Source organism: Nelumbo lutea, chromosome 6 (assembly GCF_056320005.1).
Source record: "Nelumbo lutea isolate HS-2025 chromosome 6, American lotus-T2T, whole genome shotgun sequence".
Lineage (NCBI taxonomy): Eukaryota > Viridiplantae > Streptophyta > Magnoliopsida > Proteales > Nelumbonaceae > Nelumbo > Nelumbo lutea.
Window position 1 is genome coordinate 68,231,724 of NC_142689.1, and position 70,922 is coordinate 68,302,645.

At 38.5% G+C, this 70,922-nt stretch overlaps 1 protein-coding gene and 5 pseudogenes across 1 annotated transcript; 1 reads left to right on the top strand and 5 right to left on the bottom strand.

Moving 5' to 3' along the window:
• Positions 1-14,224: 14,224 nt before the first annotated feature.
• LOC148849448 (auxin-responsive protein SAUR64 pseudogene) lies at positions 14,225-14,671 on the bottom strand (annotated as a pseudogene).
• A 9,903-nt stretch (positions 14,672-24,574) lies between these two features.
• On the top strand, positions 24,575-24,991 carry LOC148849449 (auxin-responsive protein SAUR67 pseudogene; annotated as a pseudogene).
• A 4,573-nt stretch (positions 24,992-29,564) lies between these two features.
• On the bottom strand, positions 29,565-30,011 carry LOC148849450 (auxin-responsive protein SAUR64 pseudogene; annotated as a pseudogene).
• A 2,845-nt stretch (positions 30,012-32,856) lies between these two features.
• On the bottom strand, positions 32,857-33,303 carry LOC148849451 (auxin-responsive protein SAUR68 pseudogene; annotated as a pseudogene).
• A 9,310-nt stretch (positions 33,304-42,613) lies between these two features.
• Positions 42,614-43,174, bottom strand: LOC148849452 (auxin-responsive protein SAUR64 pseudogene; annotated as a pseudogene).
• A 7,806-nt stretch (positions 43,175-50,980) lies between these two features.
• LOC148849453 (auxin-responsive protein SAUR64-like) lies at positions 50,981-51,421 on the bottom strand. Its single transcript, XM_088951413.1, has one exon. It carries the CDS (start codon positions 51,419-51,421, stop codon positions 50,981-50,983), a length of 441 nt encoding a protein of 146 aa, XP_088807539.1.
• Between the last annotated feature and the right edge of the window lie 19,501 nt (positions 51,422-70,922).

Here is a 70,922-nt window from a genome sequence, read left to right on the forward strand (position 1 = left end):
CAACTTGGCATGATAGATTGTTGAGTGAATATATGATGGCCTCATGGAGGTAGCAGGGCGTCACATTGGATGTTGGATTTCTTTCTTCTTAATTGGTTAGGCAGAGGACATACCGGGTCCATCTAATTTAATGTGCCAACTCATACACTGAACTTGTTGGTGATAAATGAAGTACTACTGTACTGTACTGCTGAAGAGTGAAAATAATCTCGTGAAACAACAATACAAAGGAGTCAAAGGAAAGCACTGAGTGAGTCACTGGGGATACATATTCTGTGTCTGGATTTCCGACCGCACATCCAATACCCATCCTTTTCTCACCTGGACGTATAACATGGCTAGGTGGGTGGGCTTACTACATAAATTGTCCACTTGCTTTTAATTGGTGCCCTCAAGGCCTCAACTCTGCCCCAAGACAAAATTGCAAGTGTTTCTTTTTACCAACTTAGTTTGTTTATTTATTTGAATTCTTTAAACCTGTTCATTAAGGAGGTGGTTGCCAATGTGATTGATTCAGAAAGAGTATATCATTTTTTCTGACCATGCAGTTTTTTTCATCATAGAAAAAATCCATTCATAATAGCAAACTCCCACTAATGTCGCTTCTCTACTCCAAGGACTGCTTACAAAAGAAGCCCCACATAGGGTGCATGTTTGCAAAGCTACTACTCTATTCAATTAAAGTGTGGGCTCTCATGTATCTCTTCCTATGCAATTACGTACCTAATACAAATTACAAAAGATAAAATAGATGAGGTTTCTTTCTGGATAAAGGGCCCAATAGGATTTCACATCGACACCAGTTTAGGGGTGGCTACGAGTCGAGTTATGCATGAGCTGTTTGAATTCGGCTCATGAAAATCTCAGATTGGCTTGGTCTAAACTAAGCTTCGACTTGTGAGGCTCATGAGACTATGTCTCCTTGGCTCGGCACCTTGGTTACTATGGGAGGCCTCAGCCACTAAGGATAACTTCGGCTCAGCACCTCGACAATTGAGGGAGGCCTCAAGTCGGGACCTTGACAACTAAGTGAGACCTCAATTCGGCACCTTGGCTGCTAGGGAAGCCCCAACTTGGTACTTCAACAGTTGAGGGAGACCTCGATTCGGCATCTCGGATGCTAGTGGGACTTTGGCTTAGCACCTCGATTGCTAGAGAGACCTCTGCACAACTCTTCAGTACCTGAGGGAGACTTGCAATCAAAGGTAGCCGAGCTCGAACTTCTGAGCTTTTGACTCAAGTCGAGCTCAAGCTCAAGTCTCTAATTCGAATCGAGCTCGAGCTCAAGCATAATAGTTTATGAGTGAGTTGAGCTCAAATAGCTAGATATTTGGCTCGGCAAGGCTCAAATCCACCCCTAGACACCATATCTTAGCTAAAATGGCAGGATTGTCCTTTTGATATTTGTAGGGTTAGGGTGGCACTTAATTTCTCCACTCGAGGCTGATAATAAATTCTTAGGCTTCATTCCCATCTTGGTGAGTGTTTCACTTGTCTGGATAAGTGCACTAATTAATGTTCTTTTATTTTTGATGTAAAATTATATATAATGAATGTTTTATCCATAAAAGTGACATTATTGAAGGGACAATATTATCCCATGATGTATTAGCAATTTTTTGATGTGGATGGATAAGTGATTAACCGAAGTCTTGGGAGGGTATTACTTTTCTAGATAAATGACAAGTTAGGGAAGTATTTTTTTTAGTGGGACCCACTAATAATGAAATAAAATGTATGGAAAAATTGTTTCTTTCAAACCAAACACAACCTTAATGCCTTCCTTCCTGTTTAATAGGTGTGATCATTGACCAATGCTAAACCACATATTCTCAGAAAAGCAGTTAGGCATTTGTGAATGCAATGACCATATATGATAAGTTAAAATTGTGTGGCCTTTCTATTTTGTCAAAACAACTGTGACTCCATGAAATATAGAAAAATGTAAAGTATTATCAGGTACACATGATCAAGTATTAATTAGAGATTTGGTCTCCACTGGTTACAAAATTGACTATAAAAATCCAGTAAGAAGTGTAGGTGGGTTATTTGATTCTTGACAGGGAGGTGAAGATAACAAGCAATGACAAGTGGTGAGAGATGCTAGGACAGCCTTCTCTAAATCTTTAGATGGATGCCTTTGCATCAAATTGATGATTTTCATAATAAAATCTGCTTTGCAAGGCAGTGTGGTAGGCCCATCGCTTGGTAGTCCAAACTCCTCTTCAGGTATTTTGAGTAATTCTATGAAGATAGGATCGCTGAGATATGCCAATGGAACGCCTCTTATCGCTTGTGTAAATTAAGAAATGGCCCTTGTTGGCCACCAATTAGTTGCACATGTCCCCATCTTCCTGCCCATTGCAGTTAATTTGTGCCACTTTCCTGCCCTGGCAACGAGTTTCCTGTTGTTAACCATGACTTTTAATGCAAATTTGATTAAAAGAGAATTTGAACAACAAAGGATGAAATTTGTTTGTTAATAAGAAATATGTTATTAAGGCTCTGTTTGGAAGGAGTACGGATACAAATTTATAGAGGGAAAAGCAAAATGTTTGGTTTATATGAGTGCAAAGTGGTTCAAGATTTACACATCCACCTTGCACTCACTTCATTTGTTTTGAACTGACAATTTTGATATAGCAGTTCACTCCATCTCTACCATAGTTTTTCCATCAGAGATGTTAGGCCCATTCATTACTTCCTATGTGTTAAGGTTCTTCCTTCTAGCAATAGTTTCTATTTATCTCAAAGGAAGTATATTTTGGAACTCCAAAAATGATTCTACATGGATGGCTGTAAACCTATTTCCTCTCCTCTAGTTGCTAGATGTCTACTCTCTAGAGAGTTGGGTACATCTCTTTTGTTTCTTTTTCCTATGCAAACCTATTTTCTCAAAGAAACTTATTTTTTTGGTTTTTTTTTTGATATTTGGTGAAATGCCCAAAATCCCTCATAGCTGAAATTGAGAATCCGTAATTCACCCACAATAAATTCAATGGAAAGTCAAAGCCCACCATTTATTTTCCAATTTCAGATATATTGATATATAGAGCCTGATGTATTTATTTCATTTTGACAATGGAGAAACAATCTTTTACAGCCATAAAAACACTCTAAAATTGAATCACTAAATATATTTCAGATATGCTGATTTTTGGAAGACTATTTTTTTGTGTTAGAACTCGCAAAAGGATAAATCATGATTGTCAGTCCCAACCACTATGCGTAAATTTAATGGTTTAGTTCTCAAGTAAAAAATTTTAGTTTCCACTTTAACTCAAACTTTTTAGTACATTAATTGCTATTTATCATATATATCAATTATAGGCATGGAGAGAAACCATTAAATCACAATCACAATAAGACTTTGGTTAAATATGTGGCCACATCTCAAGATAAAAGATCAAATTGCGGGAACAAGTACCACTCTTGTATATATGGAAACACTAACAAACTTGAATTTGCATGAGTAAAAGTGAACTCAAAATCATTTTTATTCAAAAAAAGAAGAAAGTTATTGAAGAGATCTTGCATGGTCCCGACAATCATAGAAATATGATGATTTGTTCATAAGCCATTGCCAAGTATAGGCCGAATACTTTGTTCTTGAAGGAGAGAAGAAAATAATGACCATGGACTTGTACTTAGGGTCAAAACTAAGGCCTTCTCTAGTTCTCTTGAAGGACGTCTTTGCATTATCGAGATGATGTATTTTGTGAACTTTGAGTCATGACAATGTGATTGGCCCATTGATTTGTACTCCAAACTCCTGTTCAGGGATTTTGAGTAGGGTGGTGTTTGATAAGTACTTATTTTAACAACCACTTAAAGTTGTTTGGTAATCACTTTTTAAATCACTTATTATGTTTTTAAGCACTTATTGGGGTGAGAATGTTTGGTAAGCTACTTTTCCCATAAGTGCTTATATTGACACAAATGACAAATTTAACCATCACTTTACTCATTTTCAACATCATTATTTGCATAAAAAATAATTCAAACAATGCCAAAAAATATACAAGAATGAAGAAAAATGGGGGAGTTTCAAGTTAGAAAGGAAAAAGAAGAATGATACATTTCTAAATTAGAAACAGCTCGTATTTGTCACTAATTTACCCACTTTTTTGAATTTTTCTGGGGTATCTTCTTTCCCCGTTTCTTGGTTCCAATTAAAGTTTTCCGAGTTTTAATTCCAGTTTTTCTTTCTGGGTACTAGTATTTCATCTCCTTTTTTTTCATTTGCTTTCGACAATAGAACAGTATTCCAATTGAACAGTTTCTTTAGTCACCAAAAAAGAAAAGAAGGAAGGGAGATGTTCTCTTCTCGATGCATGGAGTACAGAGATGGAACCCACCTCATGCTCACCGCATCCTCTTTTACGGAGTGCCGCTGGACATATGGAGTACAGAGACATTCAAAGCTATAGGAAATACAGCATGCAAATTCAGAAGTTTTGATGATAGGAACTGCCACTGGGATCCGTTACAATTTGCCAGAATCCTGATTGAAAATGACAATGCGGTGAAGATTCCGATGCTGATGGACCTGTTCTACATAGAAGAAAAGTTCCAACTAAGAATTGTAGTAGCAGGGAAAGAAATAGGAGAGAGATCTGGAGAGAAAATAATTACAAAGAGGGGCCAAGATTTGGCGTTTAGAAGAAAAGAAAGACGGAAGGTTTCCAATGGCAGAGTTGGTCGGCAGGGAGGTGAGGTAGATGAAGGGACAGAACAAGGAAGGGAGGACTGGTTTGTCCTATTTTATTGGAAAAGCACTTAAAAAAAGCCAACTTGAAGTCACTTTTTCAAAGAAGTACTTCTTCCCCACTTTTTTACCAAACACCCTTAAGTACTTAAAAAGCACTTAATGTGTGGTCCCATGTCTTAAAGGAAGTACTTGTTAAAAGAATCAAGATTCAAAGTATCGATATGATACGCCCCGTATCAGGCGTATTGTATCGTAGCTTTTGAAAATGATATGGTCCGAAACGCCTATTGCTAGGTGTTTTGGACCCCCAATTTTTTTAATAATAAAAAACAGGTTATATTCTTTCCAAAAAACCAAACTTTGAAAAAAATAACTAAAAAAGAAAATAGACTTTCGGCCATTTTTAAGTGCCGATACGATACGGCTGAAACTCGTATCATATCGATACTTTGAACCTTGAAAAGAAGTACTTCTTTTAAGTGTTCTCAAACAGGGCCTAAATGTAAAATATGAAATCTGAAAAGTTAAAAAGATAGGTGACATCTGAAATTGGGTTTTAGATCTTCTAATCAGACCCAAACCCAAACATAGGTGACATCTGAAAAACAACATTTTCAGACTTCAAAGGTCTAAAAAGTAAAATCAAATGCCACCTCACTCTATGAAGTTGGGATTACTGAGATACGCTAATGAAATAGCAAAATGTCTCTTATCAATTGTGTACGCAACGAAGTGGTCCTTAATAGCCACCATTTCACTGCATTCATTTGCATCCCTATGCAGTTTAGTTCTTTTTGAGATCCATCGTATATCTTCATGTATATTTTAGGATGTAATCTTTGTGCCAGTTTAGGATAGCTGTAAATTTGGTTTTAGTTACCATAATTATAGGAGTTGGTGATTTGTTTCCTAGTTGTTAACCGATATTCTTGTGGGGGAACTTTGTATATATATGTTGCTTGTAATCGTTGGCTGGGATGACATAGAAACTTTCTCCTATTATCTTTCTCTTTCACCTAAACTTTCTCATGGTATCAGAGCCATTTTCAAGCTCTGGTTGATTGATAATGGCGGATGAAAAAGAGAAGAAGAATGAAGGTGAGGGCAGAAGAAAGAAGGTGGCCTCACCATACTACTTGACTGCCAATGACAATCCAGGTAATATAATTACCCAAGTTCAATTGAAAGGAGACAATTACAAAGAATGGGCTCGAGCAATGCGGATGGCGCTCCGAGCTAAGAAAAATTGGATTTATCGATGGGACTATATCTCAGCCCGCTGATGATTCACCAAAAGTGGAAGACTGGTGGATCATAAACTCGATGTTGGTTTTGTGGATTCTCAACACGATAGTGCCAAACCTATGTTCTACAATCATGTATATGGAGGTTGTGAAAGATTTGTGGGGTGACATCAAAGAGCATTTTTTAGTGAGCAATGGAGCAAGAATTCAACAACTCAAAGCGGATCTCGTGAACAACAAACAGGCTGGTCTCCCAATCATGACTTATTATGGCATATTGAAACAAATATGGGAAGAGCGTGCTAATTACAAGCAAATCCCAATGTGCGTTTGTGCAGGCTGCAACTGTAACATCGCTGCGAAGCTGAAGAAGAGATGAGAGGAAGAAAGAGTCCATCAATTTTCTGATGGGCTTGGACGACGCAGTGTATGGAACAGTGCAATCCAATATTTTGGGCACTGATCTGCCGCCGAGCTTGAACAAAGCCTATGCCATGGTGATACAAGAGGAGCACCTAAGAACCATGGCCCGTGGCAAAGAAAAAAAGGGAGGCGATGAGCTTTGCTGTGCAGGCGCAAGATGGAGCAAAAAGAACGGGATATGACACAAAAGAAAAATCTGGAGTGTGCACGAACTACGGACGAACAGGGCATGAAGCTGAGAGTTGTTTTCAACTCATTGGCTACCCGGACTGGTGGGGAGACCGACCGAGATCTACTGGAAATGGGAAAACACGAGGCTAAGGAGCGCAAGGCAAAACTGGTCATAGACGTGGAGGCGTATAGAGAGCGAATGTTGTACAGGCGATAGGGAAAACTTTTGAACCAATCCGCGCAATAGAGGAAGATCGTGCAACATTCAGTGGGTTGACTAATGAACAATGGACCACATTTCTTATTCTCTTGAATTCTTGCAAACCCAACACAAATGAGAAGTTGACAAGTATGAATTGGATAATTGATACAGGAGCATCACACCATATGATCGGCGACTTGAGCCACTTGCATGATATCAAGACTGTGACTAGTTGTCCGGTTGGATTGCCTAATGGGAAGCATGTCATGGCAATAAAGAAAGGGACAGTCATTTTAAATAAACACATGAAGCTTACTAATGTGCTTTATGTTCCTCGTTTGAATTGTAATCTGATATCTGTGTCGCAATTATTAGAGGAGTCGAATTGTAATATCCAATTCACTAATAAATTTTGTGTTATACAGGACCGCACTTCAAGGATGGTGATTGGTACAGGTGAACTACACGAAGGGCTTTACTACTTCAAGGGCACGGGCTCAAGCAAGGTTCACAAGGCAAAGGTTGAAGCTTCATATGTGTTATGGCACAAGAGAATGGGTCATCCCTCCTAGAAAGTAATTAAATTTCTTTCTGATTTGAACATTGGATGTGGGAGTGGAAATAAAATTTGTGATGTTTGTCTAAGAGCCAAACAGACAAGAGGTGTGTTTGATTCTAGTGAAAATAATGCTAATGAAAATTTTGAATTGATTCATTGTGATTTATGGGGTCCTTACTCTGTACGTGCGTCTTGTGGTGCCATGTATTTTTTTACTATTGTTGATGATTTCTCAAGGGCCGTTTGGATTTTCTTGCTTAATGATAAAAGTGAAGTGGGCAAAACCTTACATAATTTCTTCACTATGGTTGAATGCCAATATGATAAATTGGTAAAGATAGTTAGAAGTGACAATGGTACTGAGTTTACATGCTTGAAAGAATATTTTTCTGAACAAGGTATAATAAATCAAACCTCATGTGTTGGAACACCGCAGCAGAATGGACGTGTCGAGAGAAAACATAGACATATACTGAATGTTGCCAGAGCTCTTAGATTTCAGTCTAATCTCCCTATTGAGTTTTGGGGAGAATGTGTTATGACAGGTGGGTATTTGATCAACAGGACCCCCTCCACTCTTCTTTTGGGAAAATCACCATAAGAGATGTTGTATGGGCAGAAACCTAGCTACAAACATATACGAAAATTTGGGTGTTTGTAGTATGCACAAAACTTAAATCGTACCAGGGATAAGTTTGCTAGTAGAGCCAGACGTTGTATCTTTGTGGGATATCCATTTGGCAAGAATGGGTGGAGAGTTTGATAATGAATACTTTGTTTCAAGGGATGTGGTGTTTTTAGAAATTGAGTTTCCGTATGCTGTTTATGATGAAAAAGTTGAGCACAATGATAGTCATCTCAATTATACTCAAGTGGAGAATGAAGTGTATGATGAGAAAGAAGGTGAAAGTAAAAGAGGAAGGGATGGTAGTACTTGTGAGGCCATGGATATAAGACCAACAGAGCTAGGTTGTAGCAATGGGGATAGTTGTGGAAATGATGAACATGATGAAGTGGAGCATTACGTAAGGGGGGCTTCTATGATAGAAACGAATATAGGGAGTGAACAACTTGGACGAAGTCATAGAGTGAAGCAAACTTCCACTCGTCTCAAGGATTACGTCATACACACAGCATGGTGTTCCAACCAAAGTCTAAGCCCTTCTGCTAGTTCATCTCACCAATCTCACTCCTCAGGTACTCCCTATCCCATAACACATTGTGTGAATTGTGATAAATTTTCTTTGCAATATTGTTCTTTCTTAGCAGCTGTCACAATTGGTCATGAGCCACAGTATTATTCAGAGGCTGTCAAGGACCCTCATTGGAGAGAAGCAATGAAAAAGGAAATTGAAGCATTAGAAAATAATAGAACCTGGACAATGGGGGACTTGCAACCAGGGAAAAGGCTCTCGGAAGTAAATGGGTCTACAAGATAAAATACAACTCAGACAACACAATAGAATAGTACAAGGCGCGTTTGGTGATATTCGGAAACAAACAGGTTGAAGGGATAGACTATAATGAAGCATTTGCACCTGTGACAAAGATGGTTATAGTTTGTGCTTTTCTTGTAGTTGTTGCGGCTAAAAATTGGGAATTGCATCAGATGGATGTACAGAATGCATTTCTTCATGGAGATCTACAAGAAGAGGTCTATATGAAGATGCCTCCTGGATTTGCTTTGAGATTGCCAGGAAAGGTGTGCAAACTGCGAAAGTCGCTCTATGGATTGAAGCAGGTACAGTTACATATTTTGAAATAGTATGGTTTTACCCAGTCGCAATCTGACTACTCTTTGTTTACACTTTGATGTAGATAGGTACAGTTAAATATTTTGGTTTACGTGGACGATCTTGTCATCTCTTGAAATAATGGCGATGCCTTTTGGAAATTCAAGAAGTATCTAAGTTAATGCTTCCACATGAAGGACTTGGGAGTTTTGAAATATTTTTTAGGAGTGGAGGTCACGAGAAACCATGAAGGTATTTTTCCTTGTCAGCAAAAGTTTGCTTTGGATATCATATCAAAAACTGGATTGTTAGGAGCTAAGCCAGTTGGTCTTCCCTTAGAAAAAAATCATAAATTAGCACTGGCAGATGGTCCTTTGATGATAAAACCAGAGAGTTATAGGCGACTAGTGGGTCATTTGATTTACTTGACCAATACCTGTCCTGAGTTGTTCTATTGTGTGCATGTGCTCGCTCAATTTATGTAGACTCCCCGTGAAGAGCATTGGGAGGTGGCTTTACGTGTAGTGCGATATTTGAAAGGTAATCTAAGATAGGGAATTTTCCTTCCAGCTGACAGTGATCTTCGATTGTATGTTTATTGTTATTCTAACTGGGCCAGTTGTCCATTAACACGACGTTCTCTCACTGGATATTTTGTTTTATTGGGACAAGCACCAATCTCATGGAAAATGAAGGAGCAGCATACAGTGTCCAGATCATCGACTGAGGCGGAATACAGGTCTATGGCAACAACTGCATGTGAATTGAAATGTTTGAAAGGGTTGTTGTACTCATTGGGAGTTGCTCGTCCTGATCCTATGAGATTATACTGTGATAGTCAGGCAGCTTTGCATATTGCCGCGAATCTAGCCTTCCATGTGAGAACTAAACACATTAAAGTGGATTGTCACTTTGTTTGTGGTGAAATTCAGAATGGGAACATACCGCCCTCCTATGTCCGAACCTCCGAGCAGCTTGCTGATATATTTACAAAGGCGCTGGTAAGCAACAATTCGAACATTTTTTTCGCAAGTTGGGCATTTCCCATTTGCATGCAACAACTTGAGGGGGGGTATTGAGATTCATCGTATATCTTCATGTATATTTTAGGATGTAATCTTTGTGCCAGTTTAGGATAGCTGTAAATTTGGTTTTAGTTACCATTATTATAGGAGGCGGTGATTTGTTTCCTAGTTGTTAGTCGATATTCTTGCGGGGGAACTTTGTATATATATGTTGCTTGTAATCGTTGGTTGGGATGACATAGAAACTTTCTCCCATTATCTTTCTCTTTCACCTAAACTTTCTCAGTTCTCGATGATGATAAGATTCTTCTCTTGCTGATGGCTACAAATTTCTGTCACTTTCTTGCCATTGGCAAAAGCTTCCTGTTGCTGATCATGTTTTTCATTGTGAGCTTGAGAAAACTAAAGGTTTCAAGGATGAAGTAAGAGATTTGCTGAGGTTTTTGAGAAGAGATTGTTTGGTGGATGGAGAGATCAATGAGCATGGCTTAGTTATATATATATAATTTCAAGTAAAGACAGGTTAGAGAAGGGTTAGCTATCCTTCTGTCATGTTCCATGGGATACATAGACATGTGATGATTGGATTATTAACTACCATCAAGAGTGAAGATAGAAGTTGGCAAATTGACATGACAGAATGTTGAGTAATCATGTCTTCATCTACATAGCAGGGCATCACATCCATTATTGGATTTCTTTCTTCTCAATCTATTAGGTAGATGACATATTGTGTCCATCTAATTTAATGGTGCCAACTCATCGACTATGAAATTGTTGGTAATCACTGAAACTTCTACTATGCTAGTAAAGTTAGCAACTTAAGTACCGATCTTTAGAAATTAGCAACTTAAGTTTCGATCTTAAGAAATTAGCAACTTAAGTATCGATCTCATAATCCTAACTTGAGGAATGTTGTGACTCTCTACTTCATATTAGGTGATAGTACACATTAAGCCAAATGAATCATGCACCTTCAACAGATGGAACAAACTAAAATCTTTAAAACTTCAAAAGGTAAAATATCGATTAGACAAACACCTTTTGAGTATAATTAAGGTAGTTCCTCCAATAAATTCAACTCTCTCAAGCCCTCTTATGTTTCGGTCCTTGAAATTGTATAAACTAATGAAATATTTGAAAAGCCCTACAAAATGTAATCCTATGAAACATCTCTCCATAGCATTGGTTTGTAACGGGCCCTATAAAAGAGCTTGGATGATATGGACGGGGAATGGTAGACTAAGCAAAATGGAGAGAACATGGATGGCTAAAAGAAGAGAGAAGGAACATGGAGGTGGAAGATAATTATTCCAACTCTGTTCATGACAGCAAAATGTAGAAAATATTGAAGGTTAAGAGAAGAGAAGTTAGGAGAAGAGACGTGGAGGTGGAATATAACTATCCCGGCCAATTTATTCGTACACATCTTTGTTGAGTTGGCATGCACCATTCCCATTTTTCAAACAATTATTGAAAGGAAAAAATCAGAAAAATGTAGAAGAAAGCTATTAAAGTAAAAAAAGTAAGTAAGAAGAAAGAAAAACATAGGGAATAGTGAGAGGATTTGTTGCCTTGGCTTAATGGGAGTGGTGGGAAGGGGAGAGGATAGAGAGTCAAGGAGAATGCAGGGTAGGGGTAATGGAGTAAGGAGAGGCATGCTAGCATGGACCAAGAGAGCAAGCTGGGCCCATCTATGGTTAGCCATGTGCAAGGTGTAGTGCAACCCAGACCCAGAGGTCCTCAACAATAGTTCCATTTTTATCACAAAGGCTTGAATACTAGCACTAGCTTCCCCAAATATGACCAAGAATATTGTTATATTAAATCAAACTTGTGGTCCAAATAATAGTCCTAATTTCCTGTTTAGAGGAGTTTGTTTAAATATATATGCAACCATTTCTATCTATTTAGTAGACTACCGGGGATGTTCTACCCAATCTTGCATAGCACAATATACACACACACACACACTAGTAATTTGCATGTGCTTTGCACGTGGTAATTCTAGATGATGATAATGATAGTAATTATATATCCAATTTTTCTATAAACTTTATGTATTTTTTTTATTAATTGGATAATCCGCATTTGATTACATAAACACCTCATCCAAATATGTGATAATTGGATCAAGTTGTGAAGTTTCAAGTATTATTGATAGACAGGTCTATTTGCTTGGCTAGATTCTTATTTTTGTAATATTTAGTCTTTTTTGTGTATCTTTGTTTTGTTCATTTATCAAAAAAATATAAAATTTAAATAGAGGGAATTGAATGGGGTGAAAAGTAGTACTTCAATTTACAATTTAAACCTCATAATAAATTAGGGATTAAATTCAAAAATGAGTATTTTAGTAAAAAAAAAGTTCCACAATCATATTCATATTTTTAATAGTAGTGTAAATATAGAATTATAGATGCATTCAATTTTTTCTATAACTTTTTTGTATTTTTGTGTAAAAATAATTCTAATATGTCACACTTACTTTTCTTTTAATATGATTAATATATGATATTATAGATGTGTCTAAATGTTATTTTGCAAAATCTATGTATTTTTTTTTATTCTTTGTATTTTTATAATTTAATAACTTTTATTATTTATTTATGACATAAAAAAAGGTTAACATGTTTGACCATAAATTTGAACTATTGATCTTTGCCAAGTAGTAAAATAATTTCATTTTTGGTCAATTCTAAATTATGTATTTCATTTTCATTGCCACTAAAAATAATTCTTGTTTATTACACTTAATTTTTTAATTTGGTTAATAAAAATATCATAAGTTTGTCTAATTTTTTCGACATTTTTTGTAATTTTTTATATTTATTTCTATTTTAAAAATTTTATTACCTAGCTATGATTTCGTAGACTGATTAATTTGATTCGGATGGTTGAATTGCTAAGCCACCACTTGGATTAGAAATTGTTTTGTTTTGTAATCAATTTTAAAGTACATGGGTTTATATTGTTAAAGATGTAGACACTGATAAAATTTAATAAGAGAAAAGAGAGTTAATAATTTAAGTATAAGACTAAATGAGAGGGGATTAAATGAGGAGGGAAGTCATAATTGAAGTTACATTTTGAACCCTTACCATTAGACCTATTCATGGGTCGGGTTTTGGGCCTGACTTACATTGTATCGGGCTCGGGCTTCAGGCCAGGCTCCATTCAAATTTTGGCAAAAGTCAAACCTGAGCCCGGCCCCTGAATAGGCCTACTTACCATTAGAGATGGATTAAATGCATAATCATGGACATTTTAATAGCCATTAAATATAACAAAATAAATATAATAGAATGACTTCTATACCCTTTCTCAAACAAAGAAGTATGGATAATTCTAATAAAAAAAAATTCACATTGAACTCTGGTCCATTTATATATATATATATATATATATATATGCAACCATGCTAATTATCCCGGTCCATTTGTACATATTACCCCGGTCTTAAAGATAAGCTTGTTTAGCTAAAACAGCATGGACCTGGTTATGAGAACATTAATTAAGAGCTTAGCTAATTTACATATAATAATTAATTCAGAAGAAGGTCAAAACCAGCCATCTATGGTCCAATTTGGAAGATCATCTAGGAGAGAAGATTCAATCTGATTGGCTGGTTGTATCTTTATATTTTTTTCATTTGGACGGTGGGAAAACAACTTTTTACTACTATAAAAACACTAATAAAAATAATCAACACATGTTGATTTCTGGAAGATTGTATGTGTATTCATTTTTTTGACAGCGCCCATTAAAGCTTAGATCCCGATTTTCTAACCAATGTATAAAATCAATGGTTTAGTTTTAAAGCTAAAATGTTTAATTTATATTTTAATTCGGGTATTTTACAACATTAATTGCTATTTTTGAGCAATAGCATGGATAGAAATCACAGAATCACAATTCGACTTGGGTTATGGAAGTGGGCACTTCTCAAGATATATACCAGAACAAGTACTACTCTTGTATGGGAATATATACTAACATACATTTGCACGAGTAAATGTTACGAACTCAATTTCATTTTCATTAAAAAATTCTGCTGATGATACAGCTATAGAATTTGTATATGTATAATTATATACAAAAGGAATGAATAATTGAAGATCATGGTTTCAATGGGTCATAGCAATATAAGGCTTGTTCAAAAGCCATTGACAAGTATAGGGCAATTTCTTGGTTCTTGATGGAGAGAAGAAGATAATGAGCACCGATATGTAGATAGGGTCACAACTAATGCCTTCTCTAAGTCTCTTGCAGGACGTCTTTGCATCATTGAGATGATGTATTCTGCAAACGCCGAGTCGCATGGCAATGTGATAGGACCATCGCTCGGCAGTCCGAACTCTTCTTCGGACATTCTGAGTAACTCTATGAAGATGGGATTGTTGAGATACGCCAACGGAATAACAAAACGTTTCTGATCAGCCGTGTACACAACGAAGTGATCTTTAACAGCCACCATTGCGCTGCACTCATCTACATCCCGTTGCAGTTTAGTTCTTGAAGATGTTGAGATTCTTCTCCTGCCGATGGCTGCCAACTTCTGCCACTTTCTTGCCATGGCAAGAAGCTTCCTGTTGTTGATCATGTTTTGTTGTGTGAGCTTGAGAGAAATAGGGGTCTTGAGGAAAAAATTAAAGGAAGAGATTTGCTGCAGATAGGTTTCTGAGAAGAGATTGTTTTGGGGAGGGAGAGAGAATGGACATAGCTTATATATATAATTGCAAGCGGAGACAAACCAGAGAAGAGTAGCTTTTCTTGTGTCGGGTTGCATGGGATGCATAGTCATGTGGCAACTTGGCATGATGGCTAGATTGTTGGGTACGTGAGTGGTCCTGACCTGATGTACATGTAAGTATGGGGGGGCATCACATCCTATATTGGATTCCTTTCTTCTCCATCATCAGCTAGGAAGACAAGATACTGGGTCCGACTAATATAATGTGCCAACTCATAGACTATGAAATTGTTGGTGACCACTGAAACTCAAGTATTGCCATACTGCTGAAGATGAAGATAATTTCTAGAAATAACAATCAACATGATGAGTGCATTGTGGGGACACACATTCTTCGTCTTAATTTCTCTCCACACATCCAATTCCCATCCTTTTCTCACCTGAACACCCAACTTGCCTAGGTGGGTGAGCAGTGGGCTTACTATATTGCTTGGTGCCCTAAACTATGCCCCAAGTGGAAACACCAAGCGCTTTACCATCTTAGCTTTTTTTTTTTTTTTATATATATCTAAACCACATCATTAGGCTATGTTTGCAGGGAAAGGAAGGGAAAGTAGGGAATTGTAAAGGTTTCCCTACCTTTCCTTTCTTTTCCCTACCTTTTCCTTCAAGCCAAACATAGCCTTAATGTAACTTTGTCTGCCCAAAATTCAACTGCCGTATATATATATAGATGTAACTTTCAAGCCAACTGATACAAAAGATCATGTTTAGGTTGGGATGCCCAAGTTTTTCCCTTTTTAGTATATGTTAAACTAGGAATAGGTAGTAGATTTTCCAAAAACCATACGGAATTGGCGTGTCAAGATGCGTACATGGACCTTCAATTAGATTTTGGAAAATCTTGATGAATCCACCGTGACACCTATATGGGCCTTTGCCCATTGTCCCTCAAAGGCCCAGTTGGGAATCATAATTACCAGATGAATGGGAATTTCATGAATTAGTAATATTTAGATTTTTAGAGTCCTTTTGGGATGGTTTTCCTGTGGTGGATTTGAGCTCATCCAGACGGCTTAAAACCAATATTTGATGGGAAAGCTTTTGTCTTTCCAGAAGGGGCCTTATATTTGCAAATTACTGAATTAGAGCGTGGGCCTATGCATATACCTGACATTCTAATCTCCTGCAATTAGCCAATTAGGGACGTGGTACGAAGATAGGATGGGTTTGTTTCTGGATGGAGGTCCACTTGGATCTCACAAGGACACCATATCTTTCTTTTAGCAAACAAGACACGGATTGTCCTGCTCTTCATTGCCCTAAATACAAGAGGGGATGAGACAAGTTTATAAATGTTAGTTGGAATGCATGTGCTTACAGGAGACGATATCAGGGTGGTGTTTGGCGCACTACTTGAGGTTGATATATGCCCTTGGCCATAACTTTTATATGAGATTGCAAGATCAAGTACACGGATCATAATTTTATTTTCATTAGTACAAATGTAAAATATGCAAATTTTAATTTAATTTAATTTTAGATTTTATTTTATTTTGCTTTGGGTCTTATTCGACTTCATTTGTATTGTAACCAAACAAGGTAAGATAAAATATATTAAAAAATAAACCAAAATTTGTACCCAAATTATTTGTATTACTATAATTTTGCATCAGTGCAAATAAATTTACAATGCAATCAAATACAGTCATAATGAACAATTGTTCTTTTTTGGGGGTAAAAGATTAAAGATATATAAATACAGAGATAAGAGTGTGAGCACCTTGTCTAATGGACACCTTTCACACACTAAATGGTCTTAAACAGGCATCCCCATAAAACATAATTCAAGATTTGAAATGTTAGTTAGCATTTATAAATAATAAAAAATTAAAAATATAACACACAAATATTATCCTTATTCACTTCCAACCAAACCGCCACATTTTTTTTCTTGTAATGCCATTCATGATATCTTATCTATAATGTACTGAGAAGGTCAATGAGAAAAATCATAATTTTTGTGTTTTCGATTTAAAATATCAAAAATATAAAATGGAATTACTGTTAACTTCTTATATCCACATTAGTCACCATCCCTCCCCATTAAGAGAATATCGGAAGTAACAGGTGTAGTTAGATCTAGTGGTGACAATTGGGTGGTTGGGTTGGATTTGGTTTAGGTTGAATTTCAATCTAATCCATTAATGACCCACTTATATAAAATTAAATGGGTTGGGTTGAATCCAAATCTGCTTTAATTCAATCCAATTTTTCTAAACCCATTAATCTTATATTTATAGACATAAAAAACAAATTCTCTCTTAACAAATAAATTAGTCATAATTTGGTAGTAATTGTAGTTACTATTTACACAAGTGGTGAAGATTCAAATCACATTACATGCATGTTATTTTTACACAAGCAGCGAAGCCATTTGACTATGTTCGGATTTTAGGTTTGACCGAACTACTTAGGTTCAAACCAGTCAGACCAACTTGAACTATCTAATTGGATTATCTTCGAGTTAATCACATCAAGGGCGGTTGAACCGTTTAGATTTGTATCAGTCCAGTCGGACCAGACTCGAAGTGGGTCAACGTAAGTAAATTGGGTCGGTCTGGATTCGGGTCAGGTTGTGTTGATATTGGTTGGTCAGATGGTCCAAACCAAGCAAAGCACGCAAACACTAAACCATCATGCTCAAAACCGTTTCGAATTCAGGTCGACCTGGACCGGCTTGTACTAGGTCAGGTCGGGCTATGTGAATACTATTTGGAACGGACGACCAAAACCGAGCAGAGCAAGCGGTACCAAACCATCCCACTCAAGGTCTATTTCAAATTTGGGTCAACCTATATTGGTATATGCTGGATTAGGTTAGACCGCATTGAACTGGTCCGAACTCGAGTCAAATTGATTTGGATTTATGTTCGGTGAAGTGTGTTGATTCAAGACAAAACTAAATTTAGTCAATAATTAATAGAAAATTAATGCATTAATTATAAATTATTTAATTCAAATGAAGAAAATAAAAAAAAGGGTAAGGAATTAATACTTATGTCTGTCATGGTTAACCCAATGGTTATCCACAACCCAACCTAACCCAATCCAACCCATTTAAATGGGCGGCTTGGGTGATGGGTTGATCACACAACCCGCCAAGTAAATGGGTGGGTTGGGTGGGTTCAGCAGGTTGGGTGAAAAATTGCCACCCCTAGTTAGATCCAAGGTTTTTAAAATAGACTCGGAGAATGAACTAGTCTAGGGTCCGGTTCCCAAGTCGAATAGTCCGACTATTTGAACCGAATGGTTGGCCTGTTTTGACAAAAATAAAAAATAAAAAACCGTCAAAACCATTGAACAGTTTGAACGCCCACGTCAGCGGTTTTCTGACCAAATCAATGTTTTTTGCAAATATCCGATTTTGGGGAAAAACGGAACCAATCACCTGACCAGTTCCTAGTTTTTCCGGTCTGACCGTCTGATCTGGTCTGGTTTTGAAAACCATGATTAGATCTGCAACATGTGCTCTGAGTTTCAATTCTATTGTTATTCGTCTAATGCAAGTACAATTACCAAAAAAAAAATCAAATAAAATTGAAAATAATAAACAAAGATAAAAACCTCAAAAAGTTGAACCAAAACAAGAATCCTGCGAAATAAACTAGTACACTCGAAAACAAGCAAGAAATGAGCTAGTACTAGGAACATCAATGAAAACAAACACTAAGGTCTTGTTCATGATTTGGATTTTGAGAGGATGGAAAGTTGGTTAATGTGACATTGGTTCCTTTTGAATAAAATACCTATGTCTTTTTTCATATTTATGTGGGGTCAAGGGAAAATTTATTTTCCCTAGTTATTATTTATTTGGGTAAGTGATACACATTTCTAAGGTGGGTAATTAATTTTCCCACCTAGGGGGAAATTGCCAACACTTGGATGGGACAAAATTGCACCTATTAATAGTGACATTTTATGGATAAAACGATCATTGTCTTATTTATTTAAGAATTAAAAGAACTTGGGTAAATTCACTTACTCATGCAAATAATTTCTTGAAAAGCAAAAAGAGCCTAAGACAAAATTGGACCAACAAATGGTTACCCCAAGACAACTGAACCTACTGATCACCCAACAAAATAAAAAATTCAAACAAATTCATAGTTATCCCTATGAAGAAGTTGAATCAACAAAGGGAAGGACCTTCATGTCAAAAGGAGACATGACAAAGTTGAATCAACAAAGTTGAATCAACATGGGGAAAAAGGAGACATGACAAAAAGGGAAAAATCCAGCATGTCTTTTCCCTTCTCTTTGAATTTAATAATCCCTAAAAGAGAAAGATAGAGAAATATTCGAATAACTACACAATGTGTTTGCAAGGGTTAACCAATATGGTGGAGCCATTGTTTCAGCGTCTAGCAAGACGAAGGGGAAGAAGAAAATAAAAAAGAGAAAATCTATGGTGCAGAAAAGATATGATATGGAAAGAGTTTTGATCAATCAAAACCCATCCATGAATTTTGATAAATAACACCTTATTTACTACCATGCTTGTGATTTCAGTTTATTGATCAGTTGTTTTTCCCATATCATATCTTTTCCATATCATAGTCGAACTCAATAAAAAAATATAATACTTGAAGAAATACGGGAAAGACCCTAATTCAATCGACTCCTCCGTGGGGAGAAGACAGAGGTGGGAAATTAACCTAAAACTATTTGGGGCAAATTCTTATTAATGTTTGAAATGTGATTGAGTGTGAGCATTAAAAAATAAGGGTGGAAAAGGGAGAGGGATCTTGCTGAGGTGGAAAGTTGAGAGTGTAAGGAATGGTCTTTTGAGGAGAGAGAAGCAACTAAGGAGAAGCCTTATTGGGGAAAGAGCTAGAAAAAGGAGAGGTCATTTGACGTGGGCCATGTGGCCAATTTTTTTTAATACATAGTAATAGGTTTGTCTCTTTCTTTATATATATATATATATATATATATATTTATTTATTAAAACTGGTCCTGCCATGTCAGCATAGCTCTCCTTTCAGAAACCCCCCATTCTAATTTTCTGTTTTTTGTTCTTATTTTTTTAATTCCACATATGCTTAATTATTTCTAACAACCATAAAGAAAGAGGGATATGCTTTTCTAATGTTTAGCCAAGTGGCACCACTTTTCCCCACTTCCTCCTAAATTGTCTCTAATTCCTATTTATCTCCTAAACTATCTCTAACTCCTATTTATCTCAAAAGTTATCTCTAGTTCAGTAGAGAGATTCTCTCCTAAACTATCTTAATTCCTATTTATCCTCTCCCTCACTTGTTGCCTATAGAAAGTTTCAATTAAAAAAAATTAGAACTATTAAAATGTTATAATGAAATTATATACTAAATTTAAAATATTTATTTAAAGCACAAAAAATTAATAGATTTATCAATATTCATATTATTGATAATTCAATAGTTTTACAAAATTCATCACGAAATTATGTAGAAACAATATAAATTATATATTTAAATGTTATCCAAATAATAAAAATTTAATATTACAAAATAAAACAGTAATTAAATATTTCAATAAATAAAAATATTAAATAAAAAACATTAAACTAGCTAAATAATATAAAAGCATATTTAATAATATGTAATAACATTAAAATAAATAAAGTTCAAATAATGGAAATTTTTAAAAAATTTACATATTATTTAAATATTTAAATAACGAAATATTGAACATGAAAAATTTTAAATAGTTAAAATAACGAAATTATGTAATAAACTAAAAAAAAATCTTAAAAGTAAAAAAATAATTATAATAGAATTCATAATATTCATATTAATAATAATTTAATATTTTACAAAGTTAATAACAAATTATGTAATAATAGTAAAATTATAATTTTATGGATTATTAAATTCAATAAATAATTAATATTCTAAAATTTAAATAAAAATATTATTTCAATAACTAAACAATATTGTAAATAACTAATTTCACTTATGTCAATTAATAATTATAGAAAATAAGTATCAAAAAATTATATTTATTAGTAATAATTTAACAATAACAGTTATTGAAAATATTAATTATTTTCAGTAATTATTTATTTTTTTATAAATATGATTTCAATAATTATTTATAAATATATTTTTATATTTTAATTGTAACTAAATAATTATTTTCCAACTGTATTTAATAGTAATTATATTTTTTCAATAAATACAGTAATTTAATAATTACAGTATTATTAATAGTTTAGTATTTTAAGAATTAAATATTTACTGAAAGCAATATTAATAAATATTTTATAAATAATGTATTTATTAATTAAGAGTAATATAATTAAATGTAATTATTTTTAAAATATCAAATATAAAAATTTATTAGAGATCAAACTATTATTTGAGATTACACTATTTATTGACTAATTAATATATTTTTAGTATTTATTATATTTTTGTAATTATTGTATTATTATTAGTTCTCTATTGTATTTTCATTATAAAATTATTTTCAATAATTATGTATTTTCAATATATTTTTTCAATAATTATTAGAGTTTAAACTATTAATTTAGCTGAAATTAGGAGTGTTCACTGGTTGGTTAAGTTTGGTTTGCAAGCTGATTGACTAGCCAAATCAACTTGGTCAGGTTGGGGAGTTGATCACCCAAAACTAACTAACTATTAGTGTAAACTAGCCAACTTGGGTTGTAACGGTTTAGGTCAATTTTTTGTTTGGTTGGTTGTTCAAAAGATTTAAACTTAAAATTTAAAATTAAAATTAAAGTTAAAATTAAAATTAAAATTAAAATTTACAAATGGCCAAACCAAAACTGATCCAATCTAGTTGGGTTGAGAAATTATTGAACCAAAGCCGATCCGAAATTTTAGAAATCAACCAATTCAGATTGAATTGTGTTAGATTGGTCAGTTTCTTCCGTTTCATGAACAATCCTACCTGAAATTAATTATTGTTATTTTTGTATTACAAAAAAAAATATTAAAAGTAGTGGGTGAGATTGGTTAATTGTGTACTTGTGTGCATTTCTATAATTTTGTTTTTGCTTAACAAAGCTTGTCCATTTCACGGGTCCCCGCTATCTATCTATCTATCTATCTATCTATATACATATAAATATATATATATATATATAACAAGATTGTCAACGTCAACATGCCTCTCCTTGCTTCATTACCCCCACCCTTCATTCTATATATCCATTAAGCCATGTCACCATTCCCCACACAACTACCTAAAAATATTCCTAGAATCTCTCTTCCAATGTATCTCCTTTAAGCCATTAGAAACGTATCATGTTACCCCACTCCCCAATCAATTCTTAATTTCTCTCCTCGAATCTATATTCACTCTCTTTCATTTAAAATATTCATATTAATTAATAAAAAGTTAAATATTATTAATATTTAATCCAACCCATATTCAATGAAAATTAAATAGTGTTATTACTAAAAGTTAAGAAATATGATTAATAAATTATAAAAAATTAATAAATATTATTATTAATTAACTCATCATGAATTTTTAATGTATTTTGGGTAAATGTTGTTATATTCATGTCAATTAACAGCATTTTGAACTCTATAACTAATTTTTATAAAATTGAGAATTATATTAAACAATTATTAAAAGTACAAAATTTTAGTTATTGCTACTATTATATTTAATAATCGAATGAAGATGTGGAATAAAATATTATAATGTTGGAAAATGGAATTATTGATTAATTTATATTAGAAAATAACACATAAATTAGTATAATTTTGTCAGTAAACTACCTAGCCAAAATAAATATTTAATAATAATTTAAAATAATTTTCAAATAAATCTCCATAATTACACAAATGTAATAAAATTTTAAAAAATTTCCATAAAATTACATTTTTGTAAAATAACATTCTGAAAATTATAAGATATAAAATTTTTGAAAGTTTATTTAAAATGTATTAAATAATTATTGAAAAATATTGGAATGGAAATTAGGTGACGAGCTGGGAAGGTTAGGTGCCGAACTGACTAGGCCGAGCTAGGCAGGTTAGGTGATGAGCTGACTGGGCCGAGCTAGGAAAATTAGGTGACGAGCTAACTAGAGTGCCGAGCTGTCTATTAGTTTCCGAGCTTACTAGAGTGCCAAGCTACCTATTAGTTGCCGAGCTGACCAGAGGATCGAGCTGCTTGGTGGCGAGCTGGATTGATTGTTGAGCTTCGTAGTTCTTTAGAGATCTACAAGGAATCAATGTTAGAGAACCCAGGTGACAAACCCGGCAGGGTCGCTCCGATGCTTAAGTCAGTACTCTCATAATAGATTGCGAGCTAAAAATCACAAAGTATGAGAGCTAGAATACGTTTACTTTCCCCCCTATGCCATTGGGGTTGGTGCCTTTATATAGGCATAGTTTGGCGTGGGCTTCAAGCACCGCATCAGAGATTTTTGAGAAGTTGTCTAAGTGGTCTTAGATTCCCTGAGGCAACCACCATGCATGTTGACCACCCTCCGGATTGTTCGGTACGTGGGCCAACCTCCAAGGATCGTGGGAGTGTTGGGATATACATGCCGAATTTGTCGATGAGCACGTCTCACAGGTCGCCAGGTCCGCACCTATGCCAGGTCACCAGGTCAACGCCTGTGCTAGGTCGCCAGGTCACGCCTAGGCCAGGTTGCCAGGTGGGTCACCATCAAGTTGGCTAAGGCAAATTGTTGCCTAAGTGGTTTCGAGTGTCATCTAGTTGTTCCGAGGTGCCATGTGTCACAATATCAATGGAGGGCCAAATCCGCTCTCATCAGTTCCATTTTTATTTACAGATGGAATTGGAATTGGAATGAGAACTGAAATCCATCAGCACTTGAATCGAAATAGTCTATTCCCATAGTCTTTGGTTCAGACAGAAATAAGAAAAGGAATTAGAATCAGTTAGAATGAGATTTCATTTTGAATGGAGGGAGAAGTAATGGTCATACACTCAAATAGAATAATATCATTCCACCAACAATGAGAATGAGATTCTGATTCCATCGAACCAAATAATTGGAATGGAAATGGCCCATTCCAATTTCGATTATGGAACCCAATTCCTATAAGCCAAACAGGCCCATATACTTTTTCTGAACCATTCACATTTGCAAAGACCCCCTTAATGAACAGGTTTCAAAGAACTCAAATAAACAAACAAGCTAACTTGGTAAAACCAATCACTCGTGGTTTCGTCATGGGGCAGAGTTGAGGGCACCAAGCAGAAGCATGTGAGAAAAGGATGGGCAATAGATGTTTTGTCTGAAATTAAGAGAATGTATCCCCACAATGCACTCATCATGTTGACTCCTTTGTACATTGTATTACATGATTATTTTCATCTTCAACAGTATAATATTTAGTACTTCAGTGATTGTCAGCAATTTCAGTCTATGAATTGGCACATTAAAATAGATGGACCCAGTATGTTGTCTACCTAACCGATTGAGAATAAAGAAATCCAACATTGGATGTGATGCCCTACGTCCTCCATCATTCACTCGTCAATCTATCGTGCCAAGTTGCCAAACTACTCTTTAATCTTGATGACTCATAATAATTCAATTATCACATGGCTATGCATCCCTTGCAACATTGGATGTGATGCATCCCTTGTATCTACTCACAATTATATATAACTAAGTAATGACCATTGTTCTCTCCATCCCTCAAAACAATCTTTTCTCTAAAACCTCAGCAAAAATCTTCCTTCATCTTTGAGGCCTTCAATTTTTTCAATCTCACATTAGAAAATATGATCAACAATAGGAAGCTTATTGCCATGGCAAGAAAGTGGCAGAAGTTGGCAGCCATCGGCAGGAGAAGAATCTCGTCAACAAGAACCAAACTGCAAAGGGATGCGGATGAGTGCATTGAAATGGTGGCTGTTAAAGATCACTTTGTTGTGTACGCAGCTGATAAGAGACGTTTTGTTATTCCGTTGGCGTATCTCAACAATCCCATCTTCATAGAGTTACTCAGAATGTCTGAAGAAGAGTTTGGACTATCAAGCAATGGGCCTATCATCTTGCCATGTGACTCGGCGTTTGCAGAGTACATCATCTCAATGTTGCAAAGACGTCCCTCAAAAGACTTAGAGAAGGCCTTAGTTAAGACCCTATCTACATGTCGGTGCTCATTATATTCTTCTCACCTTCAAGAACAGAGTAATCAGCCTATACTTGCCAATGGCTTTTGAGCAAGTCATATTGCTATGTCCATCGGGACCATGATCTTTAACACTTTTCTTCTTTTTTTCTTCAATTTTGTAAATAATTATACATATACAAATTTTATGGCTGTTTCATCAGCAGAATTTTTGGATGAGAATGAAATCGAGTTCACCTTTACTCATGCAAATCTATGTTTGTGAATCCATACAAGAGATGTATTTGCTCATGCAACCTCATCTTTTATCTTGAAAATTATTCACTGTAAAAGGCACTCGGGATTTTCTACTCACTTTTCCTACCTGCCGTGAATAATGAAAAAGAGTTAAATAGAGATATGTGGCTCCAATTCATGGCATGTAGAGAGTGGGTAGGAAAAGTGAGTAGGAAATCTGGGTTCCATTTCCCCTTTTATGCTTTTTCCTTTTTAAACTCTATCTCCTTTTTCCCTTACCCCTTCCCAGCTCTCTCATTTAACTCTTTCCCATTATTCCTTTCACCCCTAACCACCCTTTTCATTAAGCCACAGTTGGCCTGTGATGTGGATCTATCCACACTATCTCGTGGATCAGTCTACACTACAGGCTAATTTCTCATCCAAAGTTCTCAACGTAACTTTCTTTTAGATTGAAATTTAGTGGGTGTTTGGTATTGTGGTCAGACCATGATATATTACGTTTTGAAACACACCACAATCTACTAAGGTGTTTGGTTGGCTTGTGGTGTGGATCTATCCACACCATCTCGTGGATTGGTCCACACCACAAGCCAATTTCTCATCCTATATGTTTTTATTATGTATATTATTAAAAAAATAAAATATTACTTCTTTCTTGTTATATAATTATTATTTAATGTTGCATACATTTTTTAATTTAATATATGTATATTTTATTATTTTTTTAATTATGTTTGTATTTTATTAATTATGATTTTTATATAAAAATAGTACTCTTGGCAACCTAATGAATTTATTTATTTTTATAATATTTATTAATTTTTAAATTGTACTTTAATTTACAAATATTAATAACATCCTAAATTACTCTTAGTAATTATTAATATTTTTTATTATGTATATTACTAAAAAATAAAATATTATTTTTTTCTTATTAATAGCATAGATCACCTTACATGTTGTTTAGATTATCAATGAAACCCGAAAATCCGAGGCCCATTCGACATCTGATCCAATTATCTCATATTTAGATGATGTATTTATGTAATCGAATCTAATTTGGATGTTAGAATCACATTTGATTAATAATCAGATTGGATTCAGATTTGGCCCCATCCGAATCCGATATTATTTTTATTAATTTTAATATATAAACTTTATATAATTATATTTAAAATTATAAAAACATATTCTATGTATTATATTATATGAATATATAATAAATTTAGTATGTTATATTTACATTAATTTATTATATATAAAAGTTGAAAAAGAATTGAATTTTTGATTTTTTTAATATTTTAAAAAATTTAAAGCATAGTTAGGTTAAATCTGAATCCGACCCAATTCCATTAGGACCCAAATTCAAATATGAGTCTTTAAATCTGATTGGATTTCAAATTGGACTCGGATGCAAGTTCTCAGTGGTTGGATCATATATGGATTCTACTACACCCGATCCAAGTCCGATCTGACTAGAGACCTACATGTTGTAGGTGAGATGCATGGAATCATAACACAAGGTGTGGATGGAAATGCACTACACCTTGTAGAATACCTGTTAGGGTATAGTGTGTTTCAATCCACACTTCTTTATCCATGGTTTAGAATGATTGCCATGTTGGGGCGTGGTGTCTTCTCATCCACACTGCATCCACCCCACAGGTGTGTTGTGAATATGAAAACACACCACCCAAATTCTCATCTACATTAGAACATCCCCTCAATCAGCATTGTATTTCCTTAGGAAACTATCCAAAACAGTATCCTCTTCCTTTTTTTCCTACTTATGTCTTCTTCTATTCTTACATTTTTACCCAAAATTCAATACCCTTATTTTGAAATATCCTAATTGATGTCTCAGTTTTTGGATTGAAATTTTTTTAAGATACAGCTCTTCCACTACCCAATGAAACTGCCACATAGATAACAATGGTTATTTTTATTCCTGATAACAATGGTATTTAGTTCATTCATCCCCCCCTCCCCCCTCCCTCCCTCCCAATCTCTTTTTCCTTTGTTGTACATTCATTTTTGGAATTGAGCTTTTATAATTGATTAGTTTAGAAATAGATCAAATTTTCACTCTATCCTACATCTGTTGAGTTTCAAATCTAAGTATAAGTTGCGGTTTTGTAATTGGAATTGAGCGAGGGAAAAAGGAAGTTTTTTAATTTGTTGCAATTTTTACAGGTTAGTCATTTCCACCTCACCCACCAAAATGAAAATATTGTAGGTCTAAACGGGTTAGGAAGATGATACAAATGGGTTGGGTGCAACCCATATTGGACCCTAATCCAATCCAAACCTGACTATAATTATTTAATTTTTAATTATGAACCGGTTTAATTTGATAATCTTGGTAATTATTTAGTAATTAATGAATTATTTAATTAATAATTAACCAAAAATGAACTAAAAATCACATATAGATTACTGATTAATTAATAGTTAACTAATGATATTTCAGCAAACTATTTACAATTTTTTGTTATACTTGATAGCAACTTATCATAAAATTTACTGTCAATATTTATATTTTTTGTTAAAATTAACAGTAAATTATCACAAAATTTACTCTTAATTTTCAATATGTACAGTAAATAAATCTTGAAAATTAACAATAAATTATCAGTCAAATAACAATCAATAGCCATCAGTAATTGTTAATTTCTAGTAATTACTAAATTATTATAAACTACTGAATAAATCACGAAATAACTGAGTTATTAATTAGTAATTATCAGAAAACTATTGATATTGTTAATTTTCAATAATTGATACTAACAAATAATGAAAATAAATAATACATTTTATTAAAAATAAATAACTATCAGAAATTTTAATTTAGAGTAATTGCTGATTTATTGTAAATTACTGAATAAATTAATAACTAACTGAATTATTAATTAGTAATTATAAGTAAACTATCAAGTTTTAATGTACGATAAATTATAAAATATTAATCATCAGTAAACTATCACTGTATTTACTGTAAATTTACAATAATTAACAATATATAATTATTTTGGAAGTTTCTAAATATTATTTTAGTAAATTTTCTCATTAATTATGACTAATTATTTTTGGGAAATTTGGTAAATGATTAATTTATCTAAAATTAATTTACACAAAAGATTAAAATTGCTAAAATTTATTTAATAAAAATTAAAAATATAATGGAACTTAATATACATAATTACCAAAATGTATTATATTAATTTAAAAAAAGATACCAAAAACGTGTCCTACTACATAATGGAAACTGTTGTCTTACATTTGGTTACTTATATTAACCCCATTTTCCAATTATGTAAAAATCTTCCTAAAATATCTCTCCCCCTTGAAACCTCTCCAAAACTTCTCTTACTCATTAGGAAACCTCAATTTTCAATAGTTTTTCATTTATTACTTTTAAAATTTTTGGAAACTATATCCACTCAACGAAATGGTGGATATATCTCTTTCATAAAATTTTGTTTCCTTATTAAACGAATAATCTAGGTTATTTCGCAAAATGTCTCTTGATTTTTCTCCCAAACTCTCTCCGTCTCTTTCTCTCTCTAGCTTTGTCAAATTTTTCCTTAAATTAGTCTTTCCATCCTAATTTGAGGTGAAACGGCCCTTTCAATTCTTTATGTTCTAAATCTAAACTATTTATTTTATTTATTTTATTTTTTTTTGCAAGGCCTAAGGGTTGTCAAATCCAACAATTCAATGGAAGGTCAAAACCCATCATTTAAGGTACACTTTCGATGTATTGTTATATTTAGCTTGATTTATTTATTTCATTATATTTGGAAAACAATATTTTAGCCATAAAAACACTCTTAAATTTGATGGATAATATATGCAAATATGTTGATTTTTGGAAGACTATTTTCTTGGAAAATAGTATTGTTATATTTGTTGGCACCCCATAGAGCGTGTGCAAATATTCCCAAATGTATTAATTGTGGGACACTTGTGGGACACAAATTCCTCACAAAATGGTGGATCCCGATTGTCAGTCCCAACCACCCTGTGTAAAATTAATGATTTAGTTCTCAAGTAAAAATGTTTAATTTCCATTCTAACTCAAACTTTCTAGAACATTAATTGTTATTTATCATATATATCAATAGCATGGAAAGTAACCACTGGATCACAATCACAATTATACTTTAGTTAAACAAGAGGGGACTTGTCAAGATGAAGAAGAATCAGGTTGCCGGAACAGGTATTACTCTAGTATGGAAACACTAACATATATCTGCACGAGTAAAAGTGAGCTCGATATCATTTTCATCCATAAATTCTGCCGAAGATACAGCAACAGAACTTGTATTTGTATATGTATAATTATTTACAAATTCAAAAAGAAGAAAAAAAAAAATACTGAAGATCCTACATGATCCCACAGGTCACAGCAATATATGACTTGTTCAAAAGCCATTGACGAGTATAGGCCAATTATTCGGATCTTGATGGAGAGAAGAAGATAATGAGCACTGATATGTAGATAGGGTCACAACTAAGGCCTTCTCTAAGTCTCTTGAAGGACGTCTTTGCACCACCGAGATGATGTACTCTGTAAACGCCGCGTCGCATGGCAATGTTATAGGCCTATCGCTCGGTAGTCCAAACTCTTCTTCGGACATTCTGAGTAACTCTATGAAGATGGGATTGTTGAGATACGCCAACGGAATAACACAACGTTTCTGATCAGCCGTGTACACAACGAAGTGATCTTTAACAGCCACCATTGCGCTGCACTCATCTACATCCCGTTGTAGTTTAGTTCTTGGCGATGCTGAGATTCTTCTCCTGCCGATGGCTGCCAACTTCTGCCACTTTCTTGCCATGGCAAGAAGCTTCCTGTTGTTGATCATATTCTGTAATGTGAGCTTGAAAAAATTAAGGGCCTCGAGATTCGCTGAGGTTTCTAAAAAGAGAAGAGAGATTGTTTTGGGGATGGAGAGAGAGCAACGGGCATAGCTTAGTTATATAGAATTTCCAGAGAAGAGTAGCTTTCCTTATGTCGGGTTGCATATGGGATGCATAGTCATGTGATGATTGGACTATTAAGTTCCATCAAGATTAAAGAGTTTGGCAACTTGGCATGATAGATTGTTGAGTAAATATATGATGGCCTCGTGGGGATAATAGGGCGTCACATTGGATGTTGGATTTCTTTCTTCTCAATTGGTTAGGCAAAGGAGTCAAAGGGAAGCACTGAGTGGGCCACAGGGGATACATATTCTGTGTCTGAATTTCAGACCATACATCCATTATCCATCCTTTTCTCAACTCGACATATAACGTGGCTAGGTGGGTGGGCTTACTATATAAACTGTCCACTTGCTTTTGATTGGTGCCCTCTACTCTGCCCCAAGACAAAATTGCAATTGGTTTTCTTTACCAACTTAGCTTGTTTATTTATTTGAGTTCTTTTAAACCTGTTTATTTTAGGGGGTGGTTTTCCAATGTGAATGGTTTATTATTTTTGCTGACCTTGCAGTTGTTTTCATAATAGAAAAATATCCATTCATAACAGCAAATTCCAACTAGTGTGCCTTCTCTACTCCAACGACTACTTACAAAAGAAGCCCCACATAGGGTGCTTGTTAGGGGTGTCCATGAAAACTGATCAATTCAGTTTTGGTTTAGTGTTTTTTGAAAAATCAAAGGATCGGTTTGATTTTTTGTTAACTTATAAAAAACTGATGATTATCGAACCGATAGATATATATATATATATATTTATATGTATATTTTATATATATTTTTAACATATATCACACATTTTCTATATATTATATATAAATACATATTCATTATATATAAATACATACATATATTATATTTATAATAATTTATTTATAAATATATTATATACATTATATATTTTTATAATATTCATAATATATTATATATTTTTTATTATTAATAATATAATATTATACATGTATCTATATAATATAAATATTATAAATATAGAAAAATAAAAAACCAAAGAATGGACCAGTCAAAAACCAAAACCGGTGGACCGGTAACCGGTGGTACTGGTTCAATTTTGGTTTGGAGAAATGGAAAATCCGATAATCCTAGTTCAATTTACAAAAATTACCCATGATTCAGTTAACCAAACTATGAACACCCCTACTGCCTGTTTGCAAAACTACTACTCCATTGAATTAAAGGGGTGGACTCCATTGAATTAAAGGGGTGGGCTCATGTATCTCTTCTTATTCAATTAGTTATCTAATACAAATTATAAAGTTAAAAATAGACGAGGTTGCTTTCTAGATATAGGGGCCCACTAGGATTTTACAAGGACACTATATCTTAGTTAAAATGTCAGGATTGTCCTTTTGATGTTTGTAAGGTCAGGGCGGTGTTTAATTGATCCACTCGGGGCTGATAATAAATTCTTAGGGCTCATTAGCATCTTGGTGAGTGTTTTACTTGGCCCCATAAGTACATTATTTAATGTTCTTTTATTCCGTATATAAAATTGTTTATAATGAATGTTTTATACATAAAAATGTACACCAATTCTCAGAGGGTATTATTTTAGGTAAATGACATTTGTTTTTAGTAGAACCTACTAATACCAAAATACAAATGTAGACTTATTTCTTTTCTGTACTCACCAACCCCCCACTTTTCGGAAAACGAATGAGGCCTTATGTTTATGATAACATTCTTAACGTACGTAAGACTCTTTTCCATAAAATCGCGAGGTTAAGAACTTGGAACATTATTTGTAGCTAGACAAAAATAAAGAACATGTTCAATTATAAGTCTCTTTTTTCTCCTTTATTAATTTATTCTAAATTTTGCCTTTTACCATGTCTAGGAAAGGTGAATGTGGAAAAATAAAGGAAAAGAAAATTATAGGTGGAATCAATGTTACACTTCTATTTTTAAACTACGGCTTTCCTTGAGGCTGTGTTTGGTTAGAAATAAAAGGTAGGGAAAAGGTTGTTTCTTTCAAACCAAACACAACCTCAAAGCCCTCCTCCCTGTTTATTAGGTGTGACTATTGGCCAATGCTAAACCACATATTCTCATTCCAGCAATCACTACATACTTAAATTAAAAACTAAAGTTCCACCAACCGCCTAATCTGATACATGGTTTCCACACCGGTACCACCTATTCACCTAATATATGCTATCATATATCTTTGCAAAACAGAAGTTAGGCATTTGTCCTGACAAGTATTAGAGATCCCGTCTCCATTGGTCACCAAATTTGCTTTAATATCCAGTAAGAAGTGTAGGTGGGTTATTTGATTCAGAGAGGTGAAGATAGCGAGCAACGACAAGTGGTGAGAGACGCTAGGACAGTCTTCTCTAAATATTCAGACTGATGCCTTTGCACCAAATTGATGATTTTCTCAATAAATCTTTAGACAGTGTGATAGGCCCATCGCCTGGTAGTCCAAACTCTTCAGATATTCGGAGTAATTCTATGAAGATAGGCCCATCGCCTGGACCCTTCTAAAGATAAAAGATCAGGTTGCCGGAACAAGTAATACTGATCTTGTATGGGAACACCAATATACATTTTGCATGAATAAGTGAACTCGATATTTTTCATTCAAAAATTCTGCTGATCATACAACTACAAAATTTGTATATGTATAATTATTTACAAATTAAAAAAAAAAAAGAAGAGTATTTGAAGATATTGCATTGTCCCAATGGGTCATAGCAATATATGACTTGTTCAAAAGCCATTGACAGGTATAGGGCAATTTCTTGGTTCTTGATGGAGAAAAGAAGACAATGAGCACCGACATGTAGATAGGGTCACAACTAATGCCTTCTCTAAGTCTCTTGAAGGACATCTTTGCATCATTGAGATGATGTACTCTGCAAACGCCGAGTCGCATGGCAATGTGATGGGCCCATCGCTTGGCAGTCCAAACTCTTCTTCGGACATTCTGAGTAACTCAATGAAGATGGGATTGTTGAGATACGCCAACGGAATAACAAAACGTTTCTGATCAGCCGTGTACACAACGAAGTGATCTTTAACAGCCACCATTGCGCTGCACTCATCTACATCCCGTTGCAGTTTAGTTCTTGGCGGTGTTGAGATTCTTCTCCTGCCGATGGCTGCCAACTTCTGCCACTTTCTTGCCATGGCAAGAAGCTTCCTGTTGTTGATCATGTTTTGTTGTGTGAGCTTGAGAGAAATAAAGGTCTTGAGGAAAAAATTAAAGGAAGAGATTTGCTGCAGATGGGTTTCTGAGAAGAGATTGTTTTGGGGATGGAGAGAGCAATGGGCATAGCTTAGTTATATATATAATTGCAAGCGGAGACAAGCCAGAGAAGAGTGGCTTTCCTTGTGTCGGGTTGCATGGGATGCATAGTCATGTGGCAACTTGGCATGATGGCTAGATTGTTGGGTACGTGAGTGGTCCTGACCTGATGTACATGTAGGTATGGGGGGGCATCACATCCAATATTGGATTCCTTTCTTCTCGATCATCAATCATCAATCATCAATTAGGTTAGACGACATACTGGGTCAGACTAATTTAATGTGCCAACTCATAGACTATGAAATTGTTGGTGACCACTGAAACTCAAGTATTGCTATACTTCTGAAGATGAAGATAATCTCTTGAAACAACAATCAACATGATGAGAGCATTGTGGGGATACACACATTCGAGTCCGGATCTCCTGTCCATCACAATTTTGCCCACGTTTATCTTAACCATACATAGAGAACATCCCATCTTCTTCATAGTATTATGCAGGGGGAGATGTTCTCAATTCATGGGAGGTAGTGTATTATGAGTAGGTGTGGATAGAATTCTAGTGGGCAGGAGATCCGGAGTCCACACATCCATTACCCATCCTTTTCTCACCTGAACACCCAACTTGTATAGGTGGGTGGGCAGTGGGCTTATTATTATGAATCATCGATCTACTTGCTTTTGCTTGGTGCCCTAAACTATGTCCCAAGTGGAAACTCCAAACTGCTTTACCAACTTAGCTTTTTTTTTTTTTTTTCTAAACCAGACCATTAGGCTATGTTTGCAGGGAAAGGAAAGGACTACCTTTTCCTTCAAACCAAACATTGCCTCAATGTAACTTTGTCTGCCCAAAATTCAACTGCCATATATATATAGATGTAACTTTCAAATCAACTGATACAAAATCTCATGTTTGGATTGGGATGCCCAAATTTTTCCTTTTTAGTATATGTTAAACTAAGAATAGGTAGTAGATTTTCCAAAATCCATACGGAATTGGCGTGTCAAGATGCGTACATGGACCTTCAATTAGGTTTTGGAAAATCTTGATGAATCCACCGTAACACCTATATGGGCCTTTACCATTGTCCCTCAACGGCCCAGTTGAGAATCATAATTACCAGATGAATGGGAATTTCATGAACTACAAGCAATATTTTTTGAGAAATCCAGAAACACCCATTTATTGTCCTTCAGCCATTAAAACAACTTTTTATTAAAGCTTCTTTAAGAGGGGTAGCTCAGCCGAAGCAACTCAACTTTCTATTAAAGCTTCAGTCCTCCCACAAGGGGCCTTATATTTGCAAATTATTGAATTAAAGCGTGGGACTACGTACCTCTTCTCATGCAATTAAGGACATACTACGAAGAAAGGATGGAGGTCCACTAGGATCTCAAAAGGACACCATATCTTAGCAAATAGGACACGGATTGTCCTCCTTAGGGGTGGATTTAAGTCGAACCGAGCTGAATAGTATGAGGCTCGAGTTCAGTTCGTCAAGGTAGTACAACACTCGAGTTCGAGTTCACGATCGGTTTGAGCTAGAACCTTGAGCTCAAGCTCGGAACGAGTTAAAAATTCGTAAGTTCAAGCTCGTCTCGGCTTGAGTTCGATTTGAGAAAAAATGTTTAATAAAAATAAAAAAATTATATATAAAAAATACTTTTTTTGGATATTTAAAAATACTAAAAATTATAATAATTAGTTATTATTATATATAAAAATAAAAAATATTATATATATATATAACATTTTTATTATATATATTATTTTCTATAATGTTATATTTATCATCATCATCATCATTATTATTATAATTATGTAGCTATTCGAGCTTAGCTCGCAAGCCTCACGAACCAAGCTATATTAGGCTCGAGCTTGGCTTGATTATTAAACAAGCCTATAAATTGGGCTCAAGCTCGACTCGAAACTCGATTGAAACCAAACCGAGCAGAGCTTTTCATGAGCCAAGCTCAAATAGCTCATGAAGAGCTCGACTCATGGCCACCCCTAGTCCTGCTCTTCATTGCCCTAAAGACAAGAAGAGATGAGACAAGTTTATAGATGTTAGTTGGAATGCATGTGCTTATAGGAGACGATGTCAGGGTGGTGTTTCGTGCACTACTTGAGGTTGATATATGCTCTTGGCCATAACTTGACCACTGTTTATCTCCTAATTTGCTTTGATCTCTCTTTCAATTTAATAGATGGATGAGGAAAACTGAAAGCCCTCCTTACATAATACCATACGTTTATTGCATTCATGTTCTCGATGCATAGTTAATCATGTATTGCCTCATTCAGTCATTCCAACAAACCATACATACTAAACTAAGGTGTGGTTTGGATGAACTTTTTTTTACAAAAGTTCAAAAATAGAATGTCACATTTGTTTGAAACTGTTTTTAACTTTTAAAAACACAAAGTACACATATGGTAATATATATATATATAAATATATATATATATATAAGTGTGTGTATATATATATATATATGTGTGTGTATATACATATATATGTGTATGTATGTATATATATATGTATATATATGTATGTATATATGTATGTATGGGGATATGTGGCGCAAGTCAGATTGCATTTTGGTTGTCCACTCATAACAAACTCTAGGCAGGTTCAAGTATAAATAAGTGGCATCATTACCTAGGTAAGCTATCTTGGCATTTATTGCTCTAAGCTCTCTTAAGCTCTCTAGTGACCTCGTCTGAGCCACTTTACTCAGGCCTTGTCCTGTCAGCACCCGATTTTTGCTCGGTCTACCGCCTGGACCTCCAATTTACCCTAAACACCTGATCAAACCTTTTCGACCCCTCTGAAACACCCAAAATCCCAAAAATCCCAACTTTCATCCCCAAAGCTCTCAAAACCACTATTAAACCAGCCTGATACCTATCTGATGGCTCCGATCAACCCACACTTTCACCTCAACCATCAAATCAGACACAACCATCGGTTCTAAGACACCCCCAAATACCCACCTATGAAATCTCAACCCAACATACATCTATTGGGCCTTTAATCACACCAATATTCCATTTTAAGGCCCTAAACTAATTGAATTGAGCCTTTCCAAATCTGCCCGATTCAGGCCTGGTTAGCCCAATATGACTTTACCACTCATCTCAGACTATCCAAAGAACCCAAATCTCAATCCCCAAATCCTCAAAACTCGTTACAGATCTCACTTGATACCCCTTGACCAAATTACCAAAATACCCCCATTCAGATTACTAAAATACCCTTTGAACAGATCCTCGTAAAACCCCCCTCTTCCGAACTACCAAAATAGACCTACCAAAATTACCAAAATGACCCCTTTAACCAATTCCCAAATTACCCCCAACCTAATTCCCAAGTACCCTCCTACCAGAATTACTAAAATACCCTTGACTAAAGTTACCCGAACTACCCCTGACCTGATTCCCAAGTTACCCCAAGTGTCCAAAATACCAAGTTACCCTTCTTCCCTCAATTTACGCCCTTAAAGACACCGACCTAGTGATACTGCCCCCAAACCCTAACCTACCCACTTGAATACCCCCTTCCTCTCAGTTTTATTGTTTAGAAACCCCCTTCCTTTCAATTATAAAAGGGAAGGCACTATTCCCTATCGGGGAGAAGAAGAGAGGTTGAAAAGGGGGGTCTCTTCGAATAGAGAAGAAGCAACTCTCAGGTTTTTTCCTTAGAGCTGTCGAATTTAAGAAATAGGCAAGTGCCGACAACATCGAAAGAGAGATTCAAGGGAGAAAGAGATCTCCCATTTTTCTGAGGAGAGAGAGAGAGATAGAAAGTAGGGTAGAAAGGAAGAGAGGAGAAAAAGAGGGAGAAGGGGGGAAGGAGCTCAAGTGAGAGTAGTTTGAGAGAGAGCTCAAGTGAGAGAAGAAAACAGAGAGAAAAATGATAGAGAGAAAGGGAGAGCTAAGAGAACCAAAGAGGAAAATATGATAGAGGGAGAGCTAAGAGCGCTAGAAAGAGAGAGAAACCAAAAGAAAGAAAGAGGTGAGAGCTGAGAGTTGAGAGAGAGAGAGAGCTTCAAGCGTGAAAGAACTCTCCTTTTTTTTGAGAAAAGAGAGAGAGAAAGAGCATAGAAGAGAGAGGGAAATCAAGAGGAAAGAGAGAAACCGAGAGGATTCTTGTCCTTTACCCTAGATACCGAATACATCAGTCATTCCAACCATCTCCACTGGATTTCAGTGCCGCTACTAGAGCCCTAGATCCAACTCCCTTGCCATCCCCGAGCTAGGGTTTCTACAGCACCAAAAGCCCAACCATACATAGAACCTCTGCATACGAGTTCAGCAGCATCGTCAGTCTTCAGGTTACAAGAGGTGTTCATTTTATCTCATCTCCTTTAACTTTATATGAAGTATTTCTCTATTAATACTTGTGTTAGTTTGGTGTTTGTGCAAAGTTTGAATTGAATGTGAGGACCTTCCTCAGCATCCGAGAGGATTTGAAGTGTTTCTTTTTGCCCTATGAACTAGTCAATTAAATCTAAAGGTGGGGGCTTGATAGAAAAGGGGTGAGAATTCATCCTTTTGCTCAGACCCTTGCATCCAAAAGGGGGTTGGTTTGGAGGAGAAGAGAGAAGCTCCTGAATCCTCTCAAATCACTGTGAACCCAACTCCTCACACCAATCCAAAGGAAAATAGGGAAACCAGCGCTCACACTGACAAGAGAGAGGGGTGCCTAACCCCTTCCTTCTCTCTCTCTCTCTCTCTCTCTCTCTCTCAATTTGCCCATATTGGCCTTGTCTTGGTTGATTGGTATGGAGTCACTGCTAATTCTAAATGATTTTTAAAATTTAAATCCAAGAGGCCCATTACTCCCAGTTGCGCATTCTGATGGGTGGCGACTCCATAACTTCAGCCATGAAGTGAAAAGTCAGCGGAGGTATTTTACCGATGTTCACAGGGCCCAAAGAAATCAAGACGTGACCGCATCAGAACGCTCCAAAAACTGGGCCGATCCGTTCTGCGCTCAAGAGGACCAAGACGAGGCCCAAGCCCCCATTGACAGAAGGATTCTCGACCTCCTAGTGCAAATCAACGCCATGAAAGACTAACTCCAATAAGTAAGGTAGGGCCGAGGTGATGCCTCCACCAATGAAAACCCCTTGTCCAACAGAATGGACACCTTCACCGACTCCATCACCTTGGAGCTCCTCCCACCCCACTTCAAGGACCCCACACTAGAAATGTATGATGGAACTACTGACCCCGACAACCACTTAGAAAGCTTCTGAGTGCTAATACTCCTATACTGATATTCTGACGCCTTGACGTGCTAAGCTTTCCGAGCAACTTTCAAGGGGGCAGCCCGCCGATGGTTCTCAGGGATCCCCCCTCGCTCCATCAGCCAGTGGGAATAGTTCTCGAACATTTTTCTCTCCCACTTTGTCAGCAATCGATGGTGCCAAAAGATTGTTGTCTCCCTCATGTCCATCCGACAAAAGTGTGGCGAGAGTCTGCAGTCCTACGTTGACTGCTTCAAGAAAGAAAAACTCAAGGTCCGTGACCTTGACCCCTCGGTCTTGATGCACCCATTCATCAACGGCCTCCAACCCGAACCCCTCAAGTGGTCCATCGCCAAGACACCACCGAAGAACAAGGCAGAATTTTTCAAAACGGTGTAGAAGTACATCGTTATCAAAGAATCCTTGGCTGACAAGTGTCTGAAGGGCAAAGCCGACCCCAATAGAGGGGGTCTAGAGAAGACGAGGAAGAACGGAGACAGCCGTGAAAACCATTGGTCATGTACAAATGATCAAGTATTAATTAGAGATCCGGTCTCCATTGGTCACGAAATTTGCTTTAAAATCCAATAACAAGTGTAGGTGGGTTATTTGATTCTTGAAAGAGAAGTGAAGATAAGGAGCAACGACAAGTGGTGAGAAACACTAGGACAACCTTTGCATCAAATTGATGATTTTCTCAACAAAGTCTGCTGTGCAAAGCAGTGTGATAGGCCCATCGCTTGGTAGTCTAAACTCCTCTTCAGATATTCGGAGTAATTCTATGAAGATAGGATTGCTGAGATATGCCAACGGAATAACAAAATGTCTCTTATCGCTTGTGTAGACTACGAAATGGCCCTTACTGGCCACCAATTTGCTGCATTTGTCCGCATCTCTCAGCTAACTTGTGCCACTTTCTTGCCGTGGTAATGAGTTTCTTGTAGCTAACCATGACTTGTAATGCAAACTTGATTAAAAGAGAGCTTCAGCAACAAAGGATGAAATTTGTTTGCTAATAAGGAATATGTTGCTGAGGAAATTTGTTTGATGGAGAAGAAAATGGGAATAGCTCAGTTATATATAATTGCAGAGGAGACAAAACCATGCAAGAGTATCTTTCCTTTGTGTTAGGTTGCATGGGAAACAAATTAAGTCATGTGAAATTTTGGTAGGATTGATCTGACATTGTAGAGGTGGACATGTTTGGATGTTGTTAAGTCATAACTATATATACCTTCATGAAGGTAGTAGGGCCATTACATTCATTACTTGATTCTCAATTTTCCTACCCCTTACAATTTTTCGACATACTAGGTCTAATCAATTTAGTTCCAGCTCATAAATCCTACAAATGTTTGTGGTTATTGGAATAAGATATTATTCCTAGAAAGATAGAATGCATGCACCCTGAAGCACCAAAAAATTCAAAGCAGTAGTAGAAAGCAAGGAAGGCAAGTGGTGGGGAGCTGCATGTTTTGTTGTAGGCAGATTAGATGGTTTTTGCTTCTCATAAGTCGGAATAAAGTTAATCATGGATCCATCCTTCTCCAACCAAATTAAACATCCAATGTGACTAGCTAGGCTGGCCGTAGTGGAGATCATACACTATTCCCTTTCTTTTGGTTCTTTTAGTCGATTCGCCTTAACCTATTAAACGGGTCCGGATGTAATAGGTACATAGATAAGCATAATGAGTGAGCACGTAATAGCTGTATGATACATGTCCCAATTAATGTGCCTTTTATCCAAACATTTTTATTCTGTTAGACAACTATTTTTTCACCTTTTTGCTGTTTGTTTAGAGAAAAACCACAAAAAAGGTTCTTCTATGGGACATTAATGTTCAATTATTAGCCCAAAACTAAACCCTGATAGATGCTCTGAATCATTTAGATAAAACATCAAATAGATGGGTTATTGCTTGAAACTTGTAGGGCCAACTCAAATCCTATGAGACTCTATTTGACTGGTAACCAAGTTGAAGGTGTGTTTGGTGCTGGCATCATGATTGTGTAAAATTGGCAGAGAAACTGGATCCATTCAGTTAAGTATAAACCATACGTATATACAACTAATCTTATCCTCAAAGATGTTGGGGCCAAGATACAAATAAACTAGCGTACATGTAGGGCCTCTTAATCCTCTCTATTTATTAGAACAAAATTAAGGATGTCTAAAGAGACAAATAATATTATTAAAGTAAAGATAAAAGGATAAAAAGAATGAAGATAGAGATTTTGTGACTTGTAAAGGTGTCAAATCAGCAATGCCATATATCAAATATTTGCTTTATATGTGGTTCATACGGTTTAGCAAACTTGTAAATAGTGTTGTCCGTTACAAGCAGATTCAACTCCAATCTAACATGGGGAATGGCGATCATGGTTTTCAAAACCGGACTGGACCGGATGGTCGGACCAGAAAAACCTAGAACCGGTCAACCAGTTCCATTTTTCTCTAAAACCAGAATTTTTTCAAAAAACGTTGATTTGGTCAGCAAATCACTGATCCTGGTGGTTGAACCGTTTGAACTGTTCAACAGTTTTGACCATGTTTTATTTTTTATTCTTTTGTTAGAATGAACCACCTGTTTGATTCGACAATCAGACCGTTCAACCCAAGAACCGAACCTTAACCAGTTCATTATCCGATTTGATATTTAACACCTTGATGGAGATCATCACTTACCTGACCAGGTCCAACCGCATCCATGTCAAAATTAAGAGAGCAATCTGAGCCCAGCTATTATAACCTTATATCCATATGCAAGCTAGTGCAGTACTGTGGCACCCAGACTCATTGGTCCTCTGCAATAGTTGCACTAACTTTATCACAAAGACTAGAATTCCAGCACAAAATAAATTAGATAACAAATCTAGTTTCCTGTTTAGAGGAACTCGTTTATAACATATGCATGTAATTAATAAGATAAGGATTCTAATTTCCTCTTTTAAGAGCATAATTTGTCTGCATATATATAGCAATAAATATTTCATATAAGCAAAAATTAAGAATCCTTGACTCATCCACAATAAATTCAATGGAAATTCATAACCCACCATTTAAGGTCCAATTTAGGATGTAAAGCTGCTATATGTAGCTTGATGTTTTTATTTCATTCCAGACATGTTGATTTTGGAAGTTTATTTGGTTGGTAGGGCTCACAAAAGGGTAGATCGATCCGGATTGTCAGTCCCAACCACCCTGTGCAAAATTAATGGTTTAGCTCTTAAACAAAAATGTTTAATTTTCATTTTAGCTCAAACTTTCTATAACATTAACTGATAAATATTATATATATCAATAGCAAGGATAGAAACCACTGGATCACAATTACAATTATATTTAGGGGGCATTCTTTTTTTGGATTTTGAGAGAGGGGAAAGTTGGTCAATGGGATTTTGATTATCATTGACCAAGAAACCCATGTTCATTTTTCAGATTTATATGGGGATGAGTGAAAACTTATTGTCAGGGTATACCCATCTTTCAGCTGGGTAAACTAACTTTCCCATCTAAGAGAAAATTGCTAATACTTGGATGGGACAAAATACCCTTTTAATAATGGAAATTTTATGGCTAAGATGGCCATTGCCTTATTTACATGAGAAATAAAAGAAAATGGGTAAATGTACTTACCCGGGTAAATCTTTCTTAAGAAACACTTACCCAGCTAAGTGCATTTATCCAGATAAGTGACTTATTAGGGCATTAAATTAAAGAGGTGGACACTTCTCAAGATAAAAGATCAGGTTGCCGGAACAAGTAATATTCTTGTAGGGAAACACCAATATACATTTTGGATGAATAAGTGAACTCGATATTTTTCATTCAAAAATTCTGCTGATCATACAGCTACAGAATTTGTATATGTATAACTATTTACAAATTAAAAAAAAAAAAGAAGAGTATTTGAATATATTGCATGGTCCCAATGGGTCATAGCAATATATGGCTTGTTCAAAAACCATTGACAAGTATTGGCCAATTACTGGGATCTTGATGGAGAGAAGAAGATAATGAGCACCGATATGTAGATAGGGTCACAACTAATGCCTTCTCTAAGTCTCTTGAAGGACGTCTTTGCACCATTGAGATGATGTACTCTGCAAACGCCGAGTCGCATGGCAATGTGATAGGCCCATCGCTCGGTAGTCCAAACTCTTCTTCGGACATTCTGAGTAACTCAATGAAGATGGGATTGTTGAGATACGCCAATGGAATAACGAAACGTTTCTGATCAGCTGTGTACACAACAAAGTGGTCTTTAACAGCCACCATTGCACTGCACTCATCCACACCCCTTTGCAGTTTAGCTCTTGGCGATGAGATTCTTCTCCTGCCGATGGCTGCCAACTTCTGCCACTTTCTTGCCATGGCAAGAAGCTTCCTGTTGTTGATCATGTTTTCTAGTGTGAGCTTGAGAGAAATAAGGGTCTTGAGGATAAAGGAAGAGATTTGCTGAGGTTTCTGAGAAGAGAAGAGAGATTGTTTTGGGGATGGAGAGAGAGCAATGGGCATAGCTTAGTTATATAGAATTGCCAGAGAAGAGTAGCTTTCCTTATGTCGGGTTGCATATGGGATGCATGGTCATGTGATTATTGGATTATTAAGAGCCATCAAGACTAAAGAGATTGGCAACTTGGTATGGTAGATTGTTGAGTGGGTTATCACATCCAATATTGAATTCCTTTCTTTTGGAGCAGTGACATACTGGGCCCGACTAATTTAATGTGCCAGCTCATAGAGTATGAAATTGTTGGTGACCACTGAAGTACATAATCTCGTGATGAAACAATAGTACAAGGGAGTCAAGATGATGAATATGCATGGTGGAGACATGATATGTCTGGATTTCAGACCACCCATCCTTTTCTCACTTGGACATCCAATGCGGCTAGCTGGGTGGGGTCATTATATGATACCCCCACTTCCTTTTGCTTGTTGGTTGGTGCCTTCATCACATCTGCTCCAACACGAAATTGCAAGTTCTTTGGTTTACCATCTTAACTTGTTTGATTTGATTTCTTTTGAAGTTGTTCATTAAGGTGTTTGTTAGCGTGAATGTATATATGATTCAAAAAATATATATATTATTTTTGTTGAACTTGCTTGCACTTGTTTTTATTATGGAAATTTAACAAATTCATTTGCATGGGGGAACGCCACTTATTGTGCCCTTTGTACTTCAAAGGACTATTTACCAAACAAGCCCCACACAGGGCACCTGTCTGTTCAAATTCATCTGTGCGACATGGATATCAAAATTAACACCCAGGGGATAGGTCACTGACTAAGAAAGTAGGAATAAAAGTAAAGAAGAATATATGAAAATAAAAAGGTGTTTGGTGAATTTGATTGAAATCATTGTGGTCAAAAGATGTCCAGCTCAACCTACACTAGGGACCAGGATCGGTACAAAAGCTCAGGTTTGAATCCTTTGACTCATTCAACAGTCGTGTATTTAATATATATTAGTGATTTAACAGGGATTTTCTTACCTTCATTTCGGGATCTACATATTATATTGTTAATGCAATTTCATTTGCATTATTACAGATGCATGCATGGGAAGTGTAAATAAGAAAATTGTAAATTTTGATTCATTTTGCTTACTGTTTTACTTAATTTTGCTTCGAGTTTTATTTTGATTCACCTGCATTGTGAATAAGTAAAAGCATAAAGCAAAATAAAACCCATAATAAAAGAAAAGCAAAATTAATTTAAACTTAATTCATTTTCAGTCCCATACTTTGGCATCAATTCAAGTGAATACCTTTTGAGTGTAAATGCTCATGCTTTTAAAGAACACTCGACTTTCACGCATATATAACCGGAAACCTAAATGCTAATATAATGGCGTTCCACTAGGAGTATATATTGTCATAGTGGGCACAAAATGGCAGAAGATTTTTCAGTAGCTCTATGTCTAAAGGAAAGAGAAGAAAATAAATATCTTTTTCATGTCAAGGATGGGATAAGGGAAATAATGTAATTTCACTTCTGAGATAAGGGTTGACTGAGTCCGAGGTGACCAAAAGCACACTTATTGGGATTCAGCTTCATGTTATACTTCCGCAAAATGGCAAAGATCTCTACTAGGTCCGAGGTGCGTTGGCCATCCTTCACGCTTTTCACAACCATGTCATTTATGTAGGTTTCAATGTTTCTCCACATCTTATGCTTGAAAACCTTGTTTACAAGCTGTTGATAGGTGGCTTTGACATTCTTGAGGCCAAAGGGCATGACTTTGTAGAAGTAGGTGTCATGCTTAGTGATAAATGAGGTTTTCTCCTTGTCCTTGGCGTGCATCTTGATTTGATTGTATCTGGAGAAGGCATCCATGAAGTTCAGTAGTTCATAACCTATGGTGGCATCGACGAGATGGTCAATACTCAGATTCATCACTTCCCGTTATCCTTTTTTACCATGACCACATTGGACAACCAGGTAGGGTAATGTACCTCTCGGATGAAGCCGACATCAAGTAGCTTGTCAACCTCCTCTCTGATGGCTTTCCAATGTTCCTATGCAAAGTTCATCCTTTTTTGCTGAACTGCTCTATATCTTGGGTCCATGCTCAGCTTGTGAGTAATGACCAAAGGGTCAATTCCGAGCATGTCAGCGGAAAATCAAGCAAAGACATCGGCATTAGTGCTGCCACATAGCACTTTCGGGTTGTCTGCTAATCCCCATGAACGACTCTGACACCGTGCTCGGTGGGGAACTTAAGGGTGAGGCGGTAGGAGGAGATAGCTTCCTTGAATGTGTGAAGGGTCGGCCGACCGATGATGGCATTGTAGGGGGAGCTGATCTTCACAAGTAGGAGCTTGGTCATCCTCGTCACCTACCAAGGCTCCATTCCCACCATGATTGTGTTAGACAGTGTATGCCCTTAGCTCCAATCAGATTGATGTAAATTATGTCATTTATTGTAAATGAATAAAGTACATAATTGATTCATATCATTGTGGTGTGTTTTTATGTAATACCCTTAAACTGGACACTTATGAGACTCGTGTTAGTTTAGAATCTTCACAGCCATTGGATAGATCTGGGGAGATTTATCCTGCCAAGGCTGACACTGATGTGCCACCAAGTTGGTTGGGGTGGCTTGTCTCAGATGCCAAGGTGAGACATGAGGTACATGTAGTGTGGGTTTTCTTGAAACCCTGAACTGGACCAGAGTTCTAGTATTGCCCTGGACGTTGGAGACAGATGGGCAAAACCGGAATGCTACACCTGACCCCTAGACTCGATTATGGTACTGTACTAGGTGTCGGATCAGGCTATCTTTGATATGCCAATCAGTGAGATCCTTAGAGGGGGTCAAAACCTGGGTATGTAGGGACAATCCGAGAATTCATCTGAGTGGGTGATCATAGTGACAGGATCAGCCCCTTTGTTAAACAAAGTGAATGATCAATAATGCACTCTCTCTGATGGAAACCTAAACTGCCAGCAGTTGATTTCAACTGTTGAAATTTATTTATGCAATATATATATATATATATATATATATATATATATATATATATTATGGTTTCAAAATGTTTGCAAAAGGTTTTATTTCCCGGGATCCATGTTAGTAGAGAGTGCGGCACTGTTCCTTGCAACTGAGGGAGAGATCCTCTCTTATCGAGTACTGTTTGATCATTATGTGTTGAGAGGTTAAGTGTAAGAACATTGAGGGTAATACCTGATAGGCTAATCCTGCATCTGCCCACAGTCCTTGGGTTTTCATAAGGTGGCTAGACTCGATGACCATTTAGTGTAAATGTTAGGCCCATTAAGAGTTCATAGTGATGGACTCAGGGGTTCACTGTCTCCTACAGTAAATTCGGCTAGGCCTTGTAACAAAGGCTAGGTTGAACCCATGTGGCTGATGTGTAAATCAATGTTTGGGTCCCATGCCATACAAAGAGAGCCAACTGGGCAGCAAGTTAAGAGGTTAAGTGAGCACATAAACTTGCCTAAAGCCTAATTTCGAACTGGGTTAACTAGATTAATTAAATAGGGGCGGATCTGGGTTTGGATCAGTAGATAAGGATAAGAGGATAAGTCTTATCCACTTAAGGAGTTCAGATCCAAATAAAGATTTGGATCAGGAAACTCCTAATTTGATTAAGATTAAGCTGATCTTAAACTATAGATAAGATAAGGGATTATCCTGATCACTTAAAGAGTCAATATCCAAATAAATATTTGGATCAGGAAACTCCTAATCAGATTAGAAGGTTGTCTCTTTAAGGCTATAAATAAGAGAGCAGGGCGGACATGAAAAACACACCAGATACAAGACAACAATCTGCAGAGTTCTTCCATGTTCTTGCTGCCCCTACCCAGTTCGATTTCCACTTGTGGGAGTGATCAAGAATTGTTCTTGATATTGCTTCTTGGTAGAAGAAGCAATCTGAAGTCGTGCTTACCAGCCCTCTACTCCATTCTTGCTGAAGAATTTGGTTCTTGCTGAAGAACCATCCTGTGGATCCTACTTCACCACACACTGTGTCATCTTCAGTGGAAGCAGGTTTTGGTTATCTCCTTGGAAGTGAACACCTTTATTGGGAGTTACTACTACTTCGTATCAAGTATATCCCTCTCCTCCCTTTTGGTTTCAGATCTGGTCCGATTTGATTCAAGAAGGATCCTTGAAAATGCAGTTTTCTAAAATAGGGAATGCGATTCCCAGATGGGAAAGAGAGAAATTTTTTAAATTTTGCCCAACCTTCTTGCAGGGTTTGACCATCCATATGATGGATCTCTCATCCCTTTAGATTGGTAGGGTGATTCTTCCCTCCGGTTTGATGATGTTCCCCGAGAAGCTAATGAGTGGCACATTGTCCGGCTATAGCCGCTCTGTAGTTAGCTTCATTTTCTCCAAAGTTTTAAATATAATATATAGTTTAAAACTTATATTATCTTTATTGATTAAATTAAGTAACTTGATATGTATAGATTACCATTATATGGTTCAAAACTTATAATTTAAATTTAAATTTTATAAATATTACCTTTTATATCACATATCGTACACATTGAAATATTAAAATGAAAATACATGACCAAATCACTTAAATAACTCAATGGTCAAGTGAGACAACGGCCTCTGTAACAATGAGTGGTTGGGTTCAAATCTTCAAATTTCCAAAAGTATTTTGGCATTTATTTCAAAGAAAATTCAAATCCAAGGCAAGTTCCACCAAGGCCAACCAAGGCTAGCTCATTGAGTCGGTTTAGGTAGGGTAATCGCCTAGACCCTAGAACTGGCCTACATGGGGATATCGGTTCCAAGAATATGGAACCAGACCTTACCCAATAAAAGATTAGGTAGAGTCGGTTTAAGACCAGTTTGAGGTCGTTTCCATTCAATTCTAGGTAGAACCTAACCATTTACTCACTCCTAACCTAATAGTGGTACCCTGTACCCATAACAATGGTCTTAATATCCTTCTTAGAGATCGTGAGGAAGACCAAACTAATAACCAAAATACTGTATCAAAGTTGGGGCCTAGGGAGGCCAAGGAGTATTCAACTAGAAAATGGAATTTACTATATCTGTTTATGTTATGGCTCATGATGAAAGTTCCGCTGAAGGTTTATATTCCCAATTCTAAACAAGAAACTAAGGCCATGTTTGGTTCAATTCTCATCATTTTTCATTCTTACCCAAGATGAAATTCTAAAATGGAAAAGAATGGGTAAAACTAGGCAAAATGAGAAAATATTGCTATGAACCAAGCACTTTTTTCCTAAAAATGAATTCTTTTCAGATTGACAAGTGTCTTGTGTTGCTCATTTTCATTCTTCAAAAAAAAAAAAAATTGTCGGTATTCACAAACCACCAACCTAGGTCTCCAACAGCCAATGCTTGCTAATTGGCATAGATGTTTTGTAAAACTACTTTCGTAAATGTGCTTTTATGAAATTACTTTCGTAAAAATGCTTTTATAAAAGTACTTTTTTAAAAGAGCTTGTGATGAACTCAGGGGTTCACTGTCTCCTACAGTAAATTCGGCCAGGCCTTGTAACAAAGGCTAAGTTGAACCCGTGTGGCTGATGTGTAGATCAATGTTTGGGTCCCATGCCATACAAAGAGAGCCAATTTGACAGTAAGTTAAGAGGCTAAGTGAGCACATAAACTTGCCTAAAGCCCAATTTTGAACTGGGTTAATTAGATTAATTAAATAGGGGCGGATCTGGGTTTGGATCAGTAGATAAGGATAAGAGGATAAGTCTTATCCACTTAAGGAGTTCAGATCCAAATAAAGATATGGATAAGGAAACTCCTAATTTGATTAAGATTAAGTTGATCTTAAACTACAGATAAGATAAGGGATTATCCTTATCACTTAAAGAGTCCATATCCAAATAAATATTTGGATCAGGAAACTCCTAATCAGATTAGAAGGTTGTCTCTTTAAGGCTATAAATAAGAGAGTAGGGCGGACAGGAAAAACACACTAGATACAAGACAACAATCTGCAGAGTTCTTCCCTGTTCTTGCCGCCCCTACCCAGTTCAATTTCCACTTGTGGGAGTGATAAAAAATTGTTCTTGATATTGCTTCTTGGTAGAAGAAGCAATCTGAAGTCGTGCTCACCAGCCCTCTACTCCATTCTTGCTAAAGAATTTGGTTCTTGTTGAAGAACCATCCTATGGATCCTAATTGGCATAGATGTTTTGTAAAACTACTTTCGTAAATATGCTTTTATGAAATTACTTTCGTAAAAATGCTTTTATAAAAGTACTTTTGTAAAAGAGCTTTTGTAAAAGTACTTTCCTAAAAGTGCTTTTGTTCTTTCACAAAAGTGCTTTCATAAAAATGCTTTTGTAAAAGTGCTTCCATAAAAGTTCTTTTATAAAAATACTTTCTTAAAAGTGCTTTTATAAAAGTGCTTTCGTAAAAGTACTTTCATAAAACTGCTTTTATGAAAGTACTTTAGTAAAAGTGACTTTATAAAAGTACTTTCATAAAAGTGATTTCGTAAAGGTACTTCCATAAAAGTTCTTTCATAAAAGTACTTTCATAAAAGTGCTTTTATAAAAGTACTTTTATAAGTATTTTTGTCTTCCATGAAAGTACTTTTGTAAGGTGCTTTTATAAAAGTTCTTTCGTAAAAGTACTTCCATAGAATTGCTTTTATAAAAATACTTTAGTAAAAGTGATTTTCTAAAAGTACTTTCGTAAAAATGATTTCGTAAAAGTACTTCCACAGAAGTTCTTTTATAAAAGTACTTTCGTAAAAGTGCTTTTATAAAAGTACTTTCTTAAATGTGTTAGTAATGTACTTTTATAAAAGTGCTTCCATAAAAGTGTTTTTATAAAAAGTACTTTCATAAAAGTGCTTTCATAAAAGTACTTCCATAAAAGTGCTTTCGTAAAAGTGTTTTCATGTAAAAGTATTTTTACAAAAGTGCATTCATAAAAGTGTTTCCTCGAAGAATGAAATGAACAAGATGGGGCATGATTACTTTTCATGTTGCAGGGTAGTCAATTTTTGTTCTATGGGACTGACTTTTCATTCTAAAAAGAATGTGGCCTTGGGCAAAAATATTGTAACCAAACACTCTAATGTTATTTGTGCCTAGAATGAACAAGAATTAAGAGAATGAGGCCCAAAACAGTAAATCAAATATGGCCTAAATATCCAATGAGCCGTACTTAGGGCGACTGAGAAGATTGGGGTCAAGCATAGGATGGAAATAAGATTGTCCTATTCTGGACAGGCCCACGTACAACGCCTATAGTTTTTAGCCCGCTACAAATAAGGGAAGGGCAGAAACGAAGCCCGTAGTTTGGTCCGAGCCTGATGATTCATAAGCTAATTAAACCACATACCATTTCTTGTGAGTTGTTTATTCTCGATCGGTGGTTTAGTAGTTACAGGTTAGAATGGTGCAGATGTGAATTCATAATTAGCAGGCTGGCCTTAACATATAAGCTGACACCAATAAATCAATCTTGACTTGCCCCACCAACCCCTTGAGATTATTCTGAGCTTTGGGCTGGTTTTTCATTAAAGGCCCAGAAGAACTCAGGTTTTACTGGACAGGCGTAAGTTGGGCCTCCATCGATCTCAACTGCCCAAATTTTATATCTATACACGAACAAATGCTATTTTTTTTGAACAAATATGAATAAAAATACAATTAATTCTTTGCAAGAAGATGCGGGTAAGGTTGTCTCCTGTATTTAATTTTCTTCTGTTGATAATGGCTGAAGTAAAGTGTAGGAATGAAAAAACTATTTGTATTGCCTCAAAATTTTAGATTTTTGTCGATTATTATGTACAAATGTGTAAAATAGAAGTAGAAATTTCAAAATTAATTGACAAGTAAAGGCGGGTTAGGTTGTTGATGGAGAGATGAAGATGGCGGGCACCGACAAGTAGCCAAGGACATAAGTAGAGTCTTCTCTAGATCTCGAGAGGGGCGTCGTTGCACCAAGGAGATGATGTACTCCGCCAAGACTGCATCGCAGGGCAACGTAATGGGCCCATCGCTTGGTAGACCAAACTCCTCTTCAGATATTCTGAGTAATTCTATAAAGATGGGGTTGCTGAGATAAGCCAAGGGAATGACAAAACGTCTATTATCAGCAGTATACACAACGAAATGGCCCTTATCGGCCACCAATTCGCTGCACTTGTCTTCATCACTTCTTCGGTGAGTTGTAGCCCTTGCTGATGAAATCCTTCTCCTGCCGATGGCAGCCAACTTCTGCCATTTTCTTGCCATGGCAACGAGCTTCTTGTGATTAATCATGACTAAGAATTTGAGAAGAGATCTAGACTTGGTCTGAGAACTCTAAGCCAGATTGATTGAGTTAGTGTGGTTGGGGTAGGTCAGTTATATACAATTGTAAGAGGAGACACACCACGCAAGAGTAGCTTTCCTTGTCTTGGATTAGAGGATCAAGGATGGAATGGAAAATTGCAAAATCATACCATGCTGTGACCATTGGATTTGAAAAAATACTGACGGCTGTATGTGTATGTTAATTAAGGAGGTGGGCCTGCTTGGATGTGGTTGAGTGCTCATCCAGGCCCAAGGCATGCACCAATAGCAGTTGGTAGGGCATCACATCCAAGCTAGGTAGATAGACTCACTGGATACTGGGTCCGTCCCCCTAATAAAATTGAGGTGCCAAAAACTGCCGATTCTTCTGTTATGAAAATTGTTACTGGTGATTGAATTACTTGCTGAGACGACAGAGAATCTCGAGAATGGCATAGAGCAGACGTGGTTCAATTGGTATGTTAGTTTGTCCCACCGACTTTGAGATGATCTATAATAAATTTAATTTCTGCCTCCTTAATATTCACAAAATTATACAAGTATTATCAATGTACAATTGTGCCTGTATTGATTAGAGATGATCTGGTCTCCACTTGATTTACAAGGCAGTGTGATAAACCCATCGCTTGGTAGTAGATGATTGTTATAAAATGGTCCCCAGTTATGGTGACATTGACCCTTTGAAAGTGTAGATTATCTACATATGTATAACAATAAATATTCCAGACAAGCTAAGATAAACGGAGCTAACAGTGGGAAACTAATCTTTTAAAAGCACTACTAAATTTGATGGCTAAACATATTCCAGTCGCCAAACATGTTGATTTTTGGAAGACTATATATATATATATATTTGTAGGTTCATAAAACATAAATTAAGCCCTCAAGTGAAAAAGTTTAATTTTGATTTTAACTCTAACTTTATAAAACATTAATTACTATTTATCATACATATCAATATATAGCATTGACAAAAGCCACTGAATTACAATCACAATTCAACTTAGGTTAAAGAGGTGGGCACTTCTCAAGATAAAATGATCAGGTTGCCGCAACACAAGTACTACTCTTGTATCAGAACACTAGCATACATTTGCAAGAGTAAAAGAGAAATGGGTATAGCTTGGTAATTTATAGTTGTAAGCAAAGACAGTCCAGAGAAGGGTTTTCCTTGTGTCGGGTTGCATGTCATGTGATGATTGGATTATTAATAGCATCAAGAATAAAGAGGTTTCCAACTTGGCATGACAGATTGTTGTGTGAATCATCATGGCCTCATCTAGGTACCGGGGCATCACATCTGATATTGGATTTCTTCTTTTCGATTTGTTCGGCAGACGACATATTAGGCCCTACTAATGTAATGTGCCAACTCATAGACTATGAAATTGTTGGTACATCAGTACTGAAGTATGATCAAGGCAATCCCTTGAAACGACAGTACAATATAGTCAACATGATGAGTGCATGGTGGGGATACATATTCTATGTCTGGATTTTAGATACAACATCCATTACCCATCCTTTTCTCACCTGGACATCCAACGTGGCGTGGCTAGGTGGGTGGACTTACTACATGAACCATCCACTTCATTTTTCTCGGTTCTTGGTGCCCTCAACTCTGCCCCGAGACCAAATTGCAAGTTCTTTGCTTTACCAATTTAGCTTGTCTTATTTTATTTCTCTTTTAAACCTGATCATTAAGGGGGTGTTTAGGTATTCCTCCACTTGAAGAAGCACAAGAAAGGGTACAACTATTTGTCGGCTAGGACAAACATCAAGGTGCTTGTCGGGGTTCCCTCTTCCATTAAGCACTGGAAAGACGGTTTTTTCTTTGTGAAGTGTCGAGGAGGTTGGCCGTTCTCCCTTTCCCTATTCATCCAGAGGACCGAGGATAAGGGCCCTTCCTAGGTCGATCTGTCAGAGGAGGAGATAGTTGCTGTGAGGAGAATAGTGCAAGTGCACATCAAAGATTACACATCATCCCGATTGCTGATTATGACTGGAATGATGTGCGCTTCAGCCAATCAATCCCAGTCCGATTCGTGGGTTATGCAGTCCCTTTTTTTTGTTTCCTTTTTTTATTGTTGTACACAACTTGTCTAACTGTGTTGAATTGTCCAGACTCTGTTGGACATGGCTGGTGCTGAAGAGAGAGCTCGGCGTATGAAGACCGCAGCTGCGAGGAAGGCGATGCTCCCCCGAGGTCGATGAAGGAAGTCATGGTGGTCGACGACTCCAAGGAGGCTACAATTCAACTAGGGTGGTCCTCGTCGTAGAGGGGGGAGGCTCTAGAGTGCACTGCAGTTGAGGGTTCAACCGAAATATATATGCCACAATGGTCGATTTGGCCAGAGGACACCCTAAAGACAGAAGGGGTGGCTGAGCAACTTGCCCTGGGTGTGATGCTCCCAGTATCAGGCAGGAAGCCAACAGTTGCACCAGTAGCTTCCTGGAGAGCATGACTATACATCAAACCATGGCGGTGAGTTCAGCTTTACTTGATGTTCCTTGCTTCTCTTCTTTTATGCTAACTATCCGATGTCTTACAATCAGTTTGCTCGGTCATCGGCCTCGTCGACCGTCTCCGCGGGTTGCAACGATTCCATGAGTCTTGAGAGATAGAGAACGCCCACCTGAAGGAGAAGTTGGCTAAGCTGAAGCACGGTGTCAAGGAGAGGGATGATACTATCCACAAGTTGAAGGGCCAGGTTCACGATCTGAAGGAGGCACATGATGCACTAAGGAGGGAGCTCGAGGAGGCAGAGGCGAGGATTGCTTGAGTGAAGGAAGAGGTTGTCTCCGAGTATAGGGCTTTGGAGGTTCATCAAAATGATCTAGACGTTTATGCCACCAAATCCTGGCAAGAGGGATTCACTCTTTGTCATCTCGAAGGTGGCCTAAGTCATCCAAGGGTTTGGCCCATTTGACACTGAAGAGCCTGATGGGGATGCTGCTGTTACCGATGTCTAGGAGCGAGTCGAGGATCCTCCACCAGACAATTGATATGCTCTCTTTTTTTTATATAGCTCGGTATGCTAAGCTTATAATAAGTGTATCAACTCCTCTACATTAATAGAAACTTGGCCTTTCTTCCGAGCACTCTCTATGTTGCTTTTTCCCACTTTTTTTTCTAAATTGTTGCTCTTCAGAATTAGGTTGGTCGGTGGGGAACCATAGACCGTGCTTTTGACTTTTCCCTTGGAGTTTTGAACTTTTCACTATGGCTTTGGTCTCATACTGGCCAAGGTCATCGGTCTTTGTTGGTCGAAGTCTCTAGGTTAATGGCCTTGGTCTTCGGTACTGTCTGGTTGAGGTCTCCAAATTAGCAACCTCGGTTTTGTGTTGGCTGGGGTCTTCAATCTTCACTGGCCAAAGCTCCTAGCTTAGTGTCCTTGGTCTTATGCTGGTTGAGGTCTTCGGTTCTTGTTGGCTAAGGTCTCTGGCTTGGCCTCGATCTTCAGTCTTCCCTGACCAAAGTTCCTGGCTTAGTGGCCTTGGTCTTATGATAGTCACGGTGATTCGAAGCTCTCAACGTTGTCGGGGAGCTCGGTGGCCTCTGGTCTTGGAGAGCTTTGCTCTCTTTGGTTGGGCTAACCTTGGTCCTCAGTTAGCTTTGCTCCGATTGTGAGTCGGGTGGGTCTGCGGAGTTTGATGGCTGTCCTTTTGCCATGGCAGGGATGTCGTTCTCGTGGTACCCATTGAGGGCATGTTCTAGCCTCAACCATTTGCGGTCGGTTGGGTCTTTTTGTGAGGTCACCAAGCTGTGGTTGTTGGTCAATGTGTAGTTAAGTCGAGCTATGTACGGGTGTTTAGTCGTTTGTGCTTGAAGAGGTTCATTATTTATTGAATTTTGTATAGTCCAGTCACCATTACTATTCACGCATCGATGGTCATTGGTATGTTTTAGTCCTAGCGGTTCGGCTCCCGGGATAGATTTTCTGTGCCTAGATTTTCCTTTTTATGGGTTGTACCACTCGAGATGACGGTGATGACACTAACTGGAGAAGCTTGAGCTGCGGGCTTGTTGGTGCAATGTGGTTCTTCTCTAGGTTTTTGTTCTTTGATGTTGATGAATCCACGAAGGTATCCGCATCGGATGAGGTCTGCCAAGTGGCAGCGAAGGTTGTGGCAGCTTTCAGTGTCGTGGACATGGTCACGGTGGAAGTTGCAGAACTTGTCTCAATTTATCTTGTAGCCCTGGGTTTTCTTCTTCTCGAGCCACCTAGCGAAGTTGCGGTCACAGATCTGCATCAGTATCTTAGACCACAACGTGTTAAGGGGTGTGAAGTTTCTATACATCGGTAGTAGTGTACTTAGTCCGCGGTCATGTTGGCGGGCTAACCTCTTGGTTTCCCGATCCAGTCTTCATTTGTCGTAGTCATGTCGGCGGGTCAATGATCCAACTTTTCAAAAGACTCATGAAGTCATAATTGAATAAAAAATATTTAGAAAAATATGAAACACAAAAATGAAAAAATACAGAATTTTGTCGAAAACATTTGGGAACATTTCTAATGTTATATATTCATCATATTAAATAAAAATAATTGTTAAAATAAAAATTATTTTTATTTATGATAGAAATGGAATACAAAATTTAATTATAATAATAATAATTTGTTATTATAATTTAAAATTTTCACATGCAATGCACGTGCACATTTACTACAAACATTTAAGTTTATTTTTAATCATATTGTTACGTTTGTGAATTTTTAATTTCTATCTTAACTATGATATATATAAAATTCAAGTAATTAATATGAAGAAAAAATTTTCACATGCAATGCACCTGCTTAATTACTAGTTTACTAAAATGCCTTGGAAAAAAAAAAGATTTTCTTCCTCTTACTTCACTTCATCCTTTTTACCTTACTTCATCCAAGAAGAATAGACAAATTTAATCTTTGAAAATTGTTAGGCAAAATAAATTAGTGAGGGGATAAAGTTGAAACTTTAGAATATGTATGGTAATGCCTTAACAATAGTAACTAATAAGGATATTTTGTAACTTCAATGTCTTTGTTACTAAAAAGCTAACAAAAGGCTCTACTGGAAAATTTATCTTTAGAGGTAGCCATAACTGCCTCTAAGCTTCCAAATGCCTCTAAAAGAAATAGAAGGCGGTCAAGTGTTGCCTCTAAAAGCCCTGTTGTTAAATGTTTTAGAGGCGGTTGGCTGAGAATTAGAGATTTTTAGAGGCATATGACTGCCTCTATTATGCTAACGCTAAAAGTCATATATGGAGACAGTTATAAGTGCCTATGAAAGTTCACTTCAGAGGCACATTCAAACGCCTTTAAATGATTTTGAGGCAATTTTATATGCCTCTAAAAAATCTAAGAAAAAGAAAAATCTCAATTAAAAAGGTTTCAAGTTTTTAGAGGCACTTTTAGCTGCCTCTAAAGCTATATGCCGTGACATTTAGAGGCACTTTTGGCCACCTCTAAAAAGGTACCAACTTTTTTTTTTTAAAAGTGCAATATATTGTGAATATTGTTCCATAAAAATTTCAATTAATACACATGCATGAAAATATATTCTTCAATCAAATCATAAAACCTATATGTTTCATCCAAAAGATACATCTTATCCATAAATTGTGAATAATTCCAATTGACTTCCATCAGCATTTTAAGAACAAAAGGAAACCAAAAACACAACATTCAACCCTTATTATATTCCTTCTTCCTTTTCACTAGATGACTTTTTTTGGACAACCTACAAATCAAATATAGTCCAAAAGAAATTCTTTTTAACATATAAAGAAACAAAGTGTTGTTTATAATCTTCATACATTCCTCTCTTCCTCTACATCACGTAAAGAAAAGCGACAAAAAGAAAAAAAAACAAAGTAAATAAGTATAATTTTTGTAAATTAATAGATTTTGTCTATCTATTACATATAGCAAGAAATATGAAATAAATAATTTTTTATGAGTTTCTAATATTACCAAGGATGAACGAACGCCATGCAATAGTAGCTTTGAGGGAAAGTTCAAGGGTCTCTGCAATAAGTAATGAAATTTTACTTCCCAAATAATATTTTTAAAAAAAATATTCTAATATGAAGAGATGTAAATAGCACAATGTCACCTGTGAAAAAGCAGATATGAACTTATCTAAAGCATCTTTCAATTCTAAAAATGTGGACTCCAAGTCAGGTTCAGCTACGTTAGGTCGGGTTAAGTTGAGTTGGGTCTATGTTTAAGTTGGTTTGAATACGTTGGGTTAGGTGAAATTAGGTTCAGCTAGGTTGGGTTCAAGTTTGGGCAGATTGGATCTGGTTTCGTACTGCAAGTTGAGGCGGAGGGAGTGTTGCTCAGGCCTGTTTTTCTGCTTTAAAAAAAAAAAAAAAAAAGCAGTGGCTATAAGGTTTAAAGGTGGGTTTGGGACTAGTTTGGCATCAGTTTTCTTTCTGCTGAGTAGATAAGAGGGTTTAAGGAGTTGGGTTTGGTCTTGTTTCGCATTAGTTTTCTGCTGCAAATTACAACAGCGGCATGGGATACCAGAAGCGATGTTTGAGTCTCGATGAAGGATGATTTGACCTGATCTATGAGACGGTGACACGTGGACACTGACCCGACACAAGCGACAGCTCAGCATTGTGGCCTGGTACAGCTAAGTAACAGGCCCATAAAGCAGCTCGTCATGACGCAAGCTCCAAGTTCCTTGAGCTACCCCCAAAGGGATATTCCGAGGCAACTTCAGCTCGCAAGCTAAGAAAACCAGCTCGCCCGAACTCCCAAATAGACAAGTCATCCCGATGACTAATTCTACTAAGGGTACTCCTGAAGTATTCCGAGCTCGTTGCAAAGTAGCTCGCAAGTGGGTCGCACGAGCATTCCACGGGATGATTCTATCTGACAGGTTGTACCAATCAGACTGCGCCATATCCCTTACTGACGGCGCAGTCCCTATCCTTTCGACAGTCTGCGCCCACGTCTCCCAGTAGGCGGAGGCGTGCCTATCACTTTGGAGATGTGTCACTCACCCGGGTAAAGAGTATGTCACAACGGCCACCTGCGCAGCCCTGGCAGGTAACGGCTGTGGCAGGGGGCCCAGTGGTGGTTATGTCCGATCTCCCAAGGAGCACCCCTATAAAAGCCCTCAAGGCAGAGGAGAAGCTTCTTGAAACCTCCAATCTCTCGAGTACAGGAAAACTGTGCGACCTCCACTCTTAGCCTTCGTTTTTCCCTTTACTTCCCATACACAGTACTAACTTAAGCATCGGAGTATTCCCACCAGGTAAATCCCTGGGAATCTTTCCTTTTATCTTCCCAGGTGTCGTTCATTGCCAGCAAGGAGAAAGTCAGCGGTCAGCTAGGAGTGCCTGGATAGTGCTACATCATTTGGTGTCATCTGTGGGAAATGCTTCAAAAAGCCTTTCCCTCTAAATTCTTTCAGTTCCTTCTTCTTCCTTGAAACAATCCAACATTCATGGCTTCCCCTAGCAATGTCGATCGAAGCACGGGATGGATAACTCCAGGGAACAACCCCAGCTTCCTACTGTCTGTATCGGACAGTTCACCGTCCCCCTCTTAGCGGACGAAATCCCCAGCTTGAACGTGCCTCCCACAATGGCACCTGTCATGGCCTCACTCCCTACTACAGTTGGAATGACGTTCACCGAACCTTCAGTTGTGCCCCCAGTGGCCAGCCCGAACCAGTTAGAGGACCTGATGCAGTACATGAGAGCCATGCAAGCCCAAATGCAGCAGTTCCAACAACTTCAGCTCTATCAACAGCACATGCTGCACCAGGTCTCCCAGTACCAGTTTCAGTAGTAGTTCCCCCAGTTGCCCCAGCCTCAACTCCAACCTCAGCACCGGGCCTCGCAGCAAACCAAGTCTTGCCGCCAGAGCAAACACTCTGGCCGAGGAGAGGCCCCCCAAATTCTCCCAAAAAACCAAGCCTCCCCCCATGGTAGGCGGGAGAGACCGACTACCCCGATCTCGCCGCGGGCAGACAAGTCGGGAGGACCCCGGCTCGGTAGGTCAACGTCACCCCGACAGTCAAAGTTTGGAACCCCGATCCTTGAGAACAGGTTCGAAATCCTAGCAACAAACTCCAAGCAGGCCCCTTCTGTCCGTAGCCATCACCAGCAAACCGGGCTACCCCCGGCGCAAACTGTTCTGGATAGCACGGAAGTGAGTAGCACTAACGCCAAGCCCGTCAGGAAGTAGAGGCACCGACGCCAAACTCGCCGATCTGTCACCCGCAATTTGCCCAAGCTCATGGGCAAAGAAGAGGTAGGCTTGACCAAAACCAAAGCTTTCCTTCTCTCAGTTCCGTCCCCCTGTCTTCCGAACTCCTGGTGGTCCTGATGCCCAAGGATTTCAAGCTCCCCCCTCTTGACAAGTATGACGGGGTGTTCGACCCGAGTGATCATGTAGATGTCCTTCAGTCACAGATGCACCTAGCGCGAGCCAATGAGTCGTGCATGTGCGTGGCCTTCCCCACTACGTTCAGGGGAGCAGCCCGCACGTGGTACCGGAACTTGGCGCCCGGGTCAATAAGAAGTTGGGTGCAGTTCACACAAGCCTTCACGTCCCACTTTGTCACCAGCAAGCGGTGCCCGCGAACTGAAGAAAGCATCATCAACATAGCACAAAGGGAGGGAGAGCCCATTAGGAGTTATATCAAGTAGTTCAACGACGCTTGTATGCAAATACCACGCCTGGATCCCGTCGTACACCTTGCAGCGGCCAAGAAGGGCATGAAGCACAAAGAGTTCAAGTGGCACATGGTCGTCAACCAACCCGCGACCATAACCGAGTTTCTAAAACTTGCGGATAAGTTCATAGCCACTGAAGAGGAGATCAACCAGAAGGGTGAGGGCGCACCCGAAAAAAGAAAGAGAGAAGAACCTCCCAGTCAAGAGGACACCCGAAGAAAAAAGGAAACAGCTCGGGGTGCAAAGCCGGGTCAGCTGTTCCGAGCTCCAGTTCCGGACTGAGCTGATTACACTCCACTGAACGCGAAGTAGGCCAAAATTTTGATGGCAATCAAGGATGCCCCGTACGTGAAGTGGCCACCCCGTTTGAGGGGGAATCCCAATGATAAAAATAAGAATCTGTATTGTAGCTTTCATAAAGACCACGGTCATAGTACCGAGAGTTGTAAAAACCTCCGCGACGAGATAGAGGAGCTCATCTGTCGCAGATATTTGAGGAACTTGTAGAAAATAATAATAATAATAATAATAATAATAATAATAATAATAATAATAATAATAATAATAATAATAGTAATAGAATAGGTCGGCAAGGGGAGCACGGTAGAGACGCTCCCGAGTCCAGCAGCAAGGTGGCCGAACAATCGTAGATACAGCCTCCGGAGGAGAGGCCAGATCGGGGAACTATCCACTTGATAGTGGGAGGTTCAATCGTTGGGGTTGCACTTCAGCGGCGGCTCAGACGTTGGTTCGTGAGGTCACCCGAGAGGAGCAGAACCCTCCAAAGCGGCCAAGAACAGAAGAGCCGATTTTCTTTACAAAAGACGAAGCGTGCGGGGTCCATTACCCCCACGACAACACACTCGTAATGAAGCTGAGAATCAACGACTTCGAGGTCAGGCGCATACTCGTCGACTCAGGCTGCTCAACCGACATACTTTTCAAAGCTGCCTTTGACTAGCTCCAGTTGTAGAGAAGCGACCTAAAGCCCACAGACACTCCTTTGGTAGGCTTTAGCGGAGAAGAAGTCCGGCCCCTTGGGAAAATAACGGTCCCTGTAGAGGTCGGCACATGGCCTTGTGTGGCCAGATTCGAGCACAACTTTCTGGTGGTAACGACATCCTCGCCCTACAATGCCATAGTAGGTCGACCGATCACCCATGCCCTACGGGCGGTGGTCTCCACTTACCATTTAGCTATGAAGTTCCCAATAGACTTCGGGGTGGGAGTAGCGCGGGGTGACCAACTTGAGTCCCGCAAGTGCTACGTTGTCGCCCTAAAGGGGAAAACCAAGGTAGTCGATGACCTTGAACTGGAGTGACCCACGGAGCAAGGCAAAGAGTGAGCCACACCCACGGAAGAAATGGTCACGGTCCCGACCTCGACAACAGACTCAGCTCGGACGCTCCATATCGGCGCTTCCATCCAAGAGCCCCTACGATCCGAACTGGTAAGTTTTTTACTTCAAATTTAGATATTTTTGCATGGTCTGCGGCACAAATGCCCGGTATAGACCCCGGACTCATAAGTCACAAGCTGAACACTGATCCTGCAGTTAAGCCCGTTAGATAGAAGAAACGTAACCTAGCCCCGGAATGGTGGAAAGTGGTCGATGAGGAAGTTGAGAAGCTCCTCGCAGCAGACTTCATAAGAGAAGTCCAATACCTAAGCTGGGTAGCCAACCCCGTCCTAGTAAAGAAGGCCAACGGCAAGTGGCACATGTGCATCGACTACATCAACTTGAATCGGGCTTGCCTGAAAGACTGCTTACCGCTCCCCCGAATCGATCGTCTGGTGGACGCGACCTCAGGGCATGAGTTGCTCAATTTCTTGGATGCCTATTCAAGCTATAACTAGATCAAGATGGACCCGGCAGACAAAGAAAAGATTGCCTTGATCACAAAGTTCGACCTCTACTGTTACAAGGTTATGCCCTTCAAGTTGAAAAACGCAGGGGCAGCCTTTCAGAGGCTTGTAAATAAATTGTTTGCGTTGTTAATCGGTAGAAAAGTAGAATGCTATGTGGACGACATGGTCGTCAAAACTCGAATCTCACATTAATTAATACTAGACTTACGTTCTGTTTTTGAAACTTTGCGTAAGTTTAATAAGAGATTGAATCCAAACAAGTGTGTGTTCGGTGTAACCTCGGGTAAGTTCTTAGGATACATTGTTAACCGGCGTGGCATTGAAGCCAACCCGGATAAGATTAAGACCATCTTGGACATGAAACCACCCTGAAAGCTTAAAGAAGTTTAGAGGTTGAATGGCCGCATAGCCGCCCTAAGCCGTTTCATGTCTAAATCGGCGGACCGTTGTCTACCGTTCTTTAAGGCAATAAAGAGCAAAGGGTTTGAATGGACCCAAGATTGCCAGCTCACATTCGACGAGCTCAAAGAATACCTTACTAGTGTGCCGACCTTAATCCGGCCCGATGAGGGCGATGTTTTAGAACTCTACCTCTCAGCGAGCGACGAGGTGGTCAGTTCAGTACTAATAAAGGAAGTAGATCAGGTCCAACGACCCATCTATTATGTTAGTAAAGTATTGCAGGGAGCATAAACGAGATACCCGGAGATGGAAAAGCTAGCATACGCACTGATAATTGCAGCTCAGAAGCTCTGTCCGTACTTCCAAGCTCGTACTATTATCATCCTTATCGACAAATCTCTGAGACAAGTATTGCTTAAGCCCGAGGTCTTCTGTCGGTTAACGAAGTGGGCCATTGAGCTCAACGAGTATGACCTCCAGTACAAGCCATGAATTGCCATTAAGACCCAAGCCTTAGTAGATTTCATAGCCGAATGCGCATTCAGCTCCGAAGTACCCAGTCCGGTTGAGCGTGAGGCTTCCACCTCAGGTGAGCCCGAAGCTCCCGGATCGGTCAAGTCTGAACCCCGTGAAGTAGTAGCTAGTGTGGCACCTCTCCTAGCTCGACCAACCGTGAGCTGGGATGAGGAGCCCTGGATCCTTCACGTAGATGGCTCCTCGAACCAATAGGGCAGCGGTGCTAGAATAGTATTGCATGGTCCAAGCGGCATGAAACTAGAGTACGCGCTATGCTTCGAGTTCGAGGCATCCAACAATCAAGCAGAATACAAGGCATTGATAGCCAGACTAACCTTAGCCAGAGAAGTAAAAGCCAAGCACATCGTTATCTGCAGCGACTCCTAGCTCGTAGTTAACCAGGTCACGGGCGAATATGAAGCTCGCGAGCCGACCATGATCGCCTACTTAGCCCAACTCAGAGAGGTCCTGCTCAACTTTCAGTCATACTTCATCAAACAGATTCCTAGGTCAGAGAACGCCGAGGCCGATGCTCTGTCCAACTTAGCCAGCACTAGCAACATCACCATGAGAACCGTGTACATAGAGGACCTGTCTCGGCCTAGCATTTTTGGGGGGGCAGAGGAGGTCGCTCCCGTCGTTTGAGCAGAGCCAAGCTAGATTGACCCACTCATGAGCTTCTTGTTACACAGGACCCTCCCTGCAGATCACAATGCAACCAGAAGGGTGCAACGCTAGGCAGCTAAATACGTTATGATAAATGAGCGACTATACAAGAGATCCTATACGCTCCCCTACCTGCATTGCTTGTGACCTACCAAAGCCAAGCTCGTACTCCACAACACTCATGAGGGTCTGTAAGGCGGACACTTGGGGGGTAGGGCCCTTGTCCAGAAAGTACTTCGGCAAGAGTATTATTGGCCAACAATGAAGGCAGATGCCATTGAACTCGTCAGAAAATGCGACAAATGTCAGAGACATGCCAATATTCACCACCAACCCGCTGCCGACCTCAAGTATCTCACTAGCCCGTGGCCCTTTGTGCAAAAGGGCATCGATCTACTCGGGCCATTCTTGCCAACAACGGGTGGAAGAAAGTTCTTAGTAGTGGCAATGGACTATTTTACCAAGTGGGTAGAAGCTGAGCCCCTGATGACGATCACAGCCCGAAATGTCCAAAACTTCTTTTGGAAGAGCATTGTATGCCGCTTCGGACTACCTCGGGTATTGATTTCCGATAAGGGCAAATAGTTCGATGACATCAAATTTCAAGATTGGTGTCGAGACAGGAGGATCCAACAGAACTTTACTTCAGTCGCGCACCCTCAAGCAAACGGTCAGGCAGAAGTCACGAACAAAGTCATCCTCCGCGGACTAAAGGCACGGCTGGACCGAGCTAAAGGATTGTGGGCAGATGAACAACCCAGTGTCCTATGGGCCTATGGAACCACGGAGAAGACCGCCACGGGAGAAACACCCTTCAATCTCACCTACGGCACTGAAGCAATGATTCCCACAAAGATCAAAGTACCTACGTTGCGCTTGAAAGTATACAACGATTAAACAAACAAAGATGAGCTACATACCAACCTCGACCTACTCGACAAAGAAAGGGACCACGCGTACATTAGGACTGCAGCCTACCAGTAGAGGGTAGCTCGGCACTATAACGCCAGGGTCAAGAGGCGAAACCTCCGTGTTGCCGACCTGGTCCTTCGTAAAGTTATGGTGCCTGAGCCCGGTGCTGGCAAGCTCGGGTCCAACTAGGAAGGTCCTCACCGAGTGAAACGAGTGCTCGGGGAAGGAACAAATGAGCTCGAGACCCTCGACGGGAAACAAGTACCTCGAGCATGGAATATTGCCAACCTGAGGCAATATTACCTGTAAAAATCAAGCAGACCACGCGTCCCTTCCAAAGCCTAAGGGCCAGAATACTGAGCTAATGTGACCTCAGCACAAGAAGACCCCAGTTGCCACTTCAGCCTGGGAGAAATCCAGGAGCGGACTACAGGTCCCTCCCAAAGCTTAAAGGCCAAAACACCGAACTAACAAAGACCTCGACATGAAGAAAAGACACTTTAGTGGCGAAGGCAAGGTATGAATATATTAAAAGTGTAAGTAGCTCGGGTTTAAACCCCACGAAGCATAGTTCATCCTGATACTTTGGTCGAACTGAGAAATAGCCAACCAATGCTTAGCTCAGACATACGTTGTAATCACTCTGTGATAAAACACAGAGGCCTTAAACGTGAACTCGGGATAACGCCTACCAAAGAGCCCTACATCAAGTATGTAACTTTAACAGCACAAATGATGAAATTGCTTTAGCAAAAATAAAGGGAGTCCATCATACTCAGAAGAAGGAAGAAACTTTCATTGACAAAAAAAATGAAAAATGAAAAATGACAAGAGAAAGATCAGGTTTACGACACCCGGAAACCACAGAAGCCTAGAGAAAGATCAGGCTCCTCTTCATCTGCCTGGTCCGCTGTCTCAAGAGACAGACCCTTCATAGTAATGTCGTCGAGGTTGAGCCCAGAGAACTTCTTCCAAACCAGCCAACGGCAGAGCTTAAACCATGAGCGGTACGAACCCGAACCATACTCTGCCTAGAGGTCATGAAATTCCTGAGAATCTTTAAAATACCAGACCGCTTTCTCTCGCTCAGCCTCCACCATCTGATCAAAGTTTTTGGGTCCGGTTCAGAAGAGTGGACTCCAAGTCCCGCACCTGCTGCCTGAGAAGCTCCCTCTCCCCCGTCATCCTCGACGATTCCTCCCTATAGCATGCGCTCTCTTCAGTAAGCCGAGCGATTTGAGCTTCCTGGTCATGGACGAGTAGCTCCTGAGACTCGCTCCCCTTGCGGGTGTGATGGAGCTCGCCCCGGATCCAGTCGAGCTTGACCTGAAACTTCTGGTTGGTAGCACGCTGGTCGAGGGCGTCGACGCGGTGGATGTGCGTCTGGAGAGCCATGGCATGGATGGCATAATTTACTTATCGGCAAGAAAGAAAGATCAAAAGATAGCAGAAAAGGGAAAAATAAGAGAAGAAGAGGGAAAAAGGTCACTTACCACCATGCAGTGAGCAGAGGCGAACGCGGATAGATCCTCGGGCTCCATGTCTCCCCACTGAGCAATTTCATTATTGGTAACTGCCTTCCGGCTCCTCCGGCCGGCTACCAGATAATCATTTACCCCTTCCCAGTTTCCCACTAGGAATCGGGGGTAAGGATGGGCCTAAAGGGGGTTGAAGGATACCTCCTCTAGCTGGGGGAGCTCGCTTCCCCCAAGATTAGTCCCACTAGTCCCCTTAGGAGGGGGCAACGGAACCTCGGGCGAAGGAGAGGGCAGGACCGACTCGGCAGACCTGAACTCAGTGCTTCCCAAAGGCGGGGTTCGGTCGGGGCACGTCCTTTTCAATTGGCATCTCAGGCTGCCCGAGAGAAGGCAGTGTGAATCGGCACTAGACATAATGGCTGCCATAAGACCACAACGTATTAGTCCAACAATAAACAAAATGCATGTGTACACAAGTCACAAGGCACTACGCGACCTAAAAGATCAACCTACCCGGGCTAAAGCTTAACTGCACAAGCTTCTCCTCGGCTAAGTAGTCCGAGCAATGAAAGCCTACCGACACCTAGGACAGCATCGTTTAACGAGTCTCATGGTCCAGCTCGGCCTCGGGGTCCTGGATAGCTCCCCTCCAAACAGTGGGAAAGGGCCACCCCTCGGGGTTACGGACCACAAAGTAGTCCCGCTTACAGGCGGGAATCTTATTCGGCAGCTCGTATAAGAACTTATAGCCACGGCGGGGGGAGAGGTAATAAAAGCGTCTCTCCGGAAGAACCCCAGGAGCAGCATTCTTTATACAAAGGATAGAAGCAAAAATATCAAAATCTAAAGGAAGGCAGTACTTGTGACACAGGGATATAGTCCCAACTATGTTCCGAACAACATTGGGATGAAGCTGGTCGATAGTGACATTGAAATGATTCAACACCTCCACTATCAAGGGGTGCAGGGGGAGACGCAAGCCAGCCTCAAGCTGTTCTTGAAAGATCACTATATCATTGGGACCATGCTCCCAGGGGAAGTTGCCGGTAGGGAGTGCAAACCAGGTCCCCAGGGAGACGAAAGTAGCGGATCAGAGACTTGAGTCTCTCCGTTGTCATTAAGGAAGGGCCAAAGGTATTAGGCTCCCATTCCCTAGAAGTAGATGCCATATCGCCAGAGGCTTCCCGAGCCTCCGAGATATGCTCCCAGGCTCCTCCTGAGCTCGAGGGAGCATCATCATCCTGGCTATCACCCCTGTGATAGGTATGGCGTGGGTACCCAGACATGGCTGACGGCGATTGGGACTCACTAGAGTAAGACGGAACGGAGTAGATTGAGGAACTCGAGTAGGCTAGGCGAAGCATGCGACCTCAGAATCCAAAGGATGGCGTGGAGGAAGATAGGGCCCGAGGGGGGGCCCTATTTATAGCCCCCGCCCTTTCAAACTGACGGTCCAGATCAAAGCAGATCCAACAGTCTGTAGATATCCTAACCGTATGCCTTCTGAAAACCGAAGGCGATTGGCAGCACATCTTCCACGATTAAGGTAGTCGCAGCCGCACGACGTTAGGAATTAAAGGCCACCTCAACACGTTTTCGGAATCTGAAAAGTTAGGGAAGACAGAAGATCCCTTGATTCCCGCGAATGCATTTAATGAGGGTAGTCAATCAAGATTGAATTTCGGTTAAATCAATCCATCGCGCTTCATAAACTCCCCGCACTAAGGCGATACCCTTAGCCCGAGGAGTGGGGGTTAATTGATGAATGATGATTTGACCGACCTATGAAACGGCGACACGTGGACACTGACCCGACGTAAGCGATAGCTCAATATTGTGGCCCGATACAGCTAAGTAACGGGCCCATAAAGCAGCTTGCCACGATGCAAGCTCCGAGTTCCCCGAGCTACCCTCAAAGGGATATTCCGAGACAACTTCAGCTTGCAAGCTAAGAAAACCAGCTCGCCTGAACTCCCAAACAAACAAGTCATCTCGATGACTAATTCTACTAAGGGTACTCCTGAAGTATTCCGAGCTCGCTGCAAAGTAGCTCGCGAGTGGGTCGCACGAGCATTCCACGGGAAGCTTCTATCTGATAGGCCGTACCAATCAGACTGCGCCATATCGCTTACTGACAGTGCAGTCCCTGTCCTTTTGACAGTCTGTACCCACGTCTCTCAATAGGCGGAGGCGTGCCTGTCACTTTGGAGACATGTCACTCACCCGGGTAAAGAGTATGTCACAACGGCCACCTGCGCAGACCTGGAAGGTAACAGCTGTGGTAGGGGGCCCAGTGGCGGTTATGTCCGATCTCCCAAGGAAAGCCCCTATAAAAGCCCTCAAGGTAGAGGAGAAACTTCTTGAAACCTCCAATCTCTCGAGTACAGGAAAACTGCGTGACCTCCACTCTTAGCCTTCATTTTTCCATTTACTTCCCATACACAGTACTAACTTAAGCATCGGAGTATTCCCGCCGGGTAAATCCCCGGGAATCTTTCCTTTCATCTTCTCAGGTGTCGTTCATTGTCAGCAAGGAGCCAGTCAGCAGTCAGTTAGGAGTGCCCAGATCGCGCTACATCAAGTCTGGTTTCGAGTGAAATAAGAAATTAGATAGGAGGGTTTAAGGAGGTGGGTTTGGACTGGTTTTATGCCAATTTTCTGCTGCAAACTGCAGCAGCGGCACGGGTTACTGGGGTGGGCTCGAGGTTGGTTTGTACTAGTTTTCTGCTATAAATTGCAGCAGTGGCGCATGTTACTGGGAGCTAGTTTGAAGTTGGTTTCTGCTAAGAGAAATTCAGCAGATAGACGGGTTAAGGAAGGTGAGTTTGGAGTTGTTTCTTGCCGATTTTCTGCTGCAAATTGCAGGGATGGCGCAGGCTTCCGAGAGCGGATTCAGATCCAAAAACTTGCTGCAAAAACACAGCAGGTGGACGGGTTGAAGAAAGTGGGCTCGGGGCTGGTTTCACACCAGTTTTTTTTTGTTGCAAATTGCAGCAATGGTATAGGTCACGGCCAATGGTTTCGGCTTTGGGGCTGGCTTTCAGCTCTTAGATAGGTTGAGGATGATGGTTTCAAGGCTGGTGTTCTGCTGCAAAAATACAACAGATGGAAGGGTTCAAAGGGAGAGGTTTTGTGCCAATGGTATGGGTCAAGGTTGATAGTTTCAGAGCTGATTTTGTGCCAGTTTTCGGTGGTGGGTTGCAGTGGTTACGAGGAGTGGGTTCAGGGGTAAGGTCACCTGCAAAGAAAAAATCACTCCAATGTATGCATTCATTTATCCATTCCACCCCTAATGTCCGAGAGTACCTCCCTCTCATCATTCATCCATTCCAAGACCACCATTCAACATGAAAAACTTAAGACCACCATATTCATGACAAACTTCATCATAAGACGGTAGGGATGAACTAAAGAGAAGGATTTTACCTGACACTAGAAAATTTGTTTTTAACGCTAACGCTTCTAGATGCCAATAATTTCTGAAAATCATATCAGAATTGTCAAATTTAAGTCAGCCATCTCTGCTATCAAATTAATTTAAATGTTAACTGATACAATAATACTTAGTTTCAAAGAAACGTATAAGGAAACCAATGGCATAATCCAAGGTACCATAATGAAAGTACAAAATGGAAACTAAAAATGCTCTAAATGTTGATTAAAAATATGTTTCTAGCGGCAATTTTCGAACTGGTTATTACTAGAAATATTGATCGTTAGCGACAGTCGGTGGTAAATCTCTCGATCTCGCACATTGGCATTCGATCCTAATAAAGTTCCTAAATGTTTTTAAATGTTTAGATTTTGCTGAAACCTCGTCAATAAACCTAGGTTATAAATTGGTAAAATTGCTTGGGACCATTTCTAAGAGTTTGACGCTATTTCTACTTGGCCTTTCTCTTTAGAATATCATTTTAATTTTTTTTCACAACTATATTTGTGGTTTTGCATAGTCAATGCATGAATTTAATGAGCTTACATTCGAACAGTAGATTTAGTTTTCTAAAAAGAACACTGGAATGGTTGTGGGTGAATTAAAGTAGCTCTAGATTGGATACTTTTTATTTTTAAGAATTAAACTAGAAATATCCTCCATCTCTCTCAAGGAAATAGCCTGAGTTATAAAAAGCAATAAATCAATGGGAATACTCCACCACACACACACAATTTCCTATATTCTTTAAACTCTTCTAGTCAACGAGTTATAATTGGCAGAGGGGCTCCCGCAGTCGTAGGTCATTCAGGACGAGTGATCCTGCCTAACCATCATCCTTAAACTAATTCAATGCCATTCCAAAAACTTTTAAGGGCAGTGCATAGGCTTCTATCCCCACTTAGCTCTTTCTGTCAGCATATGGTAATAAATTTAGTAAGGAAGCATTACAAGCAAGTAATCATAATTAATACTTTTTCTTTGGCTAATTTCACATTCTCCCCTTGTCTACTTATCCAGAGGACTAGTTCAATTTCTATGTAAAAGGCAAAAACAAAGTTTCCACTTTCCATCATAAAAGAAATGGTGGAATACAACACCCCTTCTGCTGTGGATGAATGAAAATAAGGTATTGTTATTTCCACTTTTCTTGCATTTTTATTTAGTTTCAGATGTTACCATTTTATTTGCTGTAAAAATATTAAGAGAAGCAGAAAGTTAAGGGACAATATGATTACGCAAAAAATAATATGGTTCTAACTTTTGCCTTTTTTAAGGCTTGATGTCTTTCTAAATTCACTTTCCCTTTAATTATGCATCATCTGTGTTCCCTGTACCATTCTGTGGTCTTCTTGAAAGGATTAATCATCTGGCCTGCACCTTACTTTCTGCTCTTCTTACCAATAAATAAGAGTGTACAGTAAAAGCTTTGCATCTTGCTTTCTGCAATTTCTCTCTCCAAATCCAATTTATGGGTCATCTTTATTTTGGTGAATCTGAGTTGAACTTGGT

What these genes read in the sequence shown, in the direction of transcription:
- LOC148849453 (XM_088951413.1), bottom strand. Translation starts at nt 51,421, where the DNA reads ATGATTAATCACAAGAAGCTCGTTGCCATGGCAAGAAAATGGCAGAAG.